The 72,089-nt window shown below is 43.4% G+C and overlaps 1 long non-coding RNA gene across 1 annotated transcript; it reads right to left on the bottom strand.

Moving 5' to 3' along the window:
• Positions 1 to 38,520: 38,520 nt before the first annotated feature.
• Positions 38,521 to 62,659, bottom strand: LOC146867773 (uncharacterized). Its single transcript, XR_014966139.1, has 3 exons — positions 62,527 to 62,659; positions 48,305 to 48,367; positions 38,521 to 38,728 (listed from the first exon to the last, which is right to left on the bottom strand). It is a non-coding gene; the product is annotated as an uncharacterized LOC146867773 (long non-coding RNA).
• Between the last annotated feature and the right edge of the window lie 9,430 nt (positions 62,660 to 72,089).

The raw sequence follows: 72,089 nt of genomic DNA, 5'->3' as shown, positions 1-72,089 counted from the left end.
GTAACCGTTAACTTCATTTCTTCCCATAGGAACCTATTGACTGTTTTTCTCTGAAAATTTTACAAAGTATGGAGTTGATTTGTATGGAAACCTGAAAAATAACAATTGTGCAAAACTAATTCTACTTACCCTTTCTCTAGGAAATGTCCCAGTGTGATATCTAGTCATATCACACTGAGAACAAAAAGTAATCTAAAAAGTAATCTCAAAAGTAAGGTAAAAGTAACTTACCTGTAATTTTCATTGCAAAGTCGATACAAAGTATATGTACAGCATTTTACAGTATTGAATTACCAGTCATTCAAACTGTAACCATTTCAAAGTAAATTTACAATTGCATATCAAGCTGTATATTTATTGCAAACTATTTATCAACTTACCTGTGCCAGGTGTGCTTGGTTCTAGGAAATAAAATAACTAAAATAATATTTTTATACAAAAACAATTTGTCTGAAGTTCACTCTTTGAGTGTGTGAATTCATTTGCTGACTGAGTGTGTACAACAAATGCTTAACACTGTCCTCTGATACTGCCTTACTGCTCGACCACACTACCAAAACTAGAGAGTGAGGTGCTATCTAACTTTACCTCTGCCTACCTTTGGGGGATCCACTGGATTCTGTGCACACTATACCTCACTTCGGTATAGTATATAGAGAGCCAGCTTCCTACAGGAGGGCATTGGCATGGCCATTCTGGGCAGCCCCCACCCCTGAATTTTGGAGAGAAACAAAATCCCTGGTGCCTAGTGGGCTTTCTGCCCCCCCCCCGGGGTTCAGAGAATGGGAGGCTATTGCCCCAACCTACCTCTGGGGGGGGGGGACAGAAAGACTGTGACAATGTTCTTTGTGCAGCCCCCACCCTTAAGTAAAAATAAAATAAAAAAATCTCTGGTGCCTAGTGGGCTTTCTGCCCCCCCGTGGCAGATCAGGGGCTATTGCCCCATCTGCCTCCTGGGGGGGGCAGAAAGATGTTGTCTTTATTGGGGAAGGATGGGGGCAGTGGCATGCCCATTCTGGGCAGCCCCCACCCCTGACCCTAAAAAATGAAATCCCGGGTGTCTAGGGTGGTTTCTGTCCCCCCAGGGAGGGCAGGTTGGGGGCTTCTGCCCCATCTGCTCCCCAGGGGGGGGGGGGGGCAGAGAGACTGATCATGCCAGTTTTTGTGGGGGGGAGCAAAGGCCCTTGCCCAAGCTCCCCCCTCCCTGGTGCCTAGTGGGTAGGTTCCTGCTTGGGGATAGCCCCAGGATACACTAGGGAAGGGTATCATTGGAAAGGGGAGATTCTCCCCTTTCCAACGATATCTCTCCCATGGAATTCGTTGTTAGGGGGGCTGAGTTAGCCCCACGAGCACCGAAACAATGAAACTGAAACTAAGTTTCATTTTCATTTTCAATGTAATGACGTCAGCGCGCCATGTGCGCAATCGTCATTACATTGAAACAAAAAAAAAAGTCTCGGGAGTTTGGGGAAGCTCTTCCCCTCCTCCCGAAGCAAAAATTTTAAAAAAAGGAAATCCCTCTGCTGTCTGCAGCAGAGGGATATTGTGCGCCTTTGCACATGATGGAATGGTTCCGTCATATGTATGGGAGCACTGGTGCTCATGACGGAACCATTCCGTCATGAGCACCGAAGGGGTTAAGAGAGAAATGCTTTTGACTTTATTTAGTCTCTGTATGTAAGAGATATGCATACACTGTAAGAATGCCAGATGTGTTGGTCGCCCCAGTATTTACATAAGTAAAAATTTAAATAGCACTATTTAGTTTTATTTCTTTTGCAGTGCTTTAGTGCTACAGTAGTGCTAAAGCGTTATAAAAGAAATAAAACAAAATAGTGGTATATAAATTGTTAGTAGTGCACTTGTGAAGTAAAGCACGCTACTCATCCCAATGCAGGGTGTCAGAGCGCTTCACATCACACATACAGATTATACAAGAAATCATATGTGTGTATATCAATATAAAGGATGTGTTACATAAGACAGTGAGGTTTACAAGAAGGGGCGGCTCCTCCACTATGGTGGAGAAGGGTCGCCTCACTGCTTTTAAGCAATGCAAAGTAAAGGAAACATAAAATGGTAATAACTTTGAGTTATTATAATTTTATGTTTCCATGTTTTTTTGCAGGCGGGTGGGTGTGCTGCTCTCTCTCAGAGCAGGGCAGTGGAGGAGTGGTTTGCCCTCTCGGGATGCTCAAAACAGTCATGCGCACTTTCCCTGTTCTCCATGCGTGCTGTAGTACAGCCTGCCTGGAGAACATGCCCTGGCCCCCATTCCCTGGTTGAGCGTTGAACTAGGACGCTCAGATCAATCACAACCCTGCATTGCAGAGTTTGTGATTGGTTGGGGGAGCCTGGCTGTGCTTCCTGTGCCTTGTGTCCGACGAGGAGAGCAGGAGCAGAGACGCGGGATCCAGCGATTTAAGTGTTTATTTTATCTTTATTTTTTTACATTGTGCACCATTTCCCCCACCCCCCTTGTGCGCCCCCTGTGCACCTGCCTCACCACCCACGAGCAATGCAGGCCGCCACTGGTTACAAGGTGTAGGAGCCCCATGTCCTTCATACCTCATTGTACTATATTAGAAAGATTACAATTTATGAACTGCAAGTAACAAAAGGATCTCTATTTTAAAAGCAGTAACCCACTTATCCATTTACATAAAATAAAAATATGTCATCTGCATGTTACATAATGTGTTTTGTAGGAGACATACTAACCCTATATGCTACTTTGATTCAAAACTAGGACCAGGCAAAACATAGATCTCTTCAGCAAATATGTTATCCTCCAGAGTTATCTTACCATTATTGTTATTCCCTGAGATTTTGATGGCACGCAAAGATCTCTGCAGCAGGTGCCTTAACCCCATAAGATATTTTAAAATACAGACATTGCAACCAATTAAGAAGGACAGATTTACTCCCACGTTTCTCCTTGTTGCCAATTTCGTTGAAACAGGGTTTAAAAAAAATAAATGTATAAGTTGAGAACCAGGTTTGTTGTCGAGGTTGCGTCAATATTTTATCACAACCCCAATACACAATTTAATTTGTTAAATATTGTAATGCTCTCAAATGTACTTATGATAGACCTTCTAAACATATGTGAGGTCTTAGGATCTGATGTCACTTTCTGTGATGTCTTGGGTTGTCATGCCACATGCGATGTCATGCGCTGTGATGTCACACGTGGTGATGCCACTTTCTGTGATGTCACACGTGGTGATGTCACTTTCTGTGATGTCACACGCAGTGATCTCACACCATTCTGCCTAACTTGGTGAGTCCCCCCCACTTCTTTTTTTAGGACTTGAGCCCTGGTTAATTTAGGTCAAGATATTGCATTGCATGTTACACTCACTGTAGTCCATCTAAAACTCTGCTAATGGCAGTAACATACGTGTGATTCACCTAATTTGTTCTTTTTGGCTAATCAAATATAATTTCAAGTGAGTCAAAATGCAGACGCTACTGGCTTCATTTAAAGTTCCAACGTTGATTGCTCTATGCGCTGCTAAGATAGGTAGCTTGTAGTATACAATATGCAGAGGTCCTGTTCCTGCAGAGAAATGCTACCTGTAGCCAATGGCGGCTTGAGACATTTGAAAGTGGAGGGGCATAAAAGTTTGGTATGACTTTTATGAGCAACACGGGCAAGCTTAATGAACAAACGTGTGGTCCAGGCTGGATCCTCCATAAGAAGAATTTTTTTTTTAAATCTGCACATCTTCAACCACCTCTCTTTTCTATTCAGCACCCTCTTTTCACTCTTCCCCGAATGCACGTCCTTGCATCTCCCTTAATTCACCACGTCCAAACACTGCACTCACTCACATTTAAGCCATTTATTTTACTTATGCTTTTGTCCTGTAAATATTTTGCCATCTGTGCAACCCCTTCACATGGAATACATGACCATTATTCCTATGTGCTCTGCAGAGAGGCCAACCCACTGACAGGCGCTTTGGCTTCAGCGTCAAAGCTCTTAATCAAAGTCCCTCATAAACACCTGCACAGCTCAAGGTATGCACGGAAAAAAAATACAGACAGAAACACAACATTATTAAATAGTTAGCTCTCGATGGAGACAAGATTAAGTAAAACTTGAAATAAGAGAGGAACTAAATAGCTGAAATGCATCGCCTTAACGTTTTTAACACTCAGGTGGCGATTACGATCTGGTAAAAAATATTTCCCGTACGACTCGTATCCGGTCTTTTTACCGTACGAATCGTACAAGTGCCGTACAAACTGCCAATTACGATTCGCATGGGAAAAAGTCCATACGAATCGCATTGGGAATTATTCCCCACACGTCCTCGGGTCGGAAAATGTGTCCGACACGTCCACGGACGATTTACCGTACAAATGTGAAAAGTGAAGTCCGACCGCGGAATTACGATCCATCCCGTGCGTCCGATGTTACAACCGTATGGAAAACACACCGTCCGCACCGAACTCCCATAGCAACCATGGAGACATGTGCCCGCATACGCGCCCGACACTCCCCCCAGCCCTCCTATGTACGAGTCGAATCCCCCCCTCCCGGCCCCCGTATGTACACGCTGACCCCTCCCAGCCCCAGTATGTACGCGCCGCCGCCCCCAGCCCCCGTATGTACGCGCCGACCCCCCCAGCCCCCGTATGTACGCGCCGACCCCCCCCAGCCCCCGTACATTCGAGTCGTACCCCCGTGTATGTACACCCGTGTACGTGTCGAACACGGGTGTACATACACGGGGGGGGTTCGACACGTACACGGGTGTACATACATGGGGGTTCGACACGTACACGGGTGTACATACATGGGGGTTCGACATGTACACGGGTGTACATACACGTGGGGTTCGACACGTACACGGGTGTACATACACGGGGGGTCCGACACGTACACGGGTGTACATACACGGGTGGGGGTCCGACTCGAACGTACGGGGGCTGGGGGGGGTCGGCGCGTACATACGGGGGCTGGGGGGGTTGCTGCGTACATACGGGGGCTGGGGGGGGTACGGCGTGTACCGGGCCACGTACTCTGGTCGTTTCGCGCCGTACTTCGCTTTTCCGGCACTTTTTGGGTGCCGTGAAAATATTGCCGTCCGGACTGCTGTCGGTTCGAATCGTACTTCCTGGGTCGTGAAACGCTGCCTGAAAGCGTCCCGACGTCACGTCGCAGCATTCCCGGATCACATTCGTATGTATATTTTCATCGGTCGGTGTTTTTTATGATTCGTACGGAAATGGTGTTTCCGTGCGAATCGTAATTCCATGTTTGTAAAGTTTTACGACCGGGTATGAGTCGGACGGAGAAAACGCTCCGACCGACGGTTCGTACCCGGTTTTTACCGGATCGTAATCGGCACCTCAGTGTTCATAAATCAATCCATGTTTTTGGCATTAATGTTGTTAAGGGCATGAAGATAGGACTGTTTTAATGTCACACAGCAGATAACTGTCTATTTTAAACACATATCTCGTCTTTTCCCTTGACTCGGATATTTGTATCAACTTCACAAGAGAACAAGAATACTGGCCTGCTCATCTTTTGCATCCATTCCAAAGGGGGAAAAATAGTGCAGCTCCACTTCTAACGGAGCACGTGATGTGCTGCCAGGGCCTGGGGTGTCACAGTGGGGGAGGTTAGGGTGGCAAGGGGGTCTCAGAACAAAATGCATAATAGAAGATTAGCATTCAAACACTTACCATTAACGAGGACAAGGCACCAAAACACATGTGCACCGGTGCTTGCATCCACTCCTAAGTGTGACGAATGGAAAAGGGTGGGATCTATGCCTGTGAATGATGGACAGCTGCTCTCACACAGGGACAGAGACTCCAGCGCCTGAAACCATGATGCTGACAGTGTCACTGGCTTATAGAGAATACTGCCATAGACTACAATGGCAATGATGCATTATGAAGGGCTTTAGAACAGTAGCCCTGTATCGTGCACCCAGTTCAGAAATTTTATTTACTGCTTCCGTCTCCTGATTCAGGGCGAGGTGGGGCAGGCAGCCAGGGACAGACAACCCAGATTTAAATACATCGATTTGTTTAGAGATACAATCGTATCTCTAAATAAATCGATCTATTTAATATTTGAACAGGAATGTGAAGGAACAAATTTCGGAGGGGCACAGCCCCAGAGCCCTAATGGAAAATCCACCCCTGCCTGTAGCCCATCCCACACCAGAAGTGACACCAGTCGATCAGTCCTCCTGGAACAGAGGAAGCCAAATAATTTACCTCAAAACAGCCTTAAGATCATGAGAATGTCTTTGACTGTCCTCGAGGTACTGATACTGTTAGCTGGAGGTAGTTGGCCTTCTGAGAGAATCCCACAAATCATCACTCATTTTGATTGTACACAGCTGTTCTCATCCCCACATCAGCATGCATGCAAGTTTGGGGCACGCTGGTAGCACACCATGTCATTTTATCCCCATTGGGATAGTTCATAATTGCCCCCGTCTCTAGTCTCTCTTTTGGATTAGATTGGAAGGCAAAATATGTGCCAAGCATGGAAGAGGGATCTTACGCCCACTTCCTGGCTTACTTATTTAATTTGGATAACTGTCCTATTGCCAGGTGTCCATTTTGTGGTCAAATGTGTCTATTGTGTGCCACTTACCTTAGCTTCAGGAGATGGAGCAACCAAGCTTTCTTATTCTGTGGAAGCAAGTGAAGTAGTGGCCAAGCATCTCCATCCAAGAGGGTCTTCTGAAGGGGCTGAGTAGGCTCCTTGGGGATCTCACTGAGACTGCAAGCAGGGTAAAGACCTTTGCAGCTGCCATACATACTCTAAGGATGTTATGATTTGCAATGTCCCCCAATATAGGCCGGGGTAGTCACCTAACCTTTCACCTACATTTACCCTGCCATTGTACTACATAACGGATTTTGTGCTGGCCATTTATCTAGTTAGGTGCTGCTTAAATGTTGTGTGGATTTCTCCAAAAACTAACCTCATTTATTATGCATGAGGATTCTCAGAATCACAGCAGGACTACCATCTTCTGCATAATAACTATGTATAAGGGCCATCCCTATCGTCATCCTCGGCCGACATGACACAGCAAGATGGAACCCCTGAGGGTACCTTTTGGGTATATCAGCACCATATCTTTGCTAGGACAGGAAGAGGAGAAAGATTTCCATGCTGACACGCTGGCACGAGACGCTGAGGTCCCTGCACGCAGATACTCCAGCATGCAGTGGTCTGACATCCCTCGCGGGGTGTCCAACTCAAAACGAAGACAAGGTCCTTAAATTTCTCACTTCAGATAATGGGTTGGGTCTATCCTAGGGGGAATCTTGGATATACATCTACATACATGCTAGGTACATTTAGGTACATTTAGCTAGGGTCAGCATCATAGGAGTATGCATTACTACTGTCATGTATCTATATACCTGCATATTTCCATTTTTTAGCACTATGATAGAATTCTACTATCTATTTACTCTGTTGGTGCTTATAACCGTTTATATCTGTTTCTGTCTTCTGTCTTATGGTTGTTGCAGCACACATATTTTACACTAGAATGACGCTGGTTCAATAAATGCTTATTGAAAACGTCCCCATTGTTTATTCTGTGTATCTCTCTGAGAAAAGTGAGCACGAGTGACTGAGCAAAGGGTGCTGTTCTGTTTCCACGATCCCAGAGGGGTCAGTGTTGTCATGTTCGATAGTTGCCAGAAACTATTCGCTCCTTGGTAAGAGGAGTTTATAGTGGCACTGTGAGCTAGTTGGTACACAGGTGAACATATCCGGTGGGGGTGTCTGAATCAGTCTGTACACCAATCTCACAGTTTATGTTGTCTAAATGTGCAGATACTATATAGATTTATAGGAACTACATGAAATGGTTCTTATTTAACGGTCAAATCTGAGTAGTTCAGTCGTGCTTTCTAAGAGACCCCTACTCACATCTACCAAGAGACGTCTGGAGTGGGAAGGGAAAAATCCGCCGCAGCAGTAGATGTATTCAAGCATGAAGGATTATTGTTCCCTATTGTGCATAAAGCCTTATCTAATTTTTCTTGAAACTCTTTCAACAATGTCTGTCGAAGAGAATGCTGCACCAGCATTACTTGCAAATGCAGTGGGAGATGGAGAGCAGGAAGGTGCAATAAACATTTTGAAAATGTCAGGAACGCATTTACTTTAAAACTAGAAGACTATGGAGTCCCAGCATTAGGTAGAACTGTAACATTCGTGATTGAGGTGCACGAGTCATTCAGGATGGAGGTATTCTATTCATGGGTCAAATTCACGTCTGCAGATGCAGGCACAAAAACATTTCATACTGATACCCCGGATGAAACACTAGAAGAATACTGTCTGTACGAGGACATTGACGTTCAGCTTAGTCACCAGGAGCATAGAAACTGGTTTATAGGCGCCCTCCTACACAAGACAGATAAAGTGAGACTCAGTCCGCTCAGCAGAGACGGAGCGACTTAGCCAGTCCTAGCTGCGCTCACACCGCATGCAGAAATTGACGCATTGCCATTAGCAGACTTACATCCACTTCACAGAGAAATATTAAAACTTTACAGAAACTTGACACAGTTCGTTATGAGAACACTCACACTTCAACCTACAAGGGTTACACCAGCAGGTCAACTTCAAAGGACTACAACTAAAATCACCCCACAAACGCTGAATGCGGTTATGGGAAGAATACCCACTAAACGTGAGCAGATGCCATTCTGGATAGCACAGACTATGACACAGTTAGAGACAGTGTTTCCACACACAGGCCCACAAGAAAAACACAGATTATTGATAATGTGCTTGCCAATACGGACAGCTACCCCATAGAGGATTGTACCTCTTGGGGTACCAATTTTGCTGCTGTCTACACCAGAATTCATTGTATCTTTCAATAGCTGTGATACCAGAAGTATTAAGACAAATACAGAATGAGTATGGCGCAGAACCTGCTCTACACCTGGGGATGAAATTATTAGGCAATTTTTCCCAGGTATCAACAATTATGTTAGCAAACATAAAAGGGGAGGCAGCAGCGGTGGCTATACGCCAATGGCTGAGGGAATGCACTCCTGAACAACAGGAGCAAGACTTACCTAAAATTATCGAAGATACATACGTCGAATTAGGTAGAGGAAATTTGGGAGCAAGAGCTACAAAACTGCAAGTAATGGGTAGCTCTGGAAAGGACAACTCCAAGCAAGCACCTGATTCTTCAAAAAAGAAATGGGATAATACACAACAAAAAAATAGAAAGAATGGATCGCAATCTAGGGGTGGGTCTCCTCAACAGGAGCCCTCCGAAAGGAGGTATAACCGTAGAAAACGTGATAACATAAAAAACCTGACAGGTATCAGGATACTGAGACACGTTCCTTTCATTCCTTCCAGGGTTCATAAAAAAACTCCGAGAGGAAAGGACGGTCAGAACACAGATCAGAAGAATGAACAAAGTCCAGAGAGACACATCATACTTTAGACTATAATATCAAAAAAGAAGATAAACCAAAATCAAAACCTCAATTTAAAAAGAAGAAAGTAGCTGACCTTAAGATAAGAAAGGCCCAAGCTGCTGAGGACTCAACTTCCGAACAGGGAATGGGCTCTGATGATGCTAGACAGTGCAGAAGAAGTAACAATAGCTCGCCAGAACCTGATGGAATTTCTGGTGACAGCGGCATTGAATGATCATATCATGGTGGAAACACTGACTTCCTCTCTTGGGTTAGCCAAGATCAAGCCCCTGAACACATCTAGTATTCCCTCGCTTTCACACTTATACAGAACATGGCGAGGGTACACTAAATGACATCATGCATGACGTTTCATACAATTCAACAGACCCCAATTGGAAATGATGGTTAGTTTAGCCTATCAACACAAATAAGTGTCAGTCAAGATTCAAGGGTACCACCGATGGGTTTATTATCCATAGGCCTGACCTACGCTATGTACAACGAGAACATCTGGGGTTGATGACATCATACAGTGTTGGGAAGTTATGCCTAGATTGGCTAAGAACCTCAACATTTTCACAGGAGAAACAAAAATTGTAATTACTCTCAGATTACATGGATGTAATGCATTTTTTGCTAGGTCCCCGGAAACCACGTCATAAACGCTTCTTATACGTTACTTACACTGAAGTTTGGAAAATTTCTCCACGGGAAGCTGTGGAGAGATTACGTGAAATTTAAAGAGTTAAGCTAGAAAAGGCTTTGGCTGTGGTTAACAAGGGTATGACCACACTAACATCCAGGATTTATTCACTGGGCAACATTGTGTTTTCTGCTATAGATATATTGGAACAGGATCTGTCTATCCAACAACAGGGGCAATCACAGTTAAAATCCATTCTATTATTAAGCTGGACGCTACAATCATGTTGCTCTGGTTACATGCCCATGCGATATATTAACAGTATTCTCTGCATATAATCTATCAGAAAGGCCGATGAGAATGGCATAAAGAGATGCAAACTATACAATGCTGCACATTGAAAAATTAGACCAATTACCTTTCACCGTGGCAGAGTCACCGTCCACAGAATGGTTAAATCATGGACATATAACATTGCCGGTAACAACTTTTCAATTTCAATATTGCCTAGAATACCACTAGGTAGGCAGAAATGAGGCAATGGGTAAATACTTCATTCATGAATCTTGGGAATTACTGTATAGATTTAGATGCAGGAATGGGGACACTGCAGTGTTTCTCAGCCGTACAGACTGCGAGACTTCCTTAAGTGGGTCTCTAATTTGCCAGGATATTATGCTTCATGGGCCTGTAATGGTTCAGGTGCAAACTTATCCTGTAATTTAAAGGGATCCACAGCTGCTGTGGTTAATCCAGTGTTCAGGCTGCTCTCGAATGGGAGTTACTTATTGCTGAATGATCAAGGTTGTTGTGGGATGCTTCCAGGCATCGTATATCTTGTCACAGTAAGTTCCAGGGTTACTTGTTGTATGCAAGTATTATTTCCACTGACCCATACAGTCAGGGAGGTGCCGTTATGGCCTTCGTTGAATGTTTCCTTTATACGGTTTAATTCTCTGAGCTGACTGAAAGCCATTCTTTTACAGAAGGATGTGCCCTTAACCTCAGCCAGAGAGACTTTTGATCTTCAGGTTGCAGTGTCCTCAGCTGAGATACAGGCACTAGTATGAACTAACTACCCTTTCCATTTCGGAGAAATGGTACAGCATATCTTTAACATGTCTAATACAAAGGGTAATGTATACCTATTTAAGACCATGGGTTATGAACTTATAAGCACCTTTCGGACACTCTTCGGAGTGATTCCTGCTTTCATACACTCCGTATTAGGAAGCGTTTTTTGAGAGCTTTTGCTAATCATGCTACTGGTAGTGGGTATCCTGATTAAAAATGTTCTGCTACGCAATGGATGTCATAGATCCCAAGGAGATGTAAAAGCACTCTAGGAGTGACGTTGCTGTGAACTCATGGTACTCCATCTGGGCACACCTCAACTTCGGGAGCTAAGCAAGTATGGCTTTCTATCATTCCAACCAGTCTGGATTGACTGTGTTTGGCCTGTTCTCCGCTGCTTATACTGTGGACAAGAATACATGTTGGACCTCTGTCTAACACTTTCATCGGTTGCGCCTCCAGACGTGGGTGTATTGCTGGACCCATTAAAGGCCCATGTAGTGCAGTGTCCTCAGAGTAATCCCATGTTGATGTCGGTATTCTTAGAGGGTGAGCAGCCAAAATATCGAAAATGAAATATCGAGATACACTAATATCGAGTTTTAAATATCGAAGGGACACAATATCGATGTCAAGAATATCGATGGACAGAATATCGACCCTAAGGTAAGTAATATAGATTTTTTTTTATATCGATGTTAGTAACATCGATATATTTGATATCGATGTTACTAATATCGATGTCACTAATATCGATATTTATAATATTGCTATGTATTTTATTATGTATTTAATATGTATGTATTAATTATTGTTTGTTAAGTGTTCTATTGGTCTTAAAATATATGTATACAATTTTTATATGTTAATAATGTTTTTTTTAAGTTAATTTTGTGTTTTAGTACCGTAGCGGGTTGTGGGTTTATAGGGGAATAGGGTGGGAAGTAATTTAAATATATGAATTTTATAATAAATTTTGGGGAATTATAAATTAATTTTAAATAATTTTTGCATTTAAATTCTGTAGCGGGTTGTGGGTTTATAGGGGAACAGGGTGGGAAGTAATTTAATTATATAAAATTAATTATAAAATTTTAGGAATTATAAATTAATTTTAAATAATTTTTGCGTTTAAATTCTGTAGCGGGTTGTGGGTTTATAGGGGATTAGGGTGGGAAGTAATTTAATTATATGAAATTAATTATACATTTTTAGGAATTATAAATTTATTTTAAATAAATTTTGCGTTTAAATTCTGTAGCGGGTTGTGGGTTTATAGGGGAATAGGGTGGGAAGTAATTTAGTTGTAATTAAGTAATATTTTTATTTATTTATTGGTATTGATAATTATATTATTGTTAATTAAGTATTAATTGGTAATTAATTTTTATTAATTGGTAATTAGATTTTATTAATTGATTAATTGATAATTATGTTAACTGTATTATTTTATTATTTGAGTGTTTTGTGCGTTTATAGGGGAATAGTCTTGGAAGAAATTGAAATCTAATTAAGTAATTATTACATTTGTTGTTGGGTATTGATAATTAATTAATTGGAGATTAATTTATTAATTGGTAAATATTTTAAATTATAATATTTTGGTTATGAAAAATAATGTATTGTTGATTAATAATCAATTGGTAATTAAATATGTTTAAATATTATTTATTATTATTTCTAATTAATATAGTAATACGTAATTATTAATTGGTAATTAATGTATAATAATTATGATTTTGGTTATAAAAAATATGTAATTGTTTATTTTTTTTAATTGGTAATTAATGTTTGATAAATATTTTTTTGTATAAAATATGTAATTGTTCAATAATTTGTAATTGGTAATTAATAATCATTAATTATTATTTATTGGTATTTATTAATAATTTATTGCTAATTAATTATTTATTGGTAGTTATGTTTTTAATAAATATCGGTATTTGTAAGTAATTTTGAGTTATTTAATAATTAAATTATTAATTATTTTAAAGAATTATTTTATTTATAAGTATGTTATTTTTAACTTCTAAGCTATCCAACACTTTCCCTACTGTTGCACTCTCTGGAGTTAGAATAGTAATTTTTACCCCTACGCTATCCAACACTTTCCCTACTGTTGCACTCTCTGGAGGTGGAATAGTAATTTTTACCCCTACGCTATCCAACACTTTCCCTACTGTTGCACTCTCTGGAGTTGGAATAGTAATTGTTACCCCTACTCTGCCCAACACTTTCCCTACTGTTGCACTCTCTGGAGTTGGAATAGTATTTTTTACCCCTACGCTATCCAACACTTTCCCTACTGTTGCACTCCCTGGAGTTGGAATAGTAATTTTTACCCTTACGTTATCCAACACTTTCCCTACTGTTGCACTGTATGGAGTGGGAATTGTAATTTTTACCCCTACGCCATCCAACATTTTCCCTACGGTTGCACTGTCTGGAGTGGGAATACTAATTTTTACCTCTACGCTATCCAACATTTTCCCTACTGTTGCACTCTCTGGAGTTGGAATAGTAATTTTTAACTCTACGCTATCCAACATTTTCACTACTGTTGCACTCTCTGGAGTGGGAGTAGTAATTTTTACCCTGACGCTATCCAACACTTTCCATACTGTTGCACTCTCTGGAGTGGGAATAGTAATTTTTACCCCTACGCTATCCAACACTTTCCCTACTGTTGCACTGTTTGGAGTTGGAATAGTTAATTTTACCCCTACGCTATCCAACACTTTCCTTACTTTTGCAGTCCCTGGAGTCAGAATAGTAATTTATATCTCTACGTTATCCAACACTTTCTCTACTGTTACACTATCTGGAGTGGATATAGTAATTTTTTGATATCCGCTATCCAACATTTTCCTTTTTGTTGTTTTTTTTGGAGCTGGAGCAGTAGTTTTATTCTATCTGCTATTTAATATTTTTTTATTATTTGGAGTATATAATTAATTTTAACAATATTTAAATTAAATGTAATTATTTAATTTGTTATACATAATTATTTAATTTTTATTTATGTTATTGTTTTATGTGTGTAATGTTTTTGCAATTTTTAATATTTTGTATATAATTTATAATTTATTAAAATAATTATTAAAACATTATTAAGTAAGTATATATATTATATAGTATATGTATATGTTTATTTAATTTTTTATTAAATTATTTTTATTAATTATTAATTTTTAACATTATGAAATATATTTAATTATGTTTATTTTATTTATAAGTATTATTATGTTTATTTTACATATATTATTAAACTAAAAAAAACGATATTTATTACTAACGATATTTTTGACATCGATATTTAATTATCGATATTTTTGTACTTACCATGTTGTAGATAGGATGTCGATATTCTTGTCATCGATATTTTTGTTCCGATATTTTTGTAGGTCGATATTTAGTCAGTGATCCATTCTTAGAGTGACCACGAGAGGCTTCAGCTCCTGCTGGATCAGACACCGGCTCTACTGCTATCACACAGGCTTTGGATGTTTCAAATGCTTCCTTAGCATTGGCTGTGGGAACTGAAGAAGTTAACCTTTGCTCGATTGACCTGATCTGTGAGGTGTTACAGAGACCGTCGTCTGCGAAGGCAAGCAGTAGTGATGTTGCATCTCCCAAACAGGACACATAAACATTTGGCTCTCCGTGTGCTGGGAAGAATTCAACCTTTTTTCAAAACAACGCTAATTGGATTATTTTTTTTTTCTTTTCTCGCTCTTACTGAGCACCATTACTCAGTTGCTCAAACTATATATGAACATATTTAAAGGATTTATAAAGCTTTTTAACATATATTAAGGCCTTATGTTTTTGCATTTGTCACCCCGAGTGGGACGGGTTGCTCAGACGTGAGTCCCGTGCTCTCCATGCCACTGAAATCAAGCTATCCTGGCTGAAGAGGGGTGAAACCCCGAAACCGGTCCTAGGATGTTTGTTTCCAGTCCAGGGAGGACCTGGATTGGCAGTTCGGGCTGGACTGTTCCCATGAGGCACAGGGTCAAGCCTGATTTGCATATGGCTGGGTTCAAACTGGAATGGCATGGTAGCAAAAAAAACGATGGATTTAGGACCAGATCTCTGTACTGGGGTGAATGTATGACATTGTTCTGCATTCTGTCCATCAATTGTTGTTTTTGCATTTATAAAGTTTTTAGGCATTTTTTAGAAATGTTTATTCTCAACATTTACTAATGTTTTTATGATTGATTATAAGGACATTCCCGTTTTATTTATGTAGTATATCATCCAGTCGGATGAGGAGTGGGTGTTATGATTCTCAATGTACCTCAATATACGCCTGGGTAGTCACCTAACCCTTCAAGTACATTTACCCAGCCATTGTACTACATAACAGGTTTTGTGCTGACCTTTTATCTAGTTAGGTACTGCATAAATGTTGTGTGGTTTTCTCCGAAAAATAGCCTAATTTATTATGCATGAGAATTCTCAGAATCACAGCAGGACTATCATCTTCTGCAACTTCTGCATAATAACTATGTAAAAGGGTCATCCCTATGGTCATCCTCGGCCGACATGACACAGCAAGGTGGAACTCCGGAGGGTACTTTTTGAGTATATAGGCACCATATCTTTGCTGGGGCGGGCAGAGGAAAAAGACTTCCATGCTGACTCGCTGACACGGGACGCTGAGGTCCCTGCATGCCAATACTCCAGCACACAGTAGTCTGACATCACTCGAGGGGTGTCCAACTCGAGACCAAGACGGGGTCCTTCATTTTCTCACTTCAGGTAATGGGATTGGCTCTGGCCTAGGGGGATTCTTGGCTATACACCTATATACATGCTAGGTACACTTAAGTAGATCTTAGTTAGGGTAGCATCGTAGGACTACGCATTATTACTGTCATGTATCTATATACCTGCATATATTCATTGTTTTAGCACTATGGGAGAATTCTACCATCTATTTACTCTGTTGGTGCTTATAACCATTTATATCTGTTTCTGTCTTATGGTTGCTGCAACACACATATTTTACACTAGAATGACGCTGGTTCAATAAATGCTTATTGAAAACGTCCCCATTGTTTATTCTGTGTATCTCTCTGAGACAAAGTGAGCACAAGTGACTGAGCGAAAGGTACTGTACTGTTTCCACGATCCCTGAGGGGTCAGGGTTGTGATGTTCGATAGTTGCCAAAAACTACTCGCTCGGAGTTCATAGTGGCACTGCGAGCTAGCTGGTATACAGGCGAACATATCCGGTGGGGGTGACTGGAATCAGTTTGAACACCAATCCCACAGTTTATGTTGTCTAAACACGCAGATCCTATATAGATTTATAGGAACTACACGACAAGGAGAAGAGTACAGCTACAGTGATTCCTCGCCCAGGCCATGATAAAGTGGAACAACATGTGGGCTACTCTGGGGTATTTTAGCAAGGGGAGATTTTCTGCTGTGATAAAATCCTTCTTAGTTTGGTAGTTCACGTATGTGTTTTTTAAAATGTACTAACCATTACTGTTTGTGTATATGCTGGTGTTATATGATTATTGTGTTTTTTAATAGAGTTTTATCTTTGTCACTGATAGATTTAGGGTCTCAAATATTCTTTGTGCATGCTCTCTGTCATTCATCTATTCATCGATCCATTGACTCATTCTTGCATGCACCCTCTGACAGAACCGCAATATAACACACAAACTCAAGAACATATACAAGATAAATTCAAGGAATACAAATAGAAAAAGAAAACATGCTGTAATCTAAACATGGCATGCATATGCTTGCAATAACAAAACTAAACATAGCAGAGGTATTGTAAATAGTCTATTGATTTAAAGATCAGTCATGGCTGCCACATTTAGTACAGTGTTGACCATCTTGGAATGGTAAAACAATACACTGTGAACAATAGCATTCCATACGTATGCCTACACTGAGGTCTTTCTGCATCCCAAAATGTATAATCTGCCTCTGTTTAGCCCTGATTTGGCTTTGATTAAGTTATTGGTTCATGAAGAAAGTATTTTCTCATTAAGGTAGGAATGCTTGTTGCTATGAGTAGGACCTTTGTTAACTCGGTTTTATAGAGACATGACATTTTTGGAACTGATGAGAAGGTAAATGTCTAAAGTTAACTGATCGTCTTATCTTTTATGAATAGCTTTTTACTTGTTTTTTTCTGATGTATTCATGCTTTTTTTTTGCCCTCAGAATTGTATTTGATATATTTTTGCATATTCCGAACTCTAATCAAAATTGCTGCGTGCACTTCAATGAATTTGTGTCTCGCCTTAACTGTCGTTAACAAAGCTTTTATTTGTGTTTCATTGGTCGGTACATTTGTGTTAGCCTTTTAATTTGTTGTACGTTTGGAATGATTTCATGAGATCGAGAACAATAAAGTCTTACCGACTCCAATAAATTCAACAAATAAACTTCCCTCCTGCAATACACAGTGCTTTTCTACCGCATAACCATGACAAAACAATTAATGTGACAGGAGTGTTTTTATCCTAAGGCAGATTGCACTGTTGAAATAAAGTCCCACGCTTAAAACTAGGCTTGCAATCCTATTAAACTGAGGTTAATGACCATCTGAGCTTTCTAATTGGTATTGCAGCCTGAACGTTCAGAGAACACACCGATCTCAGAGTTAGCTTGCCAAGGTTAGAGCCCCACCCCTACGAGTTGTACACAGGGTTCTGCAGCAGTTTCATCTCACTGGGATTGAAACATGCCGGCTACCCTGTCCAGCGAACGCGTACACACGCATGTTGATCTATCTTTCTGGGAGTTAAATTTGACACATGAAGGTTACGCCCAGATCAACACAACAGGAGCGCTAACACACCAAACTATTTATTGAGATCGAGACTTGTGATCTATAGATTAAACAACCATTTCTGCAGTCCATGCTCACTTGCCGAGCTCACCCTCTGACATAACTTACTGGCAAGGTTGCTTGGGACACCCAGATTGTGCACCAGCTCTGTAGAATGTGTTTAACTCATGAGTATCTGAGCTAAAACCATTCCGTGCAGCACTTCATAAAACTAAGCACAAACAAAAAATGGAGGAGGAGATAAAGATGTGAAAACCGTGACAAATGGAGACAGCGTGCAAGAAAAAGAACCTGCAAGAGTGAGATAAACAGGCAGGTAGTGTCTGATGGAGGATTAAAGAGGCATGAGGTTGAATCAAGTGTAAAACACAGGCTTAATGTACGGCACGCAGACCTTCGATAGCTCCAGCCACTGACTTCTGAACAAAACTTTGGGCCTACCGCTTATTCCTTTACAAATTAAGCATGGAAATCAGGATAGAAGTGTATTTATACATCATTTTGGATGTCTACAGAGAGAGATAGCAATGAATGATGCAGGTCAGGCTAGAAGTGAATTGTGAGATCTCTTTGGAGAATTTGGATAGCGGTTTATGGTGCAGTGCAGGGTAGAGGTGAATATTGAGAGCTCTGTCAGTTTCAGTACCTAGATGTCAGTTTACCAGTCCCGGCCGCCATGACTCGTGGGTGGGAGGCACGGGTAGGTTTTACGCGGGGAGGGGGTCGCACGGGGGGGGGGCATGGGGTTTATTTTATTTTTTAAATCAAAAAGTTAACTTACCTTCACCGGCCGTGTCCGGTCCTGTGTAGTCTTTGCTCCTCACAGAAGGCAGCCCAGGCAGCCTTCCTCCCCTCCCAGAAGCCAATCACAACACTGCAATGGCAGTGTTGTGATTGGCTGGGACGCTGACCACACATGCGTCTATGGGGAGGCCATTTTCTCCATGTAGGCTGCATGCAGCCCACATGGAGAAAATGCAGAGTGCGTATGACTGGTCTGTTCGACCCTGGGGCCGACCAAACAGTCAGCGCCCTCAGAGTGGGCAAGCCACTCCTCCCCTGCCCTCGAGCAGGACCGCCCACCCGCCCGCCCCCAACCAAACCCTTCTGCTTTCTCGCAGTGTGAGAAGCAGAAACATAAAATGACATTTATAATACCATTTTATGTTTCTGCTTCTCGCACTATGAGAAAGCAGTGGGGCGACGCTCCTCCGCCCACATGGAGGAGCCGCCCCTGTAGCTTACAGGCATATCAGACTGGAGGTGCATTGTGTGAGCACTATTTACGCTGTGAAAAGTGTGAGCTCTGTTCCATACCGTGAAAGGATGGTGCCTGGTACAAATTATGGTAGGCAGTCATTTTTAGACCTCTGGGAACAGTTGATCAATGAAAATGCAGTATGTGTCGTAATACGGATAAAGCTGCATGTTGAGACATCCCCTATATTTCAGCATTGGTATTGCTGCTCGTCATTTGCATTAGGATACGAAGGCATTGTGGGAGCTCTGTGAGTCTCTCCATATTAAAAAGCCAAGCAAAAGAAAAGGTTAGAATGGAGGTGCACAAGAGAGTGGATCCCTCTGTCCTAGATAGCATTGCCAGGTATGTCAGGAAAGAAGAGCATTGTGGGAGCTCTGTAAATGCCTCCATGTTGCAAAAGTACTGCAAAGAGAAGGTTAGTATGGCGGTGCATTGTGAGAGTGTACTCCTCAGTCCTCCTGCATAGCATTGCCGGCTACGTCGAGAAAGAAGAGCATTGTGGGAGCGCTGTGGATGTCTGTACATAGGGATGGCGCTGACTGTGCAAGTGTGGATACAGGGATATTATAGCCCACAGGCAGCTCTTTCAATGGAATGCTGAACTGCAACATTATCTATCATTCTAATACCAACCGTTGAAAGACCTCTGGAGATTCTAGACCCCCTGAATATTCCAGGACTGATATCCCTTTCACTGCTCTATCAATGCGCATCAAATATTTTACTTACTCATTCTTAGTGTATATGTACAGAATATTGATAACGATTCAAAGATCTCTTGCATATGTGACGTATTTAACAGATGAGAAAATTTGATTTGTAACTAAAATAAATGTTTATGGTACGTAATTCTTACATTGACATATGTTGGGATAGGTTGCAATTAGAACACTTGGGTGCACGTTACTAAAATGTATTACAGTTTAAGTGGATAGAAGGCGTTGGGCTAAATATGTTCTTTGTTTGCAGTTTTGCATAGCGGAATATGTACCCAAAGGTATTGGAGCACTTTGTTTTATTACACAAGGGCACACTCATTTTTTAGGCGCATGGAGATTAAGGGCCCGATTCACAGAACAAACTTAAGACTAAATCCTAAACTTAGTACCATTCTGGTATTCACAGAATGCTCCTAGTACTTCTGGTATTCACAGAATGAACTTACTACTTTTGCTATTCACAGAATGAACTTAGTACTTTTGCTATTCACAGAATGGATTTACGACTCCTAAACTTACGTCCGCACTCGGGCCGGAAATTCCGGCCCGGAGGCGGAGCTTCCGGCCCGGAGGTGGAGATTTCAGCCATAGCTAAATCGGCCGGAATCCCCACCTCTGGGCCGGAAGCTCCGCCTCCGGCCCGGAAGCCCCGCCTCCGGCCCGGAAGCTCCGCCTCCGGCCCGGAATTTCCGGCCCGAGTGCGGACGTAAGTTTAGGAGTCGTAAATCCATTCTGTGAATAGCAAAAGTACTAAGTTCATTCTGTGAATAGCAAAAGTAGTAAGTTCATTCTGTGAATACCAGAAGTACTAAGTGCATTCTGTGAATACCAGAATGGTACTAAGTTTAGGATTTAGTCTTAAGTTTGTTCTGTGAATCGGGCCCAAAGTGATTTGTGCAGAATCACAGGATGTTGAGCCGGCGCAGGGACTTAGTCCTGCTTTGCTAGTTCCACAGTCACCAGCTGTGGCAATATTGCCACATTCTCTTCCCTTGGCCTCCCCACAACTTGGATTTCTCATATTCTTAATCCTCTTCAACCAAGCCATTTTACCCACCTAGGCAGACCAACCCACTGCCACCTAGCGAGGGTGAAAACAAATGGTCAAATTATTTCGATTTGGAACACCGAAAATTTCAAAATATGTGTCAGAGGCTTGGAAGGAACAATAGCAGTGGTGGCTTCTTCCCAATGGCGGAGGAGCGTCGCCTCACTGCCTGGCTCAGAGCCAGCAAATGTAAAATAAAACGATGCTCTTGCATCATTTTATTTTACATTTGCTGACTCTTAGCCAGCGGTGTTGAGAGAAGCGGGGCTTAGGCATGTGAGGGGGAGGAGGACTGCTACGTGCACTCAACTCCCTAAGTGCGCATATGCGTTTTGGTCGGCCGTTTCAGGACAATCAAAACACACATGCGTACTTACGTTTATGTGAGCAGCTGGGCTGGAGAAACCGCACAGACTCCCCTGTCTGAGCAGGATGTCTTTCTTGCCTGCTCAGACCAATCCCTGCGCTGCTCTGCAGCACGGGGATTGGATGGGAGTCTGGGTCCCAGGGGCTGTTGGGGCTGCTGGGACTCAGGAAGTGGAGAGGTGGGGCACATGGCCAAAAGGTAAGTTTTATTTGTATTTTTTAATATTGTAATCCCCCCCTCCCATTTGACCTCTCCCTCCCCACCACCCTTTGTTTATGGCAGCTGCCGCTGAACAATAGTAAAGCAGTAAGAAGGCCTGGCCAAGCGGTGACATTTTGGGATGTGGAACATGGTCATTTGCGTTCCTAATCTCAGCTTTACTAATTGATCACATTGTGATGGTGTGCAGGTCGCTTAACCCTCCTGTATCACAATTAATTCTTCTACAAAACTTATAGCATCAAAGCTGTTGACAAAATACTGTATATGTATGTGCGATTTCATTAAAAAAAAGTGAGATCAAAGGCTTGCATGTTTTCCAGTGCAGAAAATAATATAGAGGCACGTGAGGAGGTTGAGTAACTCCTTGTTTACGTGTACTTGCCCTGTGGTGTGGTGAATTGAGTGCGCTCTTTGTCAAATGGCTTAAAGGTCACGCTGCTCCTCTGGAATACAGTCTAAAAGATGATGTGTCTGTGCTGAGGATGTCTGCGTTTGCTCTCTTCCTCGCTTGAGTAAACGATCGGTCCTCTTGCTTTTTAGGAGTCCTTTCTAGTTAAGGCAAACAACAGGTGTGAAATCTTACGCATCACGGAAACGAACAACAATCACATTTGGAGGGGTTGGAGGGGCTCTCTAGGGGCTGAGAACTGTCAGCCAATATTTTGTCATGACATGGAGGGGGGGTGGGGGGGGGGGGGCAGAGCGATGAGCAGCTCAGAGCAGGACACTTTCACCTGAGAGCAGTCGAAGCGCCCCTAAGGGGAAGTACAAGTACAAGGAAAAACAAGCATTGGCAAAACCAATACGTTTTGCCTCTGCAAAATGCAGGCCCATAGCCAGGAATATTTGCTTGGGGGGTGGGGACATGGCCCGAGCAATGACATCAACATAAGAATGGTTCGGTGGATGGGAAAAATCTTTCCGTTGAATTGTTTAAAAAATGTTTATATTTTAATAAAATTGTAAAGACTGCTGAAAACAGGACATGCAGTGCATACATTTTGGGATAGTGTGGGAAGGGCTCACAGAAGGTTTTTGGTTTTGTAAGTGAACACAAGGACCTTATCACAGAAACAATAGATTGCCAAGCACTCCCTTGGCAAATCACACAATGGATTTAGAAATGCATATCGAATCGAAACTTGGAAGAGGCGGGTACAGCATCCCTATTAAACTGCATCTCAAAATGCTATGTCACAATTGTTTGCGACCATAATTTGGGTCGTTAGCCATTCTTAGGTTACCCACTCCTCAAAGGTGGTTGTAACCGTTCACAAAGGCGAAGTGGTCATCTTAAGACACTTTCTCTGTTGTGGATGTAAAACAAAAGTTTCGAGTGGGAAGTGGTTCAGTGGAACTTTAAAATACAACATTTTAAATGCAGCATTGTTTCTTTCAAGACAAAAGGCCTGCCTTTTAAACAAAAAATATTGAATACAAGATCACAGACAATGGGATCTGATGACAGTAGGCCACCATTCCTCTAATGGCCATCGATTGGAATAAATCACAATTTGCCACCAAATTAATGAAGAATAATGGGGTAGGTTGGATTGTGCCTCACTGCAAATCCTTATTCTGCGAACCGACCTATTAATACATAGGTCGGCTCACCAAATAATTTAGCTGCCACAAAAATATATGTTGCAAATTATGTATGTCTGGACCTGAGTTTCTGTTATGAATTTGCTAATAATAATTGCATAGTAAATGTCCTTTGCAGAGGGTTATACAAATAAAAGTTTCTATTATTATCACTCTTGTTTTTGTTATTGGTTCAAAGAGAGGGAATATGTTCCTTCCCCCTTAGATCTTAACGCAACATACTAAAGAACATGGGCAGGGTATTTTACAATGCTCACTGTTGTTCCTTGGAGGTCTCTCTCCTTGGGGGTAAAATTTGGATATTTCCAGCAGCAGAAAACAAATAGGCCTGATGCAATAGCCTAATGTCTGCAGCTCAGTGCGGAGGTGGTTAGGACTGCTAACTGGCCTAAAAATGCTGGGCTGACTTCATTTGGCTGTGTTTTTTTAGCCAACATCTCTTTGGAATTCTGGGATTTGCAGACTCACTTTTCCAAATAATGTATGAGTTGCATCTTTTAAAGTGTTGTTGGCTATAAGTTGGTCTGGCTGAAGATGTCAATGGTGACAGTTAACAGGTATTTGAGAGTAAGCGTGAAAAAAATAGACTATCTTTTTCCAATGAGACAACTTCTATCCATGTGATGAACTAATCTCATAGAGGCCTCAGCTTTTACTTTTGACATGTGCACTCTTGGTGTTATGTGTGAGTGGTCTTAGGTACCCAACCTATGGAGAAAGTCAGAAAGTTTATAGGCATCCATTTGTTGCGATTGTGCATCTACAGAATTTTAAGAGTAAAATGTTTTCTACTCTGCTTTGCGTTGTTTTTCCTCCCATGTGTCTAGCATTTTGTTAAAATTATTCGGCTGCTCATACCCTGCAGCCCCTTGCTTCATCCCTGCCTTAAGCTAACTACTTTCACCTCTTGGGCTGATCTCTTAATGTCTCTATTGAGCTGCAGGGGCAGTAATTGAGCCTTCTGCAGACCAGCCCCTTTTTCCTACCCCTAGTAAATGTTGCTCAGCTCACTTATTTTATCTCTCCTATCAGCGTGTCCATCCCAGGCATCCAACTAAAAGGAAGAAGGATAAAAGTGTCTGTCTGTGGTGTGTTCCCTGCTTTTGCCAGACGTGAGGACTTGAGCCAGAGTTTTGTTCCCTTCCATCTCTGTTCTCTTATTCTCCAAGCCCCTACCCACTCAACCCTTGATGAACGCCATACACTACTGTTTTGGTAGTTGATTCTATGTCACACATGGATAGATTCCTTTGTAGTTTTACAGTCCCTCCAATGGATTACTCCTTTGTTTTTCCTGAGTGAGCATTTACATCAATTTTTTATGTTTCAACAGCGCCTACAATGAGTTGCTCTTCTGTTAATCCCTGATGCTTCTAGACAGACTTCACATAATATGTTGAAGCCTCCAATCCCTGTATAAAGGCTGGTGCCAAATTTCTTTATACCCATTGAGATGGGACGCATCTAGTCATTTATAATAAAGAAACAACATAGCTGCTCCACTATAATAAGTTACTATAGTTGAGTTCAGACATCAGAATGCCTGATGCCAGCAGCCATGATGAAAGGCTGTTTACCAATGAAAATGGGAGCTGGCTATTCCTTTTGATTTATTTGTCTAAAAAGAAAAGGTGAACAGCAATGAAGAGATATTTATGCCAAGGATTTTTTTTTTCCCACACTGTAGGTTATTGCAAGAAAGTCAGAATCCCTACAAGTTTGTACACAATCTGATCCACAGCCTTTTTAACCTGACTTGCATTAAACTGATTCCTTTATATTTTTCAGAAAATAAGTATGTGCATTTGGTGTGGTTTATTCCGCACTGCAGATTCTGCTTTTATACTTCTTATTTGTAATGAACATGAAAGAGCAAGACACCAAGGGGAGGTGGGGGGGGGGGGGGGGTGGAGTTGCATGGGCTGCAGATGTTTAAAAGGAAAAATACTTTTATTTCTTCTAACTGTTCCCACTTCGAATCTGTGCTGCACTGCAAAGGGGGCTTTGCATGGGTTGTATATGTGCGTTCTCATGCAACTTCCCTTGTTATTTCATGTAAAACCATCTCTACTAACAATGGTAGGCAGAGTTTTGTGCCAAAGATAACTCCACTTTGAAACAGGTGTTAATAAGGAGAAATGCTTTTATTTCTCCTAATGTTTCCCACTTCGCACATGTGCTGCAATGCACAGCATACATCCGCAAGGGAAAAGTTTTAAAGTTAGTCTAAACATAGTAATTTGTACTGGAAAGTCAAAACATATGCTAGACTCATGCAGACACCCTTGCACAATGCTGCAACTGTACGTGCAAGCCACTCAGCAGCCTGATTGTGCGTTGGCACTAGGGAGAAAGGAGGAGAGTCCCATATCTCTGTACATATGGCTCTTTTCTCCTCTGTCTTATCACGCGACACAGAGCAGGAACTACGGTTGCTGTGCTGCAGTTAGTAACATTTTTGATTATGTGGGCCCAAGGTTTTAAGATGTTTGCAGGAAGAGGGATGATATACTTGTCTTTCGGCTTTGCTCCTGTATATGGTCTGGGGACTCCTTGGTGACTTGCAATATCCTTATAATGCATGGCAGGAGAAACTTTATCCCTTTTATAATATCACTTGGTGATTTAACAATGCGTCCAAAATATGTATGGTCTCCGATTGGTAGTTGGTGGACGCCATATACCATAATGGTCCCTTCTGATGCACATTGTTAGAAATGGGGGTCTCTAGTTGGCAAGGGCTTGCACCTTTGTCCAAATAGGGAGCCTTCTTCCTAGTCAGGGTAAGGGAGTTACACTCCTCCTAAAACAACCCCTGCTTACCCCCTTGGTAGCTTGGCACGAGCAGTCAGGCTTATCTTAGAGGCAGTGTGTAAAGCATTTGCACATAACCAACATTAATACAGTGTAAGCACTACAAACGGACACCACACCAGTTTAGAAAAATATCCAATATTTTTATATACTTAAGACAAGACCAAAACGATAAAAATCCACAATACAGTACTTAAAAATCTTCAGTTATCAAAATAACCTTGTAAAACAGTTCCTTGATGTCGATAGCTCCGTCCGGGGCTATCACGGCGTCGTGCGCAAACAAATCCAAACAGTTCTGGCTGGCCGCGGCGTCAAGGGCCATCTACGGCGTTGGGAAGACTTGCAAATAGTACCTTTCAGAAATGCAGGGCGTTGATGACCTCTCGTTGAGCTTCCAAACACACGGCGTCGGTAGGCGTTGGTTCCGGAGGTCGGTGCAGGAGTCGTCGGGGCCCTCGAAGTCACATACATTGCAGATCGAACTCCTCTTTGTTGAAGTCAGGAGTGCTGGTGTCGGCAGACGTCGGGTGCTGCGGTGCGAAGTGCAGTGATGCGTCGCACCGTGCCCTCAGGTCACGGTGCGAGCAGCGGCTCGGTGGTGGCATCAGATGGCGTCATCAGTGAGACCAGGGTCACGGTGTGAGATGAAGGTGGTGCTCGTTGGGGTGCTGGCAGGTCACGGTGCAAGCAGCGTCGTCGTCGTGGCTGGAGCACTGTCGTCGGCTGATGAACTGAAGTCGATGGCACTGACATCAGTAGGCCAAGGCTATGGGGCGGGATGAGGGCGGTGCATCGTGTAACTTTACAAGCGGTGCCCTCGAACCATGGTGCAAGCAGTGGCGTTGATTCCGGCGTGGAACGTCGTCGTCGGGAAAACCAAGGCGTCGTCGTGAAGCGAGGCAGTGGGGAGTGCGGTGCCCACAGGTCGCAGTGCGAACAGCGGCTCGGTGACGGCATCAGCAGGCGTCGTAGGTGAGACCAGGGTCACGGTGCGGCGTTGCGGCGGTGCCCTCTGCGGTGCCTTCAGGACTCAGAGTCGGCAACGGCATCGTAGATGGCATCGAGCTTGAAGTCTTTGCTGTTCCTGAGACTTCTTGAACAGGGGGCAAGCTCTAGCTCAAGCCCTTGGAGAAACTCAAAAAAGTAGATTGCAGAAAGTTCAGTCCAGTCCTTTCACTACCCAAGACAGAAGCAGCCACTGTAGGCCAACACAGCAAAGCACACAGCAAAGAGGTTGTTCCTCCTCACAGCTTCTCCAGCTCTTCTTCTTGGCAGTCTTCTTGATCCAAAAGAATTCTGAAATTTTGGGGTCTGGGTCCCAATATTTATACTAGCAAATCCTTTGTCCTCTGAAGGCAGAGGGTCCTGTACTTCGTTCAAACCAGTTCTGGGTGCATTCTGCCAGTGTGCACCTTCTTCCTTTGTCAGTGTAGGCCAGGGTCATCAGACGCACCACAGGAGGTGGAGCCAGCATTGTGGAAGGCAGGCAGAGCCCAATTCAGACCCAGGTGCTACTCCTCCCACTCATATATGTGCAGATAGGTCGATTCAGCCCTGTGCTGACTCACCCTGTCTCCTGGAGCCTCCCCCAGCCCCTGTCACTCACAAACCAGACAGACAATACACAAGCTAGCCGAAGCAGGCTGGATGGTTAGGTAAGACAATATCTACTTTCTAAAAGTGGTATTTTCAAACACAGAATGTAAAAAACCATCTTCACTAAAAGATGTATTTTATCATTCTGAGTTCAGGCATACTAAACTCGAATTTCTACCATGTTCCCTTGTTCAGTTAGGATTATTGGATGTTAGAATCAAACTGCCCATTCTGGTGTATGGGGAACAGGTAGCCTTGCAATAGTGAAAAACGAAGAAGGCTGTAATTCACTATCAGGACATGCCACACACACCAGGGCATGTGCTACCTTTCACATACAATGCACCCTGCCCACAGGGCTACCTTGAACCTACCTTAGGGGTGACTAACATGTAGAAAAGGGAAGGTTTAGGGACTGGCAAGTGTGTGCACTTGCCAAGTCGACATGGCAGCCCCAGGCTGCACACAGGTTCTGCAATGGCAGGCCAGAGTTACACTTTACGGGCTGTTTGCGTGGGTGGCACAATCCAGTGCTGCAGCCCACCAACAGCATTTGATTTATGGGCCCTGGCACTCACAGTGCACTTTACTAGGGACTGACACATGAATCAAATAGGCCAATGATGGAAACACCAATCCATAACACCTTTTATAACAGGAGCACTTGCACTTTACAGCAGTGAGGAAAGTGCGCAGAATCATTACACCAGCAAAAACAGAGTCAAAACCGGGAGGTCAGAAAGCAAAAACTCAGGGGAAACACGCCAAAAGATGCCAAGTCTAACACACATCAACAGTGGATTCGTTCTATAGTGCATGCAAGTGCTGCTGAGTTTTTCTTACACCTTCTGCAACACTTATGTGAAACTACACTCTACTCCATGTCACCACATTCTACTTTATTTTTTATATTCTTACATTTTTGCAGTTTTATATCACACAAACTCAACCCAAAGGTATTGGAGTGTGCACCAGTTACATTAAACAATGTCACATTTATTTATTTATTTTAGGCACAGAGAGATTAAGTGATTTGCCCAGAATCACAGAATGTTGAGCCGATGCCAAGACTTGCCTCAGCAGCACATCCTCTCCTATCATGCCTCACATTCACTATTCAAGCTAGCCTGGCTGATGAGGGGTTATGCCCTGAAACCGGTCCTGGGAGGACCTGGCTTGGCAGTTCGGGCTGGACTGTTCCCATAAGGAATAGGGTCAAGACTGATGTGCATAGGGCTGGGTCCAAACTGGGGAGGTGTGGTGAGCAAAAGAACAATGGATTAAACTCAAATCTTTGTGAGTGGGGTTGAATGTTTGCATTGTTCAGCATTCCATCCATCATTTGTTTCTTTCACTCTTCACCTAATATGTTCAATAAAGGTCAAACCACACAACCACCCTTTCAAAGATGCACCAAACAGTTGATACAAATTGTGTGCTTTAATATCCTTGTTTCTGGTATGAAGCTGTATATAAATAATGAAACCAGACCACCCAGTATGTAAAAAACAGTGCAATTCAATACCATTGTTTTCCAAAGTCCAATCTGCTTTTTATGAACTCTAGCATTGTGTTCCAAATCCTGGTTGTTTTTATGCTTTCATTTATCTTATTTTTGGTCCATTTACATTTAATGTAGCACTGCATGGCGTTTTTAATTCTAATCTACAATTCATGCATTCCTGGAAGGGATTCCCAGGCACAGCTGCATTTTAATTTTCAGCTACAATACCAATATTTACTCATTACTCTAGTCCAGATTGAACATATTATACTTGTGAATTCTACAGTTCCCAGCCATTTATTTAAACCCAAATCATTACAGTCATAGTGTTTAAATGGGGGGCGTGGTCTGGCCACGATGCAAGATGGCCGCTTAATTCCGGAGCTCCGCGCTGAGGGGAGCCCCGGATGGCAATAAGCAGCCCTTTGAGTCATGAACATTGATTTACTGGCAGAGAAAACTTCATCTAAATAGCTGGGCTTACTGGTGTGGAGTTTACAGAATTGTAAAATAACTCCTTAGATTTTTATGAGGATGTTTTCATTACTGGCTGCAGCGCTCTGACTCTGACAGAACACAGCTGTCTGACCTCGCGCCCCTTTGAAATGTGTTCCACTGCTGCTGAGCTCCAGAGACGCCGGAGGAGACTTCAATGTTGATATAATTGGCTCTCTTAGGCAAGGATTAACAGCTCTTTATTCATCTGTCTGCCACCCAGCATATCCAGTGTCACAGAGTTCTGTTACCAGACATGATGCATGACAAGATGAAGGTAACTGAACTTGCCCCTCTTTGAATTATGGCGTGTGGCCCCTGAATTTCAGAGCTGCTTGAGGAGATTTCACTACTTGTGAGGTTGGTTCAAAACCAAGATTATTGACCCCCCCATTGGGCTGCGTTCTTCTCTGGAATACCTTATCACCCTACTTAATTCTTAATAAGGTGATAATGCTTGTGACTGGGGCTGTGCTGACTGAATTCTGCCTGCTGCACTGTATATCTCATGCATCCCTTTTCTGAGCAGTTTCCTCGATCTTTTAAATCATTGTTAATACGGTGAATCAAAAATTAATGGTTTTACATGCATCTTTCTATTCCCCTGTGTATCTGAGGACACAGGGCTATATTGTCAACTGCGACGCTTTAGCGCTGACAAGAAACATCTGACAGAATTCGTGCCTCCTCAAGTTATGGCGCGCAACTCCTGAATCTTAAAGTCGCCTGAGGAGACTTTACTGCTAATGAAGTTGGCTCTTTTCAACAAGTATTAATAAATGCGCAGCCAGCTGTACATTTTCTCGGTATACTTTTTCACCTCATGTAATTATTGGCACAGTGAAATACTTATGACTGGAACAGCACTAATTAGACTTTGCCTGATGTCCTGTGTATCTCACGAAGTAAAGAGAGAGGGCATTGTCATTTATAACGCTCAACTCATTGGCAGTTTTCCTCACTGTCTTGCCTGTGCCTCAACTAATGGGGGGATAATAGAGTGCACAACTGCTATGCATCACAACATCTGAAGAAATGCTACCACTGCATCATATACTTTAAGATTTAGTCATTCCTTCTTTGAGCAGTTACTCCCAGTCTTTTGATACATCGCTGATATGGTGAAGCGATATTGACTGAAGTTAAGCTGCCTATAGATTCTGCGTGCTCCTATACCCTAATGAAAATACCTGTGGTGATTTTGGACTTTTACCTACGGTCCTACATGCTTTGTTAAACAATGCCTGGTAATTAATAAGTGGTACTATTCTATAATACACAATTTCCTACAGTCCTTTTTGTTATTATAGAAGATACAGGTGCTGATCTAATATTTTATTTTACAATATTTTGAACTATCTGAGATTAACTGACTTTAAATTGGAAGTGCTCCTATTGTACATCAACAATGTGTGAAGCGCACAAAAGATTTTACTTACAACTATTCTCACTACATTTTAGTGGAGCCAAATTCTACTAATTTAGTAAGCATTTATTCACTAGTTATAAAACTCTTTACAAGAACATCTGGGAATGCTTTCTGGCAAAGCAACTGGTAAATCCATAAAGCAACCCTCATACTCTGAAATCCTAAATCATGGCCGCCCTACTTCAGAAACTTAGAATACCAATCTCCTATCCCAAAAATCATCCAACCCTCTGATGCCAACTGCACCAGACCCCACTATGGATAAGATACTACAGGAAATTACTGCAGTTGGATGGCTTTTAGGGGGAATGGAGACGTCCATATCTGCCCTTACTACTGAGACCAAATCAATACGTGCAGATATTGCTGGATTTCAGATTAAACTAGATGGATTTAATGACCGAGTAACCACAGTTAAAGGCCGCAATAACAATATACCGGATAGAGATCCAGAACTCCTCTCCCTCTGAAGTAAGTTGATAGATTTGGAAGACAGAAACCGTCGTGTCAATGTACGTTTCTTTGGATTTCCAGAAGGAATGGAAGGATCGGATGCCAAGTCCTTTCTTATAGTGGCCCTCCCAAAAATTACAGGACTTACTTTTGATCCGCCGCTAGAAATGCAGAGAGCACATCAAATTGGTCCTTTCAAAAGTGGGAAAAACTTACATTCACGTACACTCATTGTTTGCTTCCTCAGACATGGACAAGCTCGTCAATTAATTACTGCGGCCCGTATGCATGGTCCATATCAATTCGAAGGTCATCAGATTAGAATGGCAGCAGATTTTTCAAAAGAAACAAATGAGCGGCTTAAAGCCTTTCTTTCTCTTAGAACCCGCTTACGTCAACTGGACATCAAATATGTCCTCTTTGAACCAGCGCGTCTACGGATCACTAAAGATGGCTTATCCAAAGACTTCTTTAATCCAGAAGATCTCCTTCTCTTTTTAGACACTCTTATTCCTCAAAATATGGAATGTAATGAGCTTATACCTGAACCCCAATCTCTGCTTCCTTCTCCTGATGAATCTCAGCACAACTCAAATAGATCTCAGAGCAGAAGAAGAGATCCTGATTGACATATACGCTCTTTTGGAGACCGAGCTCAAGCTTTATAGGCAGTAGCAGCTCTTACACAGGAAAGAGATCGAGACAAATCGCAGTCTCCCTTAAAATTTCTTCCATCATCTGAAGAAGATGTTCCCTGACGTCACTTGCTTCGCTATCTACTGAAACTTCGATCTGATGAGTATCTGAATATTTATTTATCCTGTTATACATTATTTATAGAGCTACGTTTATTATATTCTATAATATATTGTATTAAACTATGTATTATATTATGCTGTACTATATTCTATTATATTCCTTCTCCTACACCCCCCATTCCCTTACCACTCTAATAGTATATCCATTTGATAAAGTTAAATTATTCTATAATGTTATAATATGAATTTTATGAATATTATGAATTAAGAATTAGTAAATATAGTACTAAACTCTAAAGTAACAAACTTTCCCCCCCTCTTTCTCTTTACTCTATAAAATTCCATTACTTATATATCCTAGACGTTTAGGTCTAATGTTCTTTTATCCTTACATTTCTTTTCTTCTCTTTCTCTTATTTATCACATAATATGAATGTTATGAATTAAGAATTAATATAAGATATTTAGTGCTAATGTTCTCTTTTCTTTACATTTCTTTTCTTCTTTTTTCTTACTTATTAATTCTCCAATACACTACCTATCCACTATATTGTCTTGATGTATTAATATTTATTTAATCATTTGTGAAAATATTTAATTGTACGAATATACAAATATTGCATTATTGTTTAAATTATTTAATTACATTGTCAAATTGCTTCAACTGGACTATGTTTAATATTCAATATCATTATTATACTATGTAAGTTCTCATATGTCCTATTTTATAAATTTTTCTCTGTTTTTCCTCTCTTTTATTCATTTCTCCTCTCTTTCATCACTTATACTATGCTGTTTTATATTCCTTCTCTAAAATCTTTTCTTCCCTCCTCTATTCCCTTACATATGCACATAATAGCGTTAAAATTACTTTATAATGTTATAATTTGAATGTTATAAATGTTTTTTATGTATAACATGAATTGAAAATTAGCATATATAAGCTAAAGTGTAAAAATATTCATCCTCTTCCTTACTTTATAAAATTTCATAGACGTGTATAGCCTAGACATCCAACTCCAATTTGTATTTACATTATGTGCTTTCCTATAGATTCAATATATTATGGTAATTTATGTTATGCTGTGATGTCTATAGTCTCTGGGATTGGCAGTATTTGCTGTTCCTTCGTTGGGGCTCCTCTCCGCGGTGGTGCTCCAGGAGATATAGACCCGCGGTTCACAGTTTAGTATTTTTGGCGCTTACATTATTCTCTACCAATATTTAAACAATATTCACTTCATTTTTCTTAAACGTACTGTCGCTACACATTTCCTACTCTCACAACTTATATTTTCTTTGTGTCTCTGATTATTTATATCTCTGCTAAACCAGGGGTTTCTCTTCCTATTTTCTACTCTCTCTCCTCCCTTCCCCTCCTTTTTTTTACTTTTTCTTACTTGAACTTATTGGCACCTCATAAATATGTCCAGCACACCCAACAGACGCCTTCTTTCTGTGATTACATGGAATGTGCATGGACTTTCTCACTACATCAAAAGAAAAAAAATACTGTCATATCTTCAATCCAAGAGGACAGATGTGGCATTACTTCAAGAGACACATTTGGATACATTGGAGTCAGAGAAACTCTGTAGAGATTGGGTAGGCAAAGTTATTCACAGTAGCATACAAAGGGACGAACATACAATCACAGGCCCCACACTCAAATGTGGAGTAGCAATTCTAATCGGTAAATCTCTCCAAGTCGCAATATCAAAAACATGGACAGATCCCGAAGGTCGTTATGTATTTGCCATGCTACGTCTTGGAGATACCTACATTTGTGTTGGCTCTGTTTACGCTCCGACGGGAACAAAAAAATCTTTTTTTCTTCATCTAAACCGTTTGTTAGTTGAGCTAGGTGCATCACAATATCTCATAGGTGGCGATTGGAATATTGTAAGGGGCCCAATTTTAGATAGAACAGGACCCCTAGATAAAACAAATAATGCTAACAGGGCATAATTGGATGATATCTTAGCTGATAATGGATTAATCGATCACTGGCGTCTTTAACATCCGTCAGATACTGAGTATACATTTTCATCTCCAACGCATGGTACCTTATCTGGTTTGGATTACTTTTTAGTATCACAAAGATTAGTCCAGTCCATTCAAGAATCTTGTATTTCGGAAGCAGCATTATCTGACCATTCCCCGGTCTTCTTAGCCATTGAAGTTGGCACACCTAGACCAGGACGCAAACCCTGGCGCATAAACATACAACGACACAAGTCCCCAGAGGGTAAACATCAATTACAAACATTTTTTCAAAACTTTATTTCTATGAATCAAGGTTCGGTAACTTCAAATAAAGTGATATGGGCTGTGGCTAAAGCTACTATCAGAGGTCAATTGATGTGTGAGGCGGCGTCAGCCAACAAACGAAATGCTGCACGTCAACAAGAACTAGAGCAGAACATTCAGTCATATACCCGCCAATATACCATAGCACCAACACTGCAAAACTGTAAATCTCTAGAGCAAGCTCGAATGGAACTAAATGGGCTTTTCACATCTAAGGCAGAGTTTGCCCTCCAAAAAATGAAAAAAAAGACACTATGAACAAGGTGAAAAGGCAAGCAGATTATTAGCGGCACAACTAAGACCAAGAGAAGCAGCCATGACTATCCCAGCTATTAAATCATCTCACGGTCCAATTCTTACTAGGCCACAGGACATAGTGAATGAGTTTGCTTCCTTTTATAAGTCTCTCTACACACCAGACACACAAGTAGATACAGATAGACTAAACGACTTTCTTGCAAAAGTAGATCTTCCATACCTTTCCAATGATGGAAGGGCTTTTCTTGAGGGAGAAATTAGCAGGGATGAAATTGCGCAAGCAATATCTAAATTGCCATATCATAAAGCCCATGGAGAAGATGGCTTCCCGGCAGAATTTTATCAATGGGCTGGACATAATATAATTGATTCCCTATTTGCAGCTTTTCAAGAAGCAGAACAAGATAACTCCTTAAATCCTCTTTCTAACAAGGCAATAACCGCAGTACTCTCTAAACCTGGAAAGGACCCGTTACTTTGCTCCAGTTACCGTCCCATTTCACTCTTGAATTGCGATATCAAAATATTTGCTAGCATTCTGGCTTTTCGTCTTAAAAAGGTATTACCTTCCTTAATTCACTCAACTCAAGTAGGCCAGCCGGTGCGAGCCGGAGTGTCCGGCTCGCAAAACGTCCGGGAAGTTGCCTTTGGGGGTCTGCGTCGGACCCCCTGTCACCCGCAGCCCTATGACCTAGGACACAGGGGGAGACCTAAGGGTCCCCCCAACGCAGGCATGTGCGGTGCAGATGGCACCGATGCGTACCCACTGGAGGGGGCGCCCTTGTGCGAGACGTACCCATTCAGTCAATGGGAGCCCATGTACGCGTCGTACGACCAGCTCCCATTGACTTCTATGGGAGTCCGACCGAACCGAGTCCTGCAGCATACGGCCGCATCGTACTCGCTCGATCGGACTGCAGGACTCCAGCTTGGTCGGAAAACACTCCGGATCCGGCTCGGTCGGAGAGCTTTCCGACCCGGATCGGAACGGCCCCAGAGTGTTTAAATGGAAGTGGAAATGGATTAATTCATTGTCTGGAGTTAATTTTTGGGCTGGAGGCTAGATGGCAGTGCAGGCCTGCACCGCTCTATGTGCAGCAAGCCTGTGAGTTGCACGAAGCTCCAGAGGAAATCTGCTCCCACAGTCAGAAACCCAGGGGCTCCTGCATGACGGCCTGAGATCTGGCGTGAGTCTTTAAACTATCGTGCAGAGGGTCTCGGCGGCGGAGAACGGCAACGACATTGGCGCAGGTGGGGCAGGGCACTGGAGCTTCCCTAGAGGGCTTGCCACAGTGCAGTGGGTGTACATACGCCTGCACAGCATTTGAAAGGGGGCACTGACCCCTAGCCCTTGAGGCAGTCGAGAGCGACGGAGGACTGGGCCACTTTCGGAGGCCTGACCGCTCTGCTGGGCCCATCTCGGGGCAAAATGTCTACAACCTGGCTTGATTCTCCCCATGCAAGGTGAGATGTACCTGCAGACTACCACACACCGCCTTCATCCACCTTCACGCCTTCTATCCCTATGAGTAGCACCAGCTCTGGGATCCCTCCAGGCCCAAGAACACTGCCCGTCAGTGCCCCTGCACCCTGAAGACCTGGCTGAACAAGCACTGCAAAAACCCTTGCAACGGTGAGAAGATCATGCTCTGCATATATATATTTGTTCAACCCTAATCCCTTCAACCTTCCTTAAAATGTAACCTTGAGTGAATTTGCAACTTTGATATTTGAAACTCTAACCACTAGTATCTGTAGTTGAATTATGTACTTACTACCATTGTTATGTGAATTTAGAATGTAACTGTTTGTATCTTTTATGTAATTCATGTACTCTGAAGTCCTTCTGTAATGTAACTGGTTCTATTGTAAAGTGCTCTGACACCTTCGGGTAAAGTTTGCGCTATATAAAACACATAAATAAATAAGTAAATAGAAATAAAAATAATGCTAAGCTATTTTCTTAAGAAAAATTTATTCTTAACTGGAGCACATTTTAGCTTACGATCTGTTTTTCTCCCGAAGCGGAAAATGCCTGGATAGTACTGAGCATTGCTTTAAAAATCCCCTTGTTATCTGCCCATTGCCAAGAAAGTTTTGGGGGGCAGGCATCAAGATGGGGGTGCCGAGCCCTGCTGGCCCCCCCGTGGCTATGGCCCTGTGCCCAGAGCTTCTCAAACTTCTTAAGAAGTTCCACAGACAGCCCTTGCAGACTCACAAGTGATAACCACTGACCATCAGGCAGTCTTCAGATGCCCAAAGCCAGCACTTAGACACCTTCAGCTGTCCTTGCCAATTTTTATAGACCTTCTGCAAACTCTCATAGACTCTTAGAGACCATCAGCTCAACTTCAGTAGACATACCTTAGACATCAGAGAACACTAGATTCTCCCATATCTACTCTTCTTTCCCTTTGTAATCAACTCCCCTCAACCAACCCTCAAAAGGCCTTGTACGATTTGTATACTTTGTTGTCCTTCCCTCACAGATTCTCTGTCTATTCTGCCTCCCCTCATAGACCCTCATCCCTTCTCAACTGGATCACCAGAATTTGCTGCTGATTCTCAGAGCACATTAAACAGGCATGAGAGACTGCCTGGTTCTCAGAGTCCTTACTACATCAATGTCAATTGTACTGTTCAGGGGTAACAGCTACAACACCTTGCTTAGCCTTTCGTACTCCCTGTCAGTGCTCTTGAAATTTATCCTCACAGGAGTCATGAAGGAAGCAAGAAGAGCAGAAAGCATAAAGATCCTAATTATGAGGGCTGAGGTAAATTGTCATCTGTGCAAATACCTGTTTTACTCCAATTGCAACTGTAAGTGGTGCCAAGTTTAACTCCAGATTAATTTTTGGAGCTCAAATCTATTAGTATTTAATCTTCACACACCTTCCCATCACAGGTACTTACACTGGGTATCATTTCACTGTTTTCTCTCCCATGCTATTTCTCCATTCAGCTCTTCCTCCTCACTCACTGCCATCTTGTTTCATTTGGGGGTGGGGATAGAGCCCACCAAGAATTCTTCTCCACCTATTTTTAAACGTTGAAACTTTGGGTTTCTGTTGGTTTATTTTTCCAAGAATTTACATACTCCAGTCTTTACCAAGTAAATAATGCTAATTCCGGTTGACGCACAGTGGCATTGTGTGAGTTGGCATCTCGGTTTTGGACACTGTCAACTAACACCTAGAACCCATTTACTGGCTATGAGAGCCTATGAGACTGTCTGTATATTCTTTCCTCCCATCTGGGGCCACCCTCCCACATGCCCTCTACTAGCGGATAGAGCTCATGGATAACTTTCACAATCCAAGCAAAACTCCATGACCATTTGCCCAAGTAGTCCAGTCCATTCAATAATCTTGCTCCTGCATTGACTCTGCAGCCAAGCACCTCACTGATCTGCATCCCCCTAGTGAGAGAACAACTCTCAGGACTACCTACAGAGTGACTAAACCTCCAGTCACCAGACTGTGCGTTTACTGTCTCTCCCGCTCAGGGATGGTGATTATCCCTGTATGCATGATGCAGATCTTTAGGATGTATTGCACCTGGCACAAGATGTTGCATCACAAGATGTTGCTAATGTTTATTCCTTTAATGGGAGCTAGTCACGGCCATTAAGGATCACCATTCATGTGCTGTGAGCTATAAATGAGTAAAACTGGACAAGTACATCTGAAAAGTAGTTTAATGATATTGAGTAATCATCTTTATGGTCATATTCGGGTGAACTTTGAGGTGGTCTCCTCCTTCAGTCAGTAGGCCTCATGATATATTTGTTTTTTTTTACTTTTTCTTGCTTCCAGCAAACTGGTCCTTCACTTTTCCTGCCACATGCTGACCGGACTCCGTAGCAACCTTGCACCCTTTGTCGATGGCTGGAAGGGAAAACGAAGCAGTGGGTTAGCAAAAAAGTGATCCTTAGTCCATGAAGGCACCTTTATTTATTTGTGGGGAATTATAAACCACCCATAGGGGTCATAGTGGTGTAATGTTGTCCATGTGAAAAATCAGTCTAGTAAAGTAACAAAGTGTTGTCAGTGTAGACATGCAATGACTTACTACTACTATTATGATAACCTGAAGGTTTTAAGATATACCCTTTCTGCAAGGCTTTGTTTTTTGTTTGTGAAGTGTGTCTGGTACTTTTGTGCACATTAATATATTACTTCTTTCAGTATAACTGATTCTCTCACTGGAAAGGCTCCATGTCCCTGTCTCACACACTGCTAGAATCCCTCAGTGCCTGCACCCCTAAGAAGTTGATTGTGTTTGTGTAGTGATCAAGTCCACACAGGTAGAGGTGGTTCAGAGAGGTTTATTCAGGGTAGTTGCAAGATCACAAGAAGATCAGAGCGAGACCCCACCAGGAGCAGCCAGCATGCTGCTCAGCCCAGCCAACTGTGGCTATTTGACTCTGAGACCCCACCAGCAGCAGCAAGCATGCTGCTCAGCCCAGCCAACTGTGGTTATTTGACTCCCAACATTCTGTGATCACGTATCCACAGAGAGGATAAGCATAACATGGGAGTCAAGGTACAACAGTTTGCTTACAGGAAGTTCACGTTGAAGAAGTACATTTTCTCAGTGCCCGATGAAGGTAGTGAGTTGTTTTGGGAAGACACTCCTCACTGACTGGTAGGATCTCTCTTGCTTTAACAGCAGTCTACTTGACTAAGTAATCTTCTGACCGGCCCAAAGACATCATCTAGCCTTACTCCATCACGAGCTGCCTGCTGCCTTTTGGACTTTACATCACTCATCATTCCAATACACCGATGGCAAAAAAATAGACCTTTGCTCCCTTTGCAAGAGACTTGTTGCACCAGAATATTCTCAGAGTTGTCACAAGTGAAGGTTGCCTTTGAGTTCCCTGCAGCTAACTTATTGGCAATGATTTGGCTCAGGCACATCAAAGTGCCTCATAAGTCTTAAGGTACTTGGTATGAGTCCAAAGTGGAGGGTGCAGACCAGCCCCGGTAGCTCTGGAATAATGTCCCTCTACTTGGAGTCTTGACAAGAGCATGTCCATCAGCCTACTTAGTGCGAGTTTGAGCAACCTAATATATGAGAATACTACAGCAACTGTGCTGATAATTTTAGACATCAGCTCTGTATTGGATGAGTCACACTGACCGGGTATCATTGTCTGGTGAAGAATCTGGTGCAGGGGTGACAAGATCTGTTGGAGAAATCAAACATTTTTATCTTCCTAAAATGCAGCAAATCAGCCAGTTAGGACCTCGTAGATATGTTTTAAGGGGGCACACGGGGGGCAAAAAGCCTACTAACCTGCATCTAAATTCACGAACGCTACAACCCAGCAAACCACCTGATGAACAGTATTCAAGTACATGGTTATCAAAGAATTTTGTCTGGGAGGCCATACTGTATGTCAGCTCTGTGAGCAAGTTCTTACAGTGTTTGACAGTGAGCCGAGCACTCATCAGTATTCCCTTTCCCAATCACCTCATACAGTTCTTGATATTTCCCTGGATACCTCCCTGGCACAAGTCCTGCAAAGTTACCACTAGAATTAGCAATCATTTAACAAGTACATTTGTGGCTTATGTACTAAGAAAAATATGGAGTACATTTTCTTCGAGCTGGTTAACAGACAGCTGGAGGATTTAGTTGTCTATTGGCATTTCAAACTATATTGACAATGTTATGACTCAACTTTTACAAGCTCTGCCTCAGTAATCTTATTGCCTTTGGCCATCTTTAGAAATTAGTACCTCCCAGGTCAAGCTGCTAGCACAGCAGCCTTTGACTTCCCTGAGGTCAGTTGTCATGCAGATGCTATAACTACTGAGGACAAAAGCATTACTCTGAGAGTCTCCTAGTAACAAGGACAAAAGCATGCTAGATCCACCTAATAAACCACAGGTTTGGGGAATGCGGATACTTCGTCTAAGCATCAAATATCTCAAATTGAAGATAAAATGTCCTTACATAATGAAAGATGTTTGAAAATGGAGAAAGTGCTAGAGATCATAAGGAGAGAAGAATGAAAACCTCGATTCAAGGTTAAAATCCAACAACCTCTGTATTATTGGCATTCTGGAATGAGGAAATATTGGACAAATGGAGCATTCATTGAGCCACTTCTCACAGAGCTGTTTAGAAGAGCAGCTTTTCTACCATGTTTGTAGTGGAGCCTCTCACTGACACCTATGCCTGTGCCGGGGGCACCACTAAGGCTAATGCTGGGTCATTTTCCCAATTACAGAGATCATGATGTAGAACTGTACTCTGCATATAATTGGGGGGAACCTTGTTGCTCTGGATCCTCTGTCCCATTTTTTCTGGAGTTCACACTGACTGTGCAGGAGTCTCACAAAGCCTTTGTCAGTATTAAGAAGAAACTCCAAAGTATAGACATCTCTTTCTCCATGCCCTATCCTGTGTATCTAAAAGTGATAATAGACAACACGGTGTACATCTTCAATGATCCCCAGACAGCACTGACGGCTCTCAAGAACTTTGAAAAGAGAAAACAACTACCCCATTGCAAGGTGGAAAGGAGCCCATGGATGACAACATGAACAATAATAATGAGTATCGCTTGAGCACAATTGCTCTCCATGGAAAATAACATCACTGGGACGTTTTTTGATGTTCTGATATAACAAGTTTGTTTGTGGAACCATCTTTCTGACTGAACCAATCCACTGTCGATCTGAATCCATATGCCTTCATGCCTCTGAGATCTCAAACCATGTAAGCATATATAACGTATTTACTCTTGAATATGATCTCCAGACACACTTACTCAGGTGGTGCAGGAAAGGACAACTGCCTTTCTTTGGGGGTGGGAAGGCCCATGCCTGGAGCAGATATGTATTCCCTGCCACCACCAAATATAACATTGGTAGATATGAGTGCAGTGCAGTTTGCCCTATACAGAGCACACTTACAGCTTTAATGAGTGGCCTTGCTCCTGCTTCAGTTTGTAGTGTGGCTAGGGGAGGCTGCGGTCACCGCAAGTTGGGGACAGTAGTGTGGAAGGAAGGTGGGATTGACAGACTTGTTAATAATTATTATGGCATGACATGTTTTTGCTCCTGAGGCTGTATTGCCAATGGTTTGTTATGGTGGTATGCATGTTACTCACATCACTTCATATGTACGTATACCCTATACCAGCACACAACATAAATTGCAACTACACTTACTAACAGCTGAAGGTTAAATGATGCACGTAAAGTTAAGAAGATCATAGTATATTTAGACAGACATAAGTTAAACATAGCCTACCTTAAGGAAATACTCACATCCCCACTAATGTAAAAGGCAATGATCTGTCCATTATGAGGATAGTGTTTCTTCACCTCTCTAAGCAGTTTTGGCAAAGAGGTGGCCATGTGGCTGCATCATTTAGACATGTGAAAACTGTGACAGAGCCAGTTGGCAGGTGTAGGAAAGACAATTATTATTAGGGAGGTATACTCACCCACCTCAAGGAATAATGACACTAACTTGTCAGGGTGAACCCCAAAGTCACTAAATTAACCTGAGGGCAGCCCCCTGGTATCTATGACACTCAGCTGAGTCTGGTGGCTTAGTAGCCGAGTCTGGTGGCTTAGTTGATTAATGTGTCCACTGTAGGTGCCTGTGTTCAACCTCATGGCTCAAATCCCAGCTTGTCCACTCAGCTTTTCATCTTTCTGAGGTTGATAAAATGAGAATCATTGAGTTGGGTAGCAATAAACAACTGTTATTCAGTGACAAGATAGCCTTCTGGGGGAACGTGCACTTTATAAATACACATATCATGTCAGTGAACATGCTAAACTTAGGGCAAATTGTAGTAAAGTATTTATCCAGTAAAGTCAAAACACCAAACAATAAAAATCCTAAATGAGACAAAATAAATAGTGTAAACTTTAATCAGCAAAATTTCACCAATATGGCATGAATCTAAAATGGGGAACTGGAGATATGAATTTTCAAAAGAAATAGTGGCAAAAAGGACTAAGCACCAAGGCAGACCTTTCAGGCTTACCAGCCTGAAAGGCAAGCCTGAAGCTGTATCAAAGGAAGGTACCTCGAAATCAGACACCTTTGCTGCGAGGACCCCCTGAAGTCTCTGGAAGTCTTGAAAGTCCAAAAATTGTCTAAGTCCCACCTTTCAGTATTTCCGGAGCAGCCTCTCTTTCACTCATAAGGCTCCCAGGACCAAAGGAACAACACTAAGGGCCCTATTATGATGTTGATCAAAGGCCCCGTCTTGGTGTGGGAACCGACGGACCGTAGGTTGGCGATTCCGAACACTGTATTACAGTGCGACCGCTCATGGTGCGGTTGCAAACTCCCATTTCTCTATGGGAGCTTGTGGTGTGGGCGTAAACCGCCAGCACCACAAGCTCCCATAAAGAAATGGGAGTTTGTGTAGATCCCTGCACCTCATGGTGCATGCCACACGGTGCAGGGATTTTCAGGGGGCAGCATAGGTGCCCGCAGGCCCACAACCGTTGGCCACGGAGGGAAGGGGGCCCTGCTAGGGGCCTCAAAGTTGCTTTGTGACAGACTTTTCATGTCGAGAAGCCCGACACGGTAAGCCTGTCAGAAACTGACATCATAATCCCGACGGTGGAAACACTGTCCATTAGGGATTATGTGCGGCTTCCGACTGGCCGACGGGGTCCTTGAACCCATCAGAAACCAGTCGGTTTGATCAGCCACTTTAAACTCCGACTGCAATCTTTGTAATAGGACGGTCAGAGTTTAAACCTTAGATGTCGGTCGGAAAGCTTCCAACCTGCGGTCAGAGGCTTTCTGACCGACATCCAAACGAGGCCCTTAGGGGCCAGGTATCACTCCAGCAGAGACCACCAGCAAGGTAAAGTTCAGGTCCATTTAGTACTGGTCAACGGGTCACTTCAGGAAAAACACCTCTTGCAGCTTGTTGTGCCTATGTAGTCACACAGGAAGTGTAGCCATCTGAACCCTGGAGTCCACATTCTTTCCTGGGTACAAGAGGGAGCAGGCTCAGTCCTCCGGGGCTCATCTCTTGTCACAGACAGCAGGCCCAGTCCTGTTCTGATCTTCTGAGGTGGGTTCGCTGGGGGTGCCACATTTATGGTTGGCCCTTGCCGGTAGGTGAGGATGACTCCTGGACACTCATCAAACAATGGAGAAAAAGGTCCAACAGGCAACCTTACCCTCTTTTTCAGCAATTTCTGTTTATCCAACTGCAAACAATCCCACATTGCCACTCATTCCTAAAATTCAAGATGGGATAACCCTTTCTCCCTTATGCAGAGCTTTTGTGTACACCCAGAGATGTAGCCAGGAATATTAGCAGCCCTTTATCCAGGCACAACTATAAACCAGTTCTGGGAGTAGTTTCCCTCCTACTTGATTTAGGGCCAACCTGGCTAGTGTGGGCTTTTGGGACAAAGACTTTCCATTCTTCAGGACTCATACACTAAACTAGGAAATAATCAATTACTCAATCAATTAAGTGGATTTATACAGTGTGGTCAATCACCCAAGAGGGTACCCAGGCACTTGAGTGTCATGAATGGGAACACCTCTGTCCCTTTTTAAGTTAATGAACTTCCTGGATTCATTCCAACTGTCCTTCCTGGGCTAAAAGGGATCAAATGCCCCACACCCAGGCTATCCTGTCACCTGACTTATGCCATTGTTCTGCTCTGGAGCAGTTCCCCACCTCGTTAAGGTCAAGCACTTGATAGGCAGAAGGTGGCAGTCAATGAGATGGCTATCTGGTGCATGACGTTGCTTTACTGTGTCTTGTGTCTATACCATGCAAACCTTGGCGGCCCCCCAACTCAGAAACAAAGGTAAAGCAACAACCTGGCTGCTTGGACTGGTCACCTTTATGTTGCCTATTGCCAGTGGTGTAGCAAGGTGGTGCAGGGATGCAGTTTGCCCCAGGTGGCATGTGTTTGAGGGCGGCCCCCTCTTACCTGTGGGCGTCGCGACATATGCAGGCGATCACAAGCACCCCCACTCTCGCCTGCCGCCATTGCGGAAAATGCAGGGATCGTCAGCACCCCCCGCTCTCACTTGCGGAAGTCGTGGGGCGGCAAATGCTGGGGCAGCAACTGGCAGCAAGAGGTGTAGCTACCCCAATGCTTATTGCTATATTTGGGTGTTAAACTGGTACTAATGAGGCGCAACCAGCGCCCAGAGAATGTTACCAAGTTTAAAAATGGCAAAATAAGGAAGTCATACTATTACATGTGCCGCGTTATGCTGCATAATTTGGCCCTCTCTGCCACATAATTCCAGTGGCCCTGACTATAGACTGTGTGACATTCATGTTACTTCCATCCTTTCCAGTAGAAGCCCAAACTTCAGACACTAACAATAATGATTAGAACCTCAAGCCCTATACATCTAATATCCTACATCTTTATAGGTGTGCTCTCTGCCACAGAAACTGAATCCTGAGTTGCCAGAGGGCTCTGGGAGAAGGACCTAGGAACCCACGCTGATGATCAGTAGACCTTTTGCGGTAGGCAAACAAAGAATGTTTCTATGAATAGTAAGCATTGACTCCTTCAGTTCAAATATATTCAGTGTTTCAATTATAGTGCTTCTATTACATATCAGCAGGATTGATGGTCATCAGACATACATTAAGTGCTCACATAGAGGCCTATTTCATACTTGTGACTTGATGACGCTCTAGTTGACAGCTGCTTTGGAAGGACGTGATTACTGAACTACAATTGATGACAAAAAGAATGGAACCTATCTCTTTGGTCTCACTGTTGGTGTATGGTAAGAATACTAATCTTTAGCACTTTTGTTAGCCAAGCGAAAAGTGACCATGTGCTGCAGTAGAGGCCCATTACCAATAATTGTGGCCTGGATAAAAAACGTGATTTTCTTTAATAAAAAATCATATTCGGTCATACCCAAAAAATACATACAACAAAGGAAGGAAAACTTTTACATTCTGCACAGCTATTTCTAAAAAGGTACTGTTCCATGTAAATATGTGGCATATGATGCAATTTGCTGTACATTTATATGCCTCTGGGTCTGAATACAAATCAATGCAAATATTGCTACCTGCGCTTGGATATCAGAATGTGGTATTATACATTCATGGTAGGTCGGCTACGACTGAGTAATGATTTGTATTATGGCAACTGCCAATGTGTTTTAATATACTTGATTACTGAGATATTTCTAATCTTTCTCAATGTATTGTAATCATGCCCATATGTAAATGTCTTGTCCATTGTAAAAAATGCTAAAAAATAAATAAAACATAAAAAATGCCAATGTTTGCTTATGCAAACTCATGAGTCTTTGAGTGATCTTAATAGGGACTCGCTCTGGGTTTGGGTGTGCAGTGGGGTTTTGCATAGGGACTGCCTGCTTTAGTTATTCAGTTCTCCAACCGCTACCTGAGTGCCCTTAGAAGCCTAATACTTAGACCATCCTCTGTCCTTTATTTTGTTGGACCTCTGAATTCTCTGGTTTCCATTTTTCACCTCAGGTTCCCACTGTCCTATTAAAGGCTTTGTCCATAACATTAAATAAGTTGATGACTAGTTTTCTTGTTTCTGGTGCCTACCTGGGTCTCTGTCCTTTTCCCTTCCCTATGAGGAATTAAGAGGTCCATTAGGATGGCGGGCGGAAAAGCACCCCGACCGCCATGGTAGCGGGAAAACACCGCCCGCCACGACCGCGGGAAAACCGCTGGCCCAATTATTATGCTCCGCAGTGGAAATCCGACCGCGGTGGTCAGATAGCGGCGGTTAACATTGTGGTGGGTGGTGCTGCCAGCAGCACCGCCGCGATGTCCAAACTCACATGTCCTGCATGTCCCTGCACTGTGTTGCAGGCACTGCACAGTGCCTGCCACCTGGTACAGGGACATGCATGGTACCCCCCCCAGTGCACCCACCCCCCCAACACATTGGGGGTCCGCAATGGACCCCCGGAGACATTCTCCGCATGCCTTTCCATGGCGGTTCCACCACCGCGGAAAGCTGGCTACCGCCGGCAACATAATCGTGCCAGCGGTGCTTGGCCCTGATCCGCCACAATTGTAGTGGTCCAGCTCCGTACGCCAGGCAAGCGGGTGGACTGCAACCGGCGGAAAAGTGGCGGGTGGGAAACCACACCGCTGTGGTCACAACCGCAATGCTAATCGGACCAGCGGTGTTCAGGGCTTCGATGGCGGGCGGTTGTCTGCCGCCGGTCCGGCGGTTGTTACCGCCCGCCCGGCGGAGGACATCCGCCCTCCATCCTAATGGACCCCTAAATTGGATTCTGTAATCCAAATCCAATAATCTTTAAGGGTCTGTTTCCACACGACAATTTTGAAGCACAATGGTTTAGCTCAAATACTTTATTTAATTGCAATGTGTGGTTCATATTTCATTTTCACTCACGGACAATGATTCAGTCCTTCAATTGGGAAAGCTGTTTCTATTTTGCCGCTTCAATTACTTTGGATCATTTCCCAGGATATTTCCCAGGCAAAGCATATGTGCCACAAGGAATGTGTATGAGGACATAGACATAGTTAGGAACAAAATAGAACAAAAGTGAGAATTTAAAATATATACAAGCTCTGTAGGAGAGGGTTATAATAGCAAGATCTAACTTGTCTTTAAGAAAAGAGACTTTATATAGAGTGAAGATCGAATCAAAGTTTTTTAGGATTTAACAATGTTGGAAGGATTTTTGGTGGCAGAGTTTTTTTGGATAGATTTTTGGTCATTATGATCTTTCTTAATGAAGAATTTTGAATTTAGAAAATTTTATAACAAGGGATTTTGAACATGGGACCTTTGGAAGTTACGATAATTGAAAGTTATGTTTTTTAAATTATGATCCTTAAAATGTAGGAATTTAGCAAACTATTACCTTTTTGGAAGGTGTTATCTTTAAAAGCAAAGATCTTTAAAAGTCATATATTGTAGCATAATGTTTTAATAGCAGCATTTTGGGATTTTGTATAGTTGAGTATTGCGGAATACAGAATGCTTGAAGCTTAGGATGTAGTTAAGATGAGGGTTTTATGATCTGTTTCAAACATATTAATAGTGGCGTTTGGAATTGAGGGTTTTCAGATCCGGGACTTAGGATAGATTTGAAGCAAAGATTTTTGTAAAGTATCATCGTTTCAAATACAGTTTTTAAAGATAGTATCTTTTTCTAAAATTGAGTTTTGAAGAGTATAAATTTGTGAACGTATAGCATTCTGAAGATAGAAATTGTTCATAAAAAGTGTGATAATTGCTGCAATAGGTTTGGAAAATGGCATTTTTCACTGTTAATGTTTAAGGAAAACAGTCCTTTCAACAGGTGAAAATATATTTTTTTAAGTTATGGTTTTAAGCTTACAAATGTAAAAATGTGGCTTAATGCCATTCTACATTTGTTGAATGTGTGTTTTGCATGTAGGTGAATAATTCCTGGTCTGAAATTGTTCAAGCAATAGAAATTTCTCTTACCTTCCTGTCCCGCGGCCTTCCCGTGTTCCATACAGTCCTTTGCAACATGCTCACCTTGAGCCACTAAAACGAGAAGCAGGCAGAAAAGTAAAGTTATTAATTAAAAAAGGTGTCTTCAAACATTTTCTTGTTAGACCACTTTGCATTAAAAATGAGCAGGTAATTTTGGAAAATGTTAAATATTGTGCACAAAACACGATAGTGAGGTTTGAGAGTATTCCACCAAGAAATGCAGACAATGCAGACAAAGACTGTTATCTAGTGTTACCTTTCAGTTTATCATGATTAAAGAAAAGGGGGGGGGGCAGCAGTATCGTGATGGATAAATTCAATCCTTATGGTATATGTTGCTTATTTGTGCCTTGCATCTTGTACATGAAATTAGAAACAAATTGTGAGAAGACCAGAACTATCTATAAGACCTTTGGGACATAGGATGAAATTGATGTTGATTGTTACCTTTTATTTTTTCACATTAACCTGTTCATCATTTCTAATATTGAAATGATCAGTTTTAACTATTAAAAGCACCTTTTGCCAAATATATTAGCAAAATGGTATTCATATTCCGGGACTCTTTTGAAGTTTTCTAAGAAATCTTTACCAAAGAGAGGACAGCTCCTGCAATTTATGCAATCATTTCTAGAATAAATTCTCCAAATTCCAGCATCAAAGTGTAATCTTCCATCATTTAATTGATTATTTCAGGCACAGAATAAACAGTGTAAATGTAGAAGTGGGTGAACCACTAAAGTCTCGAGCCAGATGTCAAGCTCTGGCTCAGCTTGAGTTCCTCTTGAGCCCTCAAGCCCAAAATGAGCTGAGCTTTCATGTGGCTTATGCCTGTTACCCACCCTCTAACCCTATGCACCAAGAATGAAACACAAAGCATTAAACTTTGATGTCAAACTGGAGCGAGAAAGGGATAACACTGTAGTGGCTGAATTATACCCAGAAACGTTGGGATTAATCCTGGAGTCTTCACTTTCAATCAATCAATCAATCAATCAATCAGTGACACTTGTGAAGCGCGCTACATACCCGTAGGGTCTCAAGGCGCTGGGGGGGGGGAGGGGGGGGAGCCGCTACTGCTCGAACAGCCAGGTCTTCAGCTTCTTCCTGAAGGAGAGGTGGTCTTGGGTCAGGCGCAGGTCAGTCGGGAGGGAGTTCCAGGTCTTGGCGGCCAGGTAGGAGAAGGACCTTCCTCCTGTAGTCGCTCTTCGGATGCGGGGGACGGCGGCGAGGGCGTGGTTGGCTGATCGGAGGTGGCGTTTGGGAGCGTAGAAGTTGACTCGGCTGTTGAGGTAGCTCGGGCCTTGGTCGTGTAGGGCTTTGTGTGCGTGGGTGAGGAGGCGGAAGGTGATTCTTTTGTTGACGGGGAGCCAGTGAAGGTCTCTCAGATGTCCGGAGATGTGGCTGGTTCGTGGGATGTCGAGGATGAGTCTGGCTGAGGCGTTCTGGATCCGCTGGAGTCTCTTCTGGAGCTTGGCGGTGGTACCGGCGTAGAGGGCGTTGCCGTAGTCCAGTCGGTTGGTGACGAGGGCCTGGGTGACGGTCTTCCTGGTCTCGGTGGGGATCCACCAGAAGATCTTCCGTAGCATGCGTAGGATGTTGAAGCACGCCGAGGAGACGTTGTTGACTTGCCTGGTCATGGAGAGGGAGGAGTCCAGGAGGAAGCCCAGGTTGCGTGCATGGTCTGTCGGTTTGGGTGCGGTGCCCAGGGCGGGAGGCCACCAGGAGTCGTCCCAGGCGGAGGGTGAGGAGCCCAGGATGAGGACCTCCGTCTTGTCCGAGTTCAGTTTCAGGCGGCTGGTCGTCATCCACTCGGCTACCTCTTTCATCCCTTCGTGCAGGTTGGATCTGGCGGCGGCGGGGTCGTTGGTCAGGGAGAGGATCAGTTGGGTGTCGTCGGCGTAGGAGATTATGCTGAGGTTGTGTTTGCGTACGATGGCCGCGAGGGGGCTCATGTAGACGTTGAAGAGGGTGGGGCTCAGAGATGATCCTTGAGGGACGCCGCAGGTGACTTCGGAGGCCTCTGACTTGTACGGTGGTAGGCGGACTCTCTGTGTTCTTCCGTCGAGGAAGGAGATGATCCAGTCCAGCGCCTTGTCCTGGATTCCGATGTTGCTGAGGCGCCGTACTAGGGTGCGGTGGCAGACCGTGTCGAATGCCGCAGAGAGGTCTAGGAGGATGAGGGCCACTGTTTCTCCATTGTCCATCAGGGCTCGGATGTCATCGGTGGCGGCGATGAGGGCGGTCTCGGTGCTGTGATTGGCTCGGAAGCCGGACTGTGAGGGGTCGAGGGATCCGTTTGTCTTGAGGAAGGCGGCCATCTGCTTGTTGACGGTCTTCTCGATGACTTTGGCTGGAAACGGGAGGAGCGAGATGGGGCGGTAATTCTTGAGGTCGGTGGGGTCCGCTGTAGGTTTCTTTAGTAGGGCGCTGAGTTCGGCGTGCTTCCAGCTCTCAGGGAAGATGGTGGTGTCGAAGGAAGTGTTGATGATGTCTCGCAGGTGGGGTGCGATGACAGCGTCGGCCTTGTTGAAGACGTGGTGAGGGCAGGGGTCGGTCGGTGATCCGGAGTGGATGGAGTTCATCGTGCGGCTGGTGTCTTCGGTGCTGATCGGGGTCCAGGCGTGGAGGGTGGTGGTGGGGGGTGGTTGTTCGGTCATGGTGTGCGTTGGTTGGTTGTTGAAGCTGTTATGTATGTCCGCGATCTTGTTGTGGAAGTATGAAGCGAGGGAGTTGCAGAGGTCTAGCGATGGGGTGATGTCGTTGTTTCCTGCGCTGGGGTTGGAAAGCTCTTTCACGATGTTGAAGAGTTCCTTGCAGTTGTGTGCGTTGTTGTCCAACCGGTCTTTGAATGCTGTTTTCTTGGCGGCGCGGATCAGCTGGCGGTGTTTCCGGGTGGCAAGTTTGAAGGAGGTCCTGTTGTCCGGTGTCGGTTCCCTTCCCCAGACTTTCTCGAGGGCTCGGCAGTTCTTCTTGGAGCTCTTGAGTTCGTCGGTGAACCATGGGGCCTTCTTGCTGCCGGGTCTGCTAGGCGGGGTCCTCAGTGGGGCGAGTTCGTCCGCGCAGTTGCTGATCCACTTCGTGAGGTTGTCGGCGGCTTGGCTGGGGTTCGCTGAGCTGGCAGGAGGGTGCTGGTTCAGGGAGGTGGCGAGCTGGTCTGCTGTGATCTTGTTCCAGCTTCTGCGGGCTGCCTGTTGCTGGTGTTGGTGGGTCGTCGTTCTCTTGAAGGTGAAGTGGACGCAGCTGTGGTCCGTCCATTGAAGCTCTGTGGCGTGGCTGAAGTCTATGTCTGTGCTGGATGAGAAGACTGCGTCGAGTGTGTGTCCGGCGAGGTGGGTGGGGGTGGACACCAGTTGCTTGAGTCCCAGGTTGGCGAGGTTGTCGAGCAGGGTGCTGGTGTTGCGGTCGTTGTTGTTCTCCAGATGGAAGTTGAGGTCTCCCAGGAGGATGTAGTCGGCGGAGGGGAGGGCATGCGGGCTGACGAAGTCGGCGATGTCCTCGCTGAATTGTGTGCGTGGTCCAGGGGGTCGGTAGATCAGGGTGCCTCTGAGGGTGGTGTTCGGGTTGGTGTGGATCTGGAAATGCAGGTGTTCGGCGCTGGTCAGGGTGTTGTCGGTGCTGGTCGTGAGACGGATGGTGTTCCTGTGGATGATGGCGATGCCTCCTCCCATCTGGTTGGCGTTTCGGTCCCTCCGGACGACCTTGTAGCCCTCTGGGATAGCGATGGCGATGTCGGGAGCTGAAGAGGCGTTCATCCAGGTCTCCGTGAGGAAGGCGACGTCAGGGGCTGTGGCGTCTAGAAGGTTCCAGAGTTCGATGGCGTGTCTGTGGACGGAGCGGGTGTTGAGCAGGATGCACTTGAGGTGGGTGCTGCTGGTGTTCGACTTGGTGGGTGCTGGTGCGAGGCTGGTCCGGATGCAGGTGAACTTGCAGGCGTGGCAGCTGAAAGGTCCGTGGGTACGTCGTGGAGTGGCTTGATGGCATTCTGGGAGTCGGCTGGTGTTGAGAGCGGTGAGGGTGGCGGCGGAGTACGTCAGGCGGGTCGGTCGGGATCTTCGTTGGCCAGGGGTCCTGGCGCTGGGCGCGGTCCGGTCGCGGACGGGCGCAGACGGGCTTACCTTTGGCGCGCCTTCGGCGCACAATCGGCGCGCCCGCTGTGCGTGACCGCTGCGCGTTCGCACGGTCGCCATATAAGGCGAAGTGCGCGGGTGGGCGGGGCAGCTGGGAGGCGGGAGCGGGGAGGGAACAGAAAGGAAAAAGGGGCGTGGTCAGCGGTGGTGGCGGGAAGCGGGGAGCGGGGAGGGAAGGCGGAGGGCGGCGAGGTAGGCGGGCAGACAGGCAGGAGAACGCAAAGGGCTGAAACTGACTAGAAATAAATACAGGCACAAAAGTCAGACAAAAGCTGCTAACACGGTAGGAAAATGCAGTTCAAACAAGCACAAATGCTAGACAAAACAAGCAAAAACAGACGCCAGCGGCGTCAGCCGGCAGCGAGGCAGGCAGCGAGGCAGAGGGCAAGGCAAGGGGGCACACACAGCAGCTGGTGGCCGTGCGGCGCGGGGGTGTCCCACAAGTGGGTCACACTCACCTGCGTCGCACGGTCGCCATATAAGGCCAAGTGCGCGGGTGGGCGGGGCAGCTGGGAGGCGGGAGCGGGGAGGGAACAGAAAGGAAAAAGGGGCGTGGTCAGCGGTGGTGGCGGGAAGCGGGGAGCGGGGAGGGAAGGCGGAGGGCGGCGAGGTAGGCGGGCAGACAGGCAGGAGAACGCAAAGGGCTGAAACTGACTAGAAATAAATACAGGCACAAAAGTCAGACAAAAGCTGCTAACACGGGAGGAAAATGCAGTTCAAACAAGCACAAATGCTAGACAAAACAAGCACAAAAGTCAGACAAAAGCTGCTAACACGGGAGGAAAATGCAGAAACTGACTAGAAAAAATACAGGCACAAAAGTCAGACAAAAGCTGCTAACACGGTAGGAAAATGCAGTTCAAACAAGCACAAATGCTAGACAAAACAAGCAAAAACAGACGCCAGCGGCGTCAGCCGGCAGCGAGGCAGGCAGCGAGGCAGAGGGCAAGGCGAGGGGGCACACACAGCAGCTGGTGGCCGTGCGGCGCGGGGGTGACCAAAATGTGTGAAGGTAGCCAAATATGTTATTTTGTCTTGCTTGCTAGGTTTTGTATTATTGTTTATGAGAAAACTTTGAAAAATACGAGTATGTGTACTGTACACAAAACTCTCTTGTGTTCGATTTAATGGACTATAATTTTAATCCACCTAAAATAAGAATTTAGCCTACATATAGGGTGCACATGACAACTGAATTGCTTCTTAATTCACTAATGGTATTGTCGTCCTTGTTTAAAAACTATCACTTTTAATAAATTCATCTCAATGCTGTGATATAATTGGATGTACTATGGTGAAAAGCTTGGTAAAAAAAATTGCTTTTGGAACTTTGAAGACGCTGAATCTTACTTGTTCCAAAATCTCCATGCCAAATGATCTGATGGCTCATCTCCTGCCTGGGCACGGAGAGCCAAGACGGGCTCTCAGAGAGACTCCTGGATCGTCTCTCCCTGTACGCACCAGGAATATGGGCAGCATGTGTGCTGAAACAGGGTTCCTGGACGCATTTATAACAAAGGGTAGCGCTTGTAGGGTCCACCCTGCAGCTTGAAACTTTCCAAGGCCCTTGATTCAGCTGCTAAAGTTTTTTCCGACCCTTTACTTTGTTAAACTTCACTTTTCTTCTTCACGAGTAAACACTTCGCATAGGGGATCCAAAACTCTTCGTCCTAGCTTAAGTGTTGATGTGTACTTGGGGGCTTATTTATGAGCCCTTGCGTCACTTTTGCGATGCTGGTGCGTCACTTTTTGTGATGCACTAGCAGCGTAAAAAATGTGCAACGTTGTGTCATATTTACAAAGTGATGCATCTAGGTAGATGCGTCACTTTGTAAACCCCTGGGCCACAAAATACCTGCGCCAGGTATAATGTATGCAGAGTGGGCGTTCTGACGCAAGTAAGCCTCGGAGAAGTGACGCAGTGAAATCTATAATATTTCACTGCGCTAATTCTAGGACGCAAATGCGTCAATATCTTACGCCTGCCTCATGGCAGGCGTAAGATTGACGCAGGCACATTTAACATTGGACTTGCCCATGTGTAAAGAGCCATTGCTGGAGTTGTGTCACTTTTGTGACACACTCCAGTAATGCGTAATTTTTGCGCCTACAGATATGTCAGAAATTCTGACGTATCTCTAACTCCTTGCGACATGATGCATCATATTGTAAATATGACGCATCATTGGTGTCGCAAGGAGGTTGCAATGAAAAGTGACGCATCTCTGTTTTCACGCAGCGCTGTGTCACTTTCAATAAATCAACCCCTTGGTCTACAAAGGTAGACCAAGGTGAGTGTTCTCACCATCATTAAGAAGTCATATACATGCAGGCTGGCAATGCTAGGGTCACCTCGCCACGTTACATATGCCCAACATAAAGATGAACTGACCAGACCATTAATTTAATTTTTTTTTGCTTTAATGGGAGCCTAACATTTGCGCTAATTCCCTATTGACAAGATACTAGTTTAAAGCCTAATCCAAGACCAATGTTTAAGCACTAGTTTCAGTCCCTATAGTCTTATATGGCAGCCACCACTTTATCCAACCTAAAGACTTATTATTATGATTATAAGGAAAAGCTTAGACCTGAGTGCACGATGAAAATCCTACAAGCCCAGAACCATTTTAGGAGAGATATTCTGGGTGTATCTCCAATGATATTTAGCCCTCCGAGCCCACTCATGATACAGATATCTTAATAAATGCCCTGTGGTGATGCAGAATAGTAAGCACTAGCAGTGTATGAAATATGCAGCTTTTTTTGTAAAATGTGCATTGTGTGTTCTAAAATTACACATATTACCCGAAATGTGTCCTTTTAGTATCTTGAGTAACTTTTCTCTTTGATGATACTTTGCACAAAGCAGTCTTTTGAAATACTAGCAAGAGACTGGTTCGAGGAGAAAATGTAAGTCAGCAAAACAATTTTTACTCGAAATTCTCTCCCACACCTAAAAATGAAATGAAACTTCTCATTATGCGAAATGGTGAAAGTTTAGAACATTTTTGTATATAGGGAAGTTGAGCAAACACACAATGGGCCATATTATCAAGAAACAGCGATAACATTATCGTCGCTTTAGCGGCAGGAATCTGCCGCTAAAGCGGCGATAATGGTCTTGATAATATGCCCTAGTGAATTCCCATAAAAGCCCAGATTCACACCAGAACCTGAGCTTCTATGGGAATTCACAAGGGCATATTATCAAGCCCATTATCTCCGCTTTAGCGGCAGTTTCCTGCCGCTAAAGCGGCGATAATGTTATCGCCGTTCCTTGATAATATGGCCCAATGTGATAGAGGCATGACAACAATTCCATACAAACCTTGGGGAAAATTATCAAGCACGGTGTTAAAATTATTGCCGCTTTAGCGGCAGAAAACTGCCGCTAAAGCGGCGATAATGGGCTTGATAATATGCCGCAGAGAATTCCAATAGAAGCCGATGTTGACACCAGAACATGGGCTTCTATGGGAATTCTCAAGGGCATATTATCAAGCCCATTATCGCCGCTTTAGCGGCAGTTTTCTGCCGCTAAAGCGGTGATAATTTTAACGCCTTTTCTTGATAATATGCCCCTTAGTAAGCAGCCATCTCTGTGAAGTCAAAGGGCCTTAGTTGGATTTTGACGGATGGCACTCTGTTTATCAGGTTGGCAGAAGACGTTACCGCCACAATCCTGACGGTCAACTTCAGATTTTGAGATGACCACTGGCCCAGTGGACATCTTTGTACATTGAAAGGAATTACCATCACAGTGGTTCCTTTTAATGCAAAAAAGTTTGGTGGATGGCTGCTATCCGTTTAGATCGCTGCGTTTGTTTGTTTTGCAGAAACAAAGTCCCACAGAGGACGTTTCTTTCAGAAAAACAAAAACTAGTGACCTCTACACACCAAGAATAAGCTTCTAGGCTGTGGGGGTCATTTTTAGGTCTCGCCTACGCAGCGCGCATGCGCTGTATAGGAGGAGACCTTAAGCCATCGGTCCCCTTTTTTCACCCACAACCGTGCACGCGTTCCATTGCCTTCAATGGCAACGCGTGCACGTGTGGAGATTCACTTGCGGGAGCGAGCGCCACCATATGGAAGCAATTATCGCTCCCGCAAGTGAATCGCGCTGGCCCGCCTCCTCCCCCCTGCTGCCGTGCGAGGCGCGCACGCGCCTCCCCCTGCTGCCGAGCGAGGCGCGCACTTCCCCTGCTGCCATACCTACATTTTTAGGTTGTACATTCTACAGACAGTGTAAGTGACAGATGTACGTGTTAAACCCGCCCGTATTCTATATTTGGTCATTTTGGTAACAGCAACAGTCCAGGATTTGCCGGTCATGCACACAATACAATGCTCGGAATTAATGCTGTGTTGCTATTGGCCTGGAAGCGTGTGACTCACTCTGGGAGGCTAGTTGCAACACAAGCTTTCTGCTACTTTTCAGAGGGTTTGGAGGCTTTTGCCAATGAGGGTGCTCGAGGAGGCTTCATACCGTAATCTTTGGCTGTGGGAAACCCTGAAGGTTCTCTGAGAAGGGAGCTAAGTGTGGTCTCGTGAGGAGAGCTGTGAGCACTGCACGCACCACTTTAGTCTGCTAACGAGGAGGCGCTAGTTTTACTAACTTACCTTGGGGAAACAAGTGTTGGTCAGTTGCCTGTTGGAGTATGCAATGTGAGGGATAGGTCACACGGCTAAAATTGCCGGCTCCGGTCCTTGGGCGACGGCTGAACATCCTGTGATTCAGGGCAAATCACTTACTCCCCCTTGCTTGCTACAAATAAATGTGTCCCTGTGTGACATAACTGCTGCCTGTGTAAAGCGCATAAATACCTTCGGGTCGAGGTGGCGACATCTGAAATGACTCTTAAAAAATTACATAGAAAAAAGGATTAGTCTTTATTGTTGCCCGGTGTGTAAAATTGTAATGCTTCCGGTTCGCTCTACAAGTTCTTCGAAGAGAGAACTGTATGCAAAGAAACACTCTGACTATGTCAATATTAACCTGGGTGGGGGTAAAGGATAAGGTTAAAAAGTTGGCCCATATTTGGGAAACTATGTATCCATCCAACGCGGTAATAAAGCGTATGTAATGTCTCCAACACTTGGTGCCATCAGAGATGGATTACAAAGTGCATTTGGAAAGCCAATAGGCCTTGCTTTCATTTTGTGCCCTGAATTAAAAAAAAATTAATTCAACTCTGCTGAACAGTGTCGACAGTGTTTGCTTTATCATAACACGCTGATGTTTGAATGCATTTGTAATGCGGCAGCTGCACGTTTGCTTTGCCGTTCACAGCAAAAAAAGAGTCCATACCAAGCCACTTTTAAGTATGTTGCTGCTGCAGCATTACAAATGTATTTCAAATATGAGCGCGCGCATTGCGCTGAAAGAAATATGAACGAAATACACAGCATTTACGACTCCCTGCAGCCACGTTGTACATGACGCGGCCGCAGTATGTTTCTACAAAATAACTTAATTTCAGCTAGTGGCCATAGATAAGCACTTTTGCAGAAAATGCCTTTATTATAAATGACGCGGCCGCAGGATGTTTTCAGTGTCGGACGCTGAGGGGTCAGTGGCACGCCATAGCTGGCCTACAAAATGTTGGCTTAGGCTGAAGTAAATGCACCCCCATGCTGGTTTCCATCGCCGCTCCGTGACTTTGTAGACTACCTACGACCACCATCAGCGGTCTAGTGACTGGGTGCGCGCCTGTAATACAGGAGAAGCTTGCTTAGCAGGGACAAGCCCTCTCTTTCGCTCTTTGCTCTGCCTGGCAGTACAGAACCAAGATAGGATGTGGCTTAACGGCCACAATTGCCGGCTCCAGCCCTTGGGTGTCGGCTGAACATCCTGTGATTCAGTGCAAATCACTTACTCCCCATTGCTTGCTACAAATTAATGTGTCCCTGTGTGACATAACTTCTGCTCGTGTGAAGCGCTCAAAAACCTTCGGGTCGAGGTGGCGATATCTAAAATGACTCATAAAAAATTACATAAAAACAAGGATTTGTCTTTATTGTTGCCCGGTGTGTAAAATTGTAATGCTTCAGGTTCGCTCTACAAGTTCTTCGAAGAGACAATTGTAGGAAAAGAAACACTCTGACTATGTCAATATTAACACTGGGTGGAGGTAAAGGATAAGGTTAAAAAGTTGGGCCATCTTTGTGAAACTAAGCATCCATCCAACGCGGTAATAAAGCCCATGTAATGTCTCCGACACTTGGTGCCGTCACGGATGGGTTACAAAATGCATTTGGAAAGCCAATAGGCCTTGCTTTCATTTTGTGCCCTACATTACAATTTTAAAAATTCTAATGCGCTGAACAGTGTCGACAGTGTTTGCATTATCTCAACACGCTGATGTTTGAATGCATTTGTAATGCTGAAGCTGCATGTTTGCTTTGCCATTCACAGCAAAAAAAAAAAAAATCTAAACCGAGCCACTTTTATGTATGTTGCTGCTGCAGCATTACAAATGTATTACAAATATGAGCGCACGCATCGCGCAGAAAGAAATACACAGCATTTATGACTCCCTGAAGCCACGTTGTAAAAAATTATTACAAATAATTGTATCCAGAAAAATAATTTACATTACATGCGCTCCATGTCTTCAGCGGGAACAACGTTAACATTTCTTACAGGGATCTTTTAAAAATAGCATTTTTAGCTCAAGCATATAACACAAAACCTTCGATGTTGCATTGCTCTTACTGCTTACATCAACCCCCCCACCTCAAACACCATACTTTATCTCAAAGACAGTCACCATATCCTGCAGAGCGATTCCCTCCATAGAAACTGCCTACAGACACATTCGCACTCTAAACGTCTACATTTGGCTTACATCCACTTAGGCATCTGTAGGTTACTGGCACCACCTACATTTACATATTAAACGGGATGAAAGGAGCCACCAATTGACAGGATCAACCGTCTGCCATCTTTACAAAAAAATACTGCTAGTAACACCTAACTGTTAATGAGCACTGCACGCACCACTTTAGTCTGCTAACGAGAAGGCGCTGCGCGCGCGCCTCCCCCTGCTGCCGCACGAGGTGCGCGCGCGCCTCCCCCTGCTGCCATACCTAAATGTTTACGTTGTACATTCTGCAGACAGTGTAAGTGACAGATGTACGTGTCAAACCCGCCCATATTCTATATTTGGTCATTTTGGTAACAGCAACAGTCTAGGATTTGCAGGTCATGCACACGATACAATGCTCCGAATTATTGCTGTGTTGCTATTGGCCTGGAAACGTGTGACTCGCTCTGGGAGGCTAGTTGCAACACAAGCTTTCTGCTACTTTTCAGAGGGTTTGGAGGCTTTTGCCAATGAGGGTGCTCGAGGAGGCTTCATACCGTAATCTCTGGCTGTGGGAAACCCTGAAGGTTCTCTGAGAAGGGAGCTAAGTGTGGTCTCGTGAGGAGAGCTGTGAGCACTGCACGCACCACTTTAGTCTGCTAACGAGAAGGCACTAGTTTTACTAACTTACCTTGGGGAAACAAGTGTTGGTCAGTGGCCTGTGGGAGTACGCAATGCGAGGGATAGGTCACACGGCTAAAATTGCCGGCTCCGGTCCTTGGGCGTCGGCTGAACATCCTTGATTCAGGGCAAATCACTTACTCCCCCTTGTTTGCTACAAATGAATGTGTCCGGGTTTGTTTACTTTAGTTACTTTAGTACACCCCTAGGGATCAATATAGATTATGGTAATTTACTATATGCTATTAAATGTGAGTGATATGCTTTAACCTCTAGCCTCATAAACAGACAAGTACAGTGTGTTTAACATAAATACATATTTTTGTACAAAAATTATTATACAAGTCACCTTTTAATTGGTAACTCATAAGATAACATAATATTAAAATTGTAATGCATTACATTGCTTTGCTAATTAAACAGAAGGCAGATCTACATAGCTACCACTACAGCACCTTTCAAAACAATTTGGGATACAACCTATCACCTACATTCAACTACCCCTCTACTACCACTCTTCAAATCCTACACTAACCCTCTTCTACACCTATTCTACCCCACTTATACACATCTTCTACAAATCTCATCCTTTACTACCCCTCTACCACTCTAACACTCTACTACCCCTCCTCAAACACTCTACTATCGCTCTACCCATCTTATACCCCTCATCTGCCCTTCTAACCCTATACCCATCTAATAACCATCTACCTCTTTACTACCCTTCTAGCCCTCTAATACCCCTCTACCCCTCTACTAACCCTACAGCCCTCTACTATCCCTCTTCTACCCCTCTACTCTGTTATAACCCTCTAACCTTCTACCCTCTTCTACCCCTATACTACCCCTCTAGCCTTCTACCACAACAATATAATTACATAACACATATTAATAAAACAATATATACCACAGACACAACACATAATACAACTCATTACAAAGAAAAATCTTATGAAAAATCACTTACATTCCAAAAAGCGAGACCTATTGGCTATGCCAATGCTTGTTCTTTTTTTTGCTATTCCTGAGGTTTTTTTGAGTAGTGAGGACTGTTCAATCTAAACAGAACCGGGGATATAATGCCCTTCTTCCGATTGTCCCTAGTTCATTGGGCTGTCAGAAGAAGTTTTTCGAGCCAACAAGGGATCAGTTGATAAAACCCTTATGGTCCAACATTCTCTACCTGAAAATGTGGTGAACTGGGTACTGTCTGCTGTTTGCAACAGAAAACCCTGTCTGCCAAACTCAAAATCGGGCCCCAAGAGCAGATCTCAGACGTGAACGTTGATTACAATTACGGACAGAAACTCTGTGTCATATGCCACTTCGCCCATGCACGATCTTTACTAAATATTGCACCTGCGCTCCTAACACTTTTTCAAGCTAAATTAATGCAAAATAAAAATTAATAGAAAATCCATGCCCAAGAGAACATTCTGATATCTCAAGGTCTAAAGCTATGATAATGAATAAATATAAAGCAACTGAGTGTAACACTGAACGTGTTTTTCTTGTGCATCGGGAAAGGTGCATAGTCATCGGAAACAGGGGTGCAGCAAAAAGTAGAGCAGCAGGTGCAGTGGTATTTCCATTAGAGAGTCACTCTGTGCCAGCTTAGAGCTGTGTTTTACAACCAAGGCCCTGATACCAAGTCAGGTGGAGCCTGGGCCAGCTTTAAGGCAGTGAGACCGGTGCGGCCGCACTGGGCACTGACCTAAGGGGAGAGGAGGGGGTGCTGTGTTTATCAATAACTTATGATTGGAGGGATGAGGGACACTTTTGCGCAGTGGTAGTGAGAGAATCCGACGAACTGGTCATGGGGTGTGGGGGGTGCCAAAATGATTTTCGTACCAGGCGCCACCATCACTAAAACCAGCCGTGGGTGGAGCAGAATTACCGTAAGAATTCCGCTCTGCCTGATTCACATTGGGAAGGTTGTCCGCCACCCAGTTTTTCATGGTATTGGAGAAGTAGACCCAATTTTTGAGACTGAAAATTTCGGCTGGAAAAATTACCTGAGGGTCTGGCTGCTGCAGCAGCCAAGCCGCTTACTCCAATGATGTGCTCCCTCTTTGTCAGAACTTTACTGTCCTACCCCTCCCATACGACCCTTTCTCCACCCTACTCCACAGAGAGGCCCCCGGATACATGTACCACATGCTCAGATAAGGCGATAAATATATGCACTAAACCCCATGGGACTAGGAATTGTTTGTGGTTTTCTGACTTGAAAAAAAAGGTTTCATGCTGTAATTCCTCATTTCATGGGGCTTTAGCTGTAATTGGAATTTCCTCCTATACCCTCCAACCCGTATTCAGGCCCAACTGGTTGCAGGGTCCCTTGCTTGCATTAGGGCCCACAGCGCAGTGGGCTGGACTGGCTATTGTCCTACTTAAGCATTGTCCCAGTGGGCCAAAGGCTAGGGGAATGCTGATAGTGCTAGGTCGGCCACCAGGGACCACCACAGCCCCCTTTTAGTTGAATCTTCTAGACAGTGGGGTTGGTTTGAACTTTTTCTAAGGCTGATTTTGCTCCAGTCCATCCCTGACGGCACTCATTCTATGCCACTCCTCATTATTCCTTGCTCACCTGCTTCATCAGTGATGTTCTGAGCCTGTTTTGTCAGGTCCGTGCAGCCCTTTGCGAATGACATGGTTTCGAAGAGAGCACAGTTTACCAGGTAACAAATTATAGATGAGGGATTTTTCTCCAAGTGGTCAGAGCAGCATCAAGGTGCTGCTCTTATAAATGAGTGATCACTCTACCCCTCCCAACTCCCCCCCCCCCCCGCCTCAGCTGCCTTCAGTGCAAATATGTCCCTTTGGTTGACAGATTGGCAACAGGTATGTGAACCAGGTGCTATTGAGGCTTGAAGTAGGGCGCAGCCAGTGAATTCTTTGTCTCTTTTGTTTTCCTCTCCCCAGGGCTGGGTGTAACACATGCAGTGTATTTTGTTCAGCCAGGTGTCACAAAAGACATGTCTTCTAACAAATTCATGCATAATATTTTTAGGTTGTGCTTTTCCAGAAGCAGGTATGCTGCAAAAAGTTGCATTGGCATTTACCAGGTTCTGAAGGTATGCTACCTGATAACCACATTTTAAATAGTGTGCTACGAAAATATCACACTCAGACTACTAACTACCAAAATACTGTGAAGCTAAGAATTTATTGGTAATCATAGCTTTACTATACTTTACTCCATATCTCTGTACCTTGACAATACATGTATTGTGAAGGTAGGTAGATGTGGAGCTAAGAATAATAAATCTATACACACTCTCTCTATCTCACACACACACACACACACACACATATATATCAGTCCATTTTATTAACAAATAATGAAAACCCTAAAATTACAATTTGAAGCAGAAATTTACAAAACAGTAAAAAATAAATGATCGCAAAAGAGAAGCTAGAATAAAACTTTTCATACTATATATATATATACCGACATCCACACCTGTGTAGAAAAACATAGATTCACTCCATAGGAAAATAAATCAAAGGACATTGAAAAAGGCGTTGTTGCCGAAATGCGTATGTCAGTACCCTGTATTGTAGCCCATTAAACCTTTGATTTATTTTCCTATGGAGTGCCTCTGTGTTTTTCTACACAAGTGTGGATGTTGGAAGGAGATTTGATGCGACTCACCATCTGCTGAAGTGCACCCGGGACGTGAGGTGTGGCGTATGGTGAACTTTGTTTTGTACCACATATATATATAAATATTCCTCGCTCATGGTGATGGGCGGTCTATCCAGACCGGGTTTTCTAGCATATTCATGGCCCACCATCCCTTTCTCAGAACGGCATGAGCGGCCCATCAAGGGCGGGCCATTTGGCAATTTATGGGGCAAGTCCACAGAATGCACACCTTCAGATCGTCTTTGCCTCTGAGGAAGAAAGTTTTCCATACTTCGAAATGCGTCAGGCTCTGGGACGTTGCTGAACTGCCTACGCGATTGAAGTTTCATCTGCACCTCTTGTACCAATAAAAGGGTGTTACCCATGAACAGCGTCAGAGTGCTTCCCACAACAGGGTGACCTTGGAGCTTCGATTTTAGGTGGCGGTCCGGCCGCCGGAAATGCACCATCCCACATCAGGGTGCTAGTGGGACACTAAATTAGCTGACCTGCATTTGGGGGCATTGTGACGGATTTAAAGAGGGGCATGGACATTGAGGCCCTTCTGAGGGCTTGAATTTGGCGGCAGTAACATTACGTGCAACGCGATCAAATTCGTTGGGGACTACGTGGCCCAGCATTCCTCGCTCATGGTGATGGGCAGTCTATCCAGACCGGGTTTTCTGGCATATTCATGGCCTGGCATCCCTTGCTCAGAACGGCATGACTGGCCCATCAAGGGCGGGCCATTTGGCAATTTAAGGGGCAAGTCCACAGAATGCACACCTTCAGAATGTCTTTGCCTCTGAGGAAGAAGGTTTTCCATACTTCAAAACGCGTCAGGCTCTGGGATGTTGCTGAACTGCCTACGCGATTGATGTTTCATCTGCGCCTCTTGTACCAATAAAAGGGTGTTACCCATGAACAGTGTCAGAGTGCTTTCCACAACAGGGTAACCTTGGAGCTTCGATTTTAGGCGGCGGTCCGGCCGCCGGGAATGCACCACCCCACATCGGGGGGCCGGGGGACAGTTAATTAGCTGACCTGCATTTGGGGACGTTGTGATGGATTTAAAGAGGGGCATGGACATTGAGGCCCTTCTGAGGGCTTGAATTTGGCGGCAGTAACATTACGTGCAACGCAATCAAATTCGTCGGGGACTACGTGGCCCAGCATTCCTCGCTCATGGTGATGAGCGATCAATGCAGACCGGGTTTTCTGGCATACTCATGGCCCAGCATCCCTTGCTCAGAATGGCATGAGCGGCCCATCAAGGGCGGGCCATTTGGCAATTTAAGGGGCAAGTCCACAGAATGCACACCTTCAGAACGTCTTTGCCTCTGAGGAAGAAGGTTTTCCATATTTCGAAACGTGTCAGGCTCTGGGACGTTGCTGAACTGACTAAGCGATTAATGTTTCATCTGTGCCTCTTGTACCAATAAAAGGGTGTTACCCTCGAACAGCGTCAGAGTGCTCCCCACAACAGGGTAACCTTGGAGCTTCGATATATATATATATATATATATATATATATATATATTCACTGAAAAAACCATAGGTTTCACACATGTTATAGTTAGCGGAAATTTTACTGATAAAAAACCAATGAAATTCCCCCGTTATAGTTAGTGCAGGCAACTATAACTCACGCGACCGCAATCCTCTGCTGATGCTAATACTGTATTTAGACACTTATTTGCCCATGTCTTCTTCCATACATTTTTAGCTATACATATATTACAAATATTTTTTTTTCATAAAGACACATATGTCATCAGCAGAAGATTGCGGTCGCGTGAGTTATAGTTGCCTGCACTAACTATAACGGGGGAATTTCATTGGTTTTTTATCAGTAAAATTTCCGCTAACTATAACATGTGTGAAACCTATGGTTTTTTCAGTGAATTTGCAAGGTTTTTTAAATGCTAATTCCTAACTATAACGTGTGTGAAACCTATGGTTTTTTCAGTGAATTTGTACGGTTTTTTAAATGCTAAGTTACTTTACGCCATTCGTGGCGTGCGCGCCCACTTAACGCAGTTCGTTCCGTGCGCGCACGGTGCGCTTCCCGCACCGTGCACGCACAGTGAGCACGCGGTGCGCTTCGCGCACCGCGCGCCCACTTTACGCAGTTAGTGCCGTGCACGCACGGTGGGCACGCGGTGCGATGACAAAGCAAGAAAGCACGTCAACAAATCTGTTTCTGCTTTCCTCCGTGACTATGGTATGGGTGCCATTTACCACAACAACTTGCGTTATGACATGCAAGACATTTATAGAGGAGATGGTGTGCACTTCAATGATGAAGGGAACAGAGTCTTCCTCTTGAACCTTAGACTCTGCATCGGTACTTACTTGTAGGTACCACTAAAAAATCATTTCATAAACACAACGGCTCTTTTTAGAGCCCCCTAATATCTAAACACTTAAATCTGAATTTCATTTATTTTTTTATTTTTTTATTTTTTTTTCTACCGTACGCTTACCGTAAGCTTACCGTACGCGTACCCCGTGATTTTTTTAAAAATCAATAAATGTTTTCTTTGTACTTTACAGTCCTTCTTTGACCCCCTCACAAATGTAAGGGGGTCTGTAACTCTCCTCATTGCCCCCTTTTCTTGTTTTCACTCTTTTTTTTCTGAGTCAAACACACAAAATGGCGGCCGCCGCTTCCTGGTTTCGGCCGATTCGAATGTTTACTAAGATCTAACAGCCAATCAGAATCGCGCTCGCGCACGCCACCGTACGCGTACCGTAAGCTTACCGTAAGCGTACGGTAAGCGTACCGTAAGCGGGCTCAGATATATATATTGATTTAAAGGCTATTTTCTCAGAATCTACTGAACAGATTTACACCAAACCTACAAAAGGCACTTCCTTGACATAGGGACTACCTCTCTGCCAAATTTCTAGTAATTCTGTTCAGCCGTTCGGGCTGTAGCTCGTTCTAAAGGTCCTATGGAAAAATGCATGGGAAAAACGCGTTTTGGGACCCCCCTTTTATCTCAGCCCCCGCTTGACGTATCCCCCCGAGACTTTCAGGGTAGGAGCGGAGCGTAGCGCCCCACCTATTTTGAGAAATTCGCGAGGATTCATCGACCGGCGCCAAAGTTATTCAAAATAGAATGTTGCGGATTTCCTATGGAAAAGGGGTCCTAACTATAACTACCTACTGGCGACCGCCAGTAGGTAATATATATATATATATATATATATATAATATATATATATATATAGATAGTTATAGTTAGGACCTATTTTCCATAGGAAATCCGCAACATTCTATTGCCAATAAGTCTGGTGCTGGTTGATAAATTTTCCAAACTTTTGGCCAGCTCCGCTCCGCTCCTACCCTGAAAGTTTTGTGGTGATTCGTAAAGCGGGGGCCGAGAAAAAAGGGGGGTCCCAAAACACGTTTTCCCCATGCAATTTCCCATAGGATCTGTTGTCGCAGCTACTGCCCGAACCGCTGAACGGAATGACATCAAATTTGGCAAAGAGGTAGTCCTCAGTTCAGACTCTTGCCTTTTGCATAAATGGTGTGAATCTGTTCATTAGTTCCTGAGAAAATTAGGGTAAAAAAGTTAGTGATATCTATGGCCGGGGAGGATCCGCAGACCCTACCCGCACCGTAAGCGCACCCTCCCCGGATCGAGCGCGCACCCTCCCGATCGTGCACTGAATGCTAATTGGTTGTCGAGTGTCTGTCTACATTCGAAACTAGGAACTGTTGGCGGCCATTTTCTGCCTCGGTAGAAGCGAGGCTGATGAAGCAAGGGGAATAAGTGTGTAAAACATATAATGCGGGCAGAGTGGAAATACTCTGACCCTCTAGAGGTGCTTAGGGGTCTCAGAAGGACCCCCTGGGGCCCCCTTTTAATAAAAAAAACCGGCAAAATGCACGCAGGGTGCGCGCATCCTACCGCGTTTGGTGCACGGATCCTCTGGCGTTGGGTGCGCGGATCCAAGGAATTTTTTTTTTAAAAAGGACAAGAAATCATTGGTTGTATGACAACTTTCTACACTGAAAGCTAGGGTGTATATTTCTGTTTTTTAAAGGCATGATTCTTATTGGTTAACAAAAACTGATTGTAAGGAACATTATATATGATAAGCTGATATGTTGAAAAGTCAAGCACACTTGCTGTCTTGTTTAGCAACATTGTGTGCTGAACTTGTGACCTGTGTGCTCAGTGCAGTGTTCCATGACCTGTTTCTATGGTAACAGGCAGAAGGTAGATTGGGGGAAGGGTTGAAAAGTATTTCATTTGGAAAGGGTTGAAATGTTTAACCAATAGAAATGTGTGTTTGCTTTTGAATTTATGTGTGAAGGATTGTGATTTGATGTTTACATGTATATGTGTGGAAAATGAAAGGGAAACTTTTCCATTCTTTGTTTTTGCTGAGAGGTGCACAGTGCAGAGATTCTGTAAAAGAAAATCTGGTGTGTGACTGATATCTGGTGTGTGACTGATATACTTCTTAATCTACAAAACAACTTGATAGGTGAGTTATTTAATTGTGAGACTAATGTATTTCTCCTGCTAAAGTGTAGGGAGTACTTTTTTCTCTACAATCTTATTGACAGTGTGTGTGCATGTAGAAACCATTCTGTGATAAGCATTTGTGTTTTTCATGTGTTTGCAGACAGATAACTGTGCTGTTTTTATATTTTGGTAGAATTAGAAACCAGTCATTGTTTGTGAATTTGGGAAATGAGTTATGTTTCTATACTAAAATGTAGTTCTCCTTCTAGATGAAGAAATGTGTTTTGGTATAGTGCAAGGGATAGTGTGTTTGTCTAGAATCACACAGTGTGTATGTGTTCATTTGGGAACCACTGTGAGAGAAGCATTTGGTAACATAGTGTATTTGCTGACAGATAACTGTTTTAAAACCTGTCATGTTGTCAAGTTTTAGTAGCATTAGAAGCCAGTCTTTGCTTATGCATTGATAAAATGAGTCATGCTTTGACACTAATGTGCTGTACTTTAATATGTAGATTGTGTGTAGTCTCCTTACCCCTTGCACAGTAGTGAATGAGTTTTTGTAAGCTGCTAGGTATAGTGTTGCTTGTCTAGAACCACACTGTGAGTCTGTGTGCATTTGGGAACCACTGTGAGAGAAGTATTTGGTAACATTGTGTATTTGCTGACAGATAACTGTTTTAAAACCTGTCTTGTTGTCAAGTTTTAGTAGCATTGGAAGGCAGTTTTTGCTTATGCTTTAATTAAATGAGTCAGGCTTTGACACAAAAGTGCAGTCCTGAAATATGTAGATAGTGTGCAGTTCCCTTACCACTTCAACTGTAGTGAATGAGTTTTGGTAGACTCCTAGGGATAGTGGTGCTTGTCTAGAATCACCCTGTGAGTCTGTGTGCATTTGGGAACCACTGTGAGAGAAGCATTTGCTAACATCGTGTATTTTCTGACAGATACGTTTTTTAAAACATGTCATGTTGTCAAGTTTTAGTAGCATTAGAAGCCAGTCTTTGCTTATGCGTTGATTAAATGAGTTAGGCTTTGACACAAAAGTGCAGTCCTGAAATATGTAGATTGTGTGCAGTTCCCTTACCACTTCCACAGTAGTGAATGATTCTTGGTAAACTCCTAGGTATAGTGGTTGTTGTCTAGAATCGCACTGTGAGTCTGTGTGCATTTGGGAACCACTGTGAGAGAAGCATTTGGTAACATTGTGTATTTGGTGACAGATAACTGTTTTAAAACCTGTCATGTTGTCAAGTTTAAGTAGCAGTAGAAGCCAGTTTTTGCTTATGCTTTGATTAAATGAGTCAGGCTTTGACACAAAAGTGCAGTCCTGAAATATGTAGATTGTGTGCAGTTCTCTTATCACTTCCACGGTAGTGAATGATTTTTGTTAAACTCGTAGGTATAGTGGTTGTTGTCTAGAATCACACTGTTAGTCTGTGTGCATTTGGGAACCACTGTGAGTGAAGCATTTGGTAACATCGTGTATTTTCTGGCAGATAACTCTTTTAAAACCTGTCATGTTGTCAGGTTTTAGTAGCTATAGAAGCCAGTCTTTGCTTATGCATTAATAAAATGAGTCATGCTTTGACACTAATGTGCTGTACTTAAATATGTAGATTGTGTGCAGTACCCTTATCTCTTCTAGACTAGTGAATGAGTTTTGGTAAACTCCTAGGATAGTGTTGCTTGTCTAAAATCACACTGTGAGTCTGTGTACATTTGGGTAAGGATTGTGATAGAAGCATTTGGTAACATTGTGTATTTGCTGACAGATAACTGTTTTAAAACCGGTCATGTTGTCAAGTTTTAGTAGCTTTAGAAACTATTGTTTGCTTATGCATTGATAAAATGAGTCAGGGTTTGACACTAAAGTGCAGTACCATGTACTATTCTCTTCACTGTGCCAGAACTGAAAATTTAAAAGTTTTACACAGGCACTGTCCTAGCAGTAGTCTGATGATTTAGTCAGTTTCCAAGTACTCATGTTGTGAACCATACATTACCACATAGACTGCTTCAAATGTCTATGCAGTATGCATGCAGTCTTCTAACATACTATACACTTGTCTTTCACATATTCAATTCCCTAGTCGGTATCCATACAGTCCAGCAAACATCCTGTCACTCCCTTTGCACTCCTCTAGTGACCCATTCAGTACCAAGTACTAATCCATTCACTGGGTCAAAAGCCAACCACTTATAAATTCACCCAGGCACTCTCTTTGCTGTACTCTAATCATTCCGCCAGTTCCCAAGTACTCATGCAGTGAGCCAGGCCTTAGCACATAGACTGCTTCAAATGCCTATTCACTATGCATGCAGGCCTCTAACCACCTACACAGTTGTCTTTCACACCTTCAATTCCCCAGTCAGTATTCATACACTTCTAGCAAACACCCTGTTACTCACCCAGTGTGTCTCCTTATAGTACTGTAATCATTCAGTCAGTTAGCATGTAGTCTTTTAGTGAGGTAGGCTTTAGGGTATGAACTGCTTCAAAGTAGTATGCACTATGCATGTAGTGTTTTAACCATCGTCACACTTGTGGTTCAGGGCTATAGTTTCTTAGTAGGTTTTATATAAAATGTGTTTGTACAGTAATGGAATAGTATACATTTGAAAGTTATTAATATACATTTATTTGTGATTTTTTTTACAGATACAGAACAGGAGTGTTTCTCATCTGTTTGCACTCTTCTCGTGCAAGATTGTTTGGATGAAGGGTCCTTAGGTGTTTCATCATACTTGCCGTACGAGTATTTCTTGTTAGGATCCCCTCGCAACAGAACTCTTTTGCAAATCTTGCACGTGACCAAGGTGGCATTGATCTTTGTTTGCCCCTCGGAATAAGTAAAAAACTACCACACCACTGAAGAAAAACGTTGTGGGCGTGATGCCTCCTCCAAAAATTCATCCTTAGATACGGTGAATATTTTAAAGCGACAACATTTACAGTTTTTGTAAGTTAAAGTTATAAAATTTTGTTAGCGGTAAGCATTTTATATATCTGTGATTTGTATGTTGTGTTTTTTTTGCTGAGAATAGCATGTTGGTTTTTTTTTTAACAATCTTTCTGATTGTTTTTTTTTAGCCCGCTGTTAAGTGATGAGTACGATTGAAATCACTATTTTTAGTGAAATTCAATATATTCTGAGAACAGCAAAAAAGGCAAACAAATTACTTTGTGGAAATTATGCTGTGTTGTAAAAAATGTATTATTACATGTTATAATTTTTTTTTCCTTTTCTTTCACAGATCCAAATTTAAAAATAAGCAATTTATATGAATTTAGATTGCAACGAAAATCTGAAAAAAATGTATACCAAATTTTATTGCTATTACTGTGAAGGTAAGTTTAACTAAGTCTCAATATGCAGATGGGGAGGATTGCAAGAAGCTACAAAGTTGCAACACGTTTCTAAAAACACTCTGTTTATACCTATGTAGTTTTGAAATCTGACCATAATCAGATATCATGTGACCTGCAAAAAAAGAGATTTGAGGGGTTTATAATATTTCCCATTGTAGCTATTGAAGGACCACAATCATTTCAATCATTCTTCTTTGAACATCTTTGCAGACAAAACTCTGTGCTTACCTTCGATCATTCGCAAGGAATTTTAAAACTGGAAATATGTCACTTTTTGTAACATAGTTATTGCGCAAGACACTCTTTCATATTTACAAAGAGAGGAAAAGGCACTCTGTGTACTTTTTATACTCCATGTAAATACAACCTCATTATGCACACCAGTTTGCGTTGAAAGGGTGTTCTATATGTGTTGTTGTGCATGATTGCACTGAATACTCATAGAACAAGACACATGTCGAGATTTGTCAGAAATCATAAATCTCGATATGTGTGTGAATGCTGCACCATTCTTAAATTGGTGTAGGAAAGCACAACAAGGAGAATTGTTTTCATTTCTCCACATTTTTATATCTTCAATGCATGCTACAATGCTCAGCATACATTGAAGGAGAAAAATGCCTTTACTGATTGTTTTTGTGCAGGAAGGTGTGTCTTCCTGC

The sequence above is a fragment of the Triturus cristatus genome, chromosome 1_2 (assembly GCF_964204655.1).
Source record: "Triturus cristatus chromosome 1_2, aTriCri1.1, whole genome shotgun sequence".
NCBI classification, from domain to species: Eukaryota; Metazoa; Chordata; class Amphibia; order Caudata; family Salamandridae; genus Triturus; species Triturus cristatus.
The sequence above is the reverse complement of the archived record's forward strand: the minus strand, read 5'-3'. Positions and strand labels throughout refer to the sequence as shown.